Source organism: Schistocerca americana, chromosome 2 (genome assembly GCF_021461395.2).
Source record: "Schistocerca americana isolate TAMUIC-IGC-003095 chromosome 2, iqSchAmer2.1, whole genome shotgun sequence".
In the NCBI taxonomy this organism is placed as follows: Eukaryota; Metazoa; Arthropoda; class Insecta; order Orthoptera; family Acrididae; genus Schistocerca; species Schistocerca americana.
Window position 1 is genome coordinate 521,838,481 of NC_060120.1, and position 72,089 is coordinate 521,910,569.

Genomic DNA, 72,089 nt, shown 5'->3' on the forward strand with positions numbered 1-72,089 from the left:
TTTTCAACTTGACTACGACACTTATATGAACACTAAATAAGCCACTTGCTGCTAATTGCGCACTGCTGACACACTGCTCGGCGGCAGAAGGCTAACTTCTATACTACCGCTTACTCCCATTTTTGGTCTGTTATGGCTCTCATCTCCTTCAACTCACCATAAGGCATGTAATAATGCATTTCCCTCAAATTTCCATATCATCATCATTACTTACATAATCCTAGTTGAATTTTGGTCAGCATAAATATGTATGTTAAGAATAGCAATGTGTTCTTGGCTCTTTAAATTAACACATAGGAAACTAATTACCATTCACACAGCCAAAATATTTGAGCAGACATCAGAGAAGTATTCTACTCTATATGAGAGTACAGGTTCAAAATTAACATTTTATGAAATTACAAGTCGTGTACTAAGTATTGAAACCTGGTAGTCAAGGGAAGGCAGGATTCGATTACGATTGTGGACGGGGCCGTAATCAGTTACTATTGGTTGCCTTTTACAGTTACACACAATTTATTTTAAACCAGTAATTCCAGACCCAACAATAAATAAAGATACCACACATTATTAATGAAGGAATAAACAACTGTGTAAATAATAGTGTTTTCAATAAGTTACAATCTAGCAAATGACCATCAAATACAGATACAGCACATAATGTTTTAAAAGCAAGCCACTGTGATCTGGGCAGAAGGCCTTACATGCCAGGAATGGCAGTAAATTAAGAACTGTTTAAAACTTGCTGAAATTTACAACTTACAGGTATTGAAATATTAAAAGTAAGTCACCACAGACACAGCATAAGGCATCAGATGCCAGGAATGGCAGTAAATAAGGTTTAAAGGCTCACTGTTAAAATACATGTACCAAATTAGAATTTTAAGGCAAATGACCGCAATCATGGCTGTAGGTCTTACACTCCAGGAATGGCAATAATATAAAACATTTAGAAACCCGCTGTAAAACAGCAAATACAGTAGCAAAGGTTAATTAAAAAAACAAGCAACTGATCACCAAACTGGTGAAATACGATGATGGTAAAGTTTGTAACCCAACTCTTAACATCCACTGAACACTACAATGCTAGATTTTTTCAAGAAGTCGACCAGAACTATTAACTAAGACATATATAACTTTTAATGTAGGCATTACAAGGTATTGTAATAAATAGTACAATAATAAAACACAAGGACCAGTACGTAATTTCCTTAAAGGGTACTAAGGAAGATTATAACTGCAGAAGGCATGGGCTGAAGGAGAGTTACACTGAACTACTGGCCATCAGACCTCGTTTTAGAACACACATATCTTACAAGAACCAAGCGGCCACAGATGGTGCTCCAGGAACTGACACTTTCATGAGTGATGAGATAGGTAGCCAAGAGTAGCATTCACTTCACAAGATGATAACTCAGACTAGTGGCAGTCTAATGAATGACTAATGATAATCTTACTGAAGCTACCTGATGTCCAATAAACCAAATGCAATGATGGAATGATACGCCAAAGCTGGAACTGGCGGTCTGCGCTACGTCCCCAGAATACTGTGTTTAGAGCGTCCGGAACGAGAAAGGAATCACTACCGCCAGAGTAGAAGAATTGCCAACCGGCCTACAATCAAGAAAGCTGTCAAAACTACATGCCTTACCAGACAGCAGTGACAAGGTGAGGAAATGTACACTGCCGTTGCATACACTAACCCCCAGAGCAGGTAACTGGGGCACCAGGCAAGAAAAATTACCACAGGTTGAACTTAACAAATTGTAACAAGTTGAACGTAGTAAACAGTAATAAGTAGTTGAGGAAAGCTAATCAGATCTGCCTTCCCCAAACACTCCACTTGCTGCTCTTCACCTTGGGGACACTACGAGCAGCAACACAAACCCGTCACTGCAGAATTGCGAGTTATTACAATGGTGGAGGTTTCTGTACTTGGACTGAAATGCACTCGTATTAAAGCTTGCTGGATCCAGTTTATGATGATGTCATGCACCCTCGTGACCACAGATCTTCCATCCGGTAGTCCATGCATGCCGCCAGTGAGTCTTTGCCTTGAGTGAGAACATTAATTACAAGAGTATAGCTACTGAGTGCATGGAAAGAATGCTACCTAATCAATTTTGCTAGTGGTGAGCCTCTTACCTTCAGAAAACCTTAGCACTGATTACCCCAAAGAACACAGTCATTCACAGCACAAAAGGTATTGCATAATTAAATTGATCACTGGCAAAACACCCACCTTACAACTACAATTACCCTTGTTTGAGAAAGTGTAATTACCAAACTATAAAGAAATTCGGAGCATAGTTTAACAAGGACACTCACTGTTTGTAAACTTGAATTCCGTATGTGCTGGTGCACTTGTAGGCGAGCAACAAGGAACAGACAGGCTCACACATACTTGCCCAATGGTGCACCAACACACCACTGTCAGTGACAATCCTCTTGTGTTCATTGAGCATGCCTTCCTGATGTGCCAAACAGCATGCCACCCTTCACACGTTGCCCTGTTGTGCCCACTGACTTAATGTGGAACCCCTCCACTGGCATCTTGTTGTGTAGCAATAGTACTGTTCCCATCCAGTGTGTGTGCTGACCCTTTAATGTCCTCCATTGGATGCAAAAAAACCTTCCCACCATGGAACACAGAACTCAATGCTGCAGAAAGAGAGACTCTGAGCATGAGAATTGATGCAGCAGTATCAATTACTGTCTGAAAACCCCGCTGGGAACATCCATGCTGACAGCTGACAATGATGCAGAGAAGCTATGTTTCAGCTGTGTTGTTGTCTGTGTCCTCAGGATTAATACCAGGGAGTTTTTGCATTGGTCTGGGACATCAGGGAACCTGTATGGGATCTGCACTAAAACCACAACTGAACTTATGATTGTGTTACCCATGCAATGACAAGTGACCAATATTTAACATGTGTAACATTTACTTTGAACTCTTACGTGGTGGTGGTGGTGGTGGTGGTGGTGGTGGTGGTGGTGGTGGTGTGTTGGGGCTTATGGGCGCTCAAGATCGAGGTCATCAGTGCCCTGACACACATTAAAAGGAACGAATGTGGACAGACCTAAGAAAACTAAAGCACACACTCAAAGAAAGCAGGAAAACAAGGAAAATGCTACATAAGAAAGTAAAACCTAAGGAAAGGGGAAACATAGCAACAAGAATGTCACAGGAAATTGTTATTGGCTGGCCACTTACGTAAAATATGGGCGAGCTTGTCACACAGTGAGCAAATTAAAATCCTCTCCCTAAAATCTTTGTAAAAACATTTGACAGGGCACAGAACTTTAAAACTTTAACCACATTCGTCCAAGTGTTGCCTAAAAGAGATGGCAGGTCCGCTGGCAAGTCAGCCGTGACCCGCTGGTCAGAAAATAAAACGCAATCCAATAAAACATGGCGCACAGTGACCTGGACGCCGCAAGCACCACACATTGGAGGGTCCTCTCGCCGGAGCAGGAAGCCATGCGTCATAGGGCTGTGGCCTATTTGAAGCCGAGTGAGGAGAACCTTGTCCCATCGATGGGGCTGAAAGGAAGTACACCACACACGCGTTGTGGGCTTGACTATACGGAGCTTATTGTCAGTCACTTCCAGCCACTCATCCTCCCACCGACGCATGACCCATGAGCTCAACAGCGAGGTGAGTGCGTGCAAGGGGATAGCACACTGAGATACTTGTGGGGCAAGACACGCCTCCTTGGCTGCGAGATTTGCCCTTTCATTCCCAGCAATGCCAACATGCCCCGGAACCCAGCAGAAAGCTACAACCTTCCCCAGTCGCTGTAGTCGGAGGAGGGCATCCTGGATGGTCTGGAAAATTTTGTCTGCGGGTTACAAACGTTGCAATGAGTGAAGGGCACTGAGTGAATCAGAACAGACAAGAAATTTAGGAGAGGAAGAATGTCTCATGTGCTCCAGTGCCCGCAAGATCGCAAACAATTCAGCATCAAAGACAGTAAAAGTCTGAGGCAGTCGTACCTTGAGGACACGATATGGAAAACAACTGAGCAACCAACAGAATCCACTTGTTTCGACCCATCCGTAAAAACAGCTACATAGTTGTGGTGCTCAGATAAAATGGCAGAAAATGCTGCATTAAAAACGGTGGCAGGAGTGCAATCTCTCTTGTACTGCAATAAATCTAAAATCACTCTGGGCCTCTTCAGTAACCAGGGTGGCAGGTGGTTAAAACCTTGGATTTGGGGTTGTACAGACTCCACACCGAGGGACTCTAGTACACGTTGCACATGGATCCCAAACGGCAACGTAGCCCGGGGACGGCGGGAAAAAAGGCGGTCCAGAGGTGGATGGGCAACAAGATCGTGAGCAGGCGATCTGGGAGCTGCAAGAAACTTACAAGCCTGGCGCACCAGCAGGAGCTGCCGCCGGATGGTAAGTGGCGGTTCGCCAGACTCAGCACAGAGGCTGGGTACGGGACTGGTCCAATAAGCACCTGCGGCCAGTCGGATCCCAGCATGGTGAACAGCGTCAAGGACCCGCAAACAAGATGGCCTCGCTGACCCATATACTGTGCACCCACAGTCCAGCTGTGAATGCACAAAAGCTCCATAAAACTGAAGGAGACACGCCCTGTCCACGCCCCAAGATCTGTGGCTGAGCCACTTGAGGATGTTCAGTGCCTTCAGCGTTCTGGCTTTCAAGTCACGTAGGTGTGGTAGCCATGACAACCTGGACTCTTACGTGGCTGTACACATAACCCCTGGGGAAAGTGACACAAATGTAATCACAATGATTTAGCTGACAAAGTAAATTTCTTTTCCATTACCTTACCACTCACTTCATTATCAGTTTTCATGAGTCAGGCATGTAGACTATTCATATTGCCCACTAAAACTGTTAAACACTGGTCATAAACTAAAACTGGAAGTTGTTAACTTTATGATGACAGACATTGACAGTAGTGTAGATGAAACTGATCCAACTGTTGATTGCATGCAGGCTATGAAGTTAAACTTCAGTGCAAGCCAGTCTGTTGATTAAAATTGAGATGAACCACAAGTTAATCAGATGGTGTCTTAATTCAAGCTTGTAAATTGTGCTGTACTTCCACCAACAATATTGCAGAAACTCTGTGAACATGTAATTTATTGTGTAAAACTATTGGCCAAGACCATTAGTGTGATGAACAGTGTGTTTGCCTGAGAACAGTGAATTGTATTAATTTTTTATGTTTTTATTTGTGCATTTACGGTGACAGATCCATTTCTCTTATTTGAATAATTATGTATTCTTCAACAAATGAGTTTTCAAAGACTGGGCTACAAGCCCACTCAGAGTTACTGATTAATAGAATCATCTTGAAATATACCTTCAGTGGTTAGAACTTGTATATGTTTGTAAGTTTATGGTATTTCATTATGAATCATCTAATATGAAAGTAATCTTGTTCTTCATTGAGCATGTCATTGTTACATCTTGTTCAGTTTAATGTCACAAATGTGACAATAATTTACAACTTTGCATTTGAATCTATTCACACAGTGATGTGAGAGATGTTATATGAGTATTTTCTTATATTTTCAATGTCAGTGACTTTAGCTATGTAGATACATATTATAAAAAAAAGGTGGTTGATCGTTTTCAAATTTATATTTGCATCTAGTGGTATACAGTGACCCAAGTGCTGTACAGACTTATTTTCTGATGCTCTGAATGTCAATTCTATGTGAAAACACAAATACACATACTGTGTATTTGTTGTAAAACATTTGGTAGGATAATTTTCTAAAAGGATGAAAGATTTGCAACTGTGATACAATAAATGTGAATGTGTAAACAATAACCTTGCATTTGACTTTAAGTAGAATTGTATTTGAACAACAAACCATCTATGTGCGTGTGACATACTGAAGGGACCAATTCTCATACAACTTTTGTAACAACAAATGTGTGGCATTTTCTTAGCTGGTGTCCCCTTGTCTATCACTGTACATCACTGGAAACATCTTCTGTAGGATCTTACAGTATCATAAACTGCACAACTGACACCTCACAGGATGCCGAGCCAAATGTGCTGTTTCTGTACAGATTGTGCTCCACAGCTGTTGGTGATCACAGACAAATATTGCATGTGGTCACAGACAAATATTGCATGCCAAAGTTAAATATTGAATGCCAAAGTTGGAGACACAATGGGAGTGCAGCCCATTGTAGATTAGCCCATGGAAAAAAATGTCATTCCAAGTGCATTGTGCCCCATCTGCCTATGTTTGTTTCCTCCAGACCAATCTTACCAAGGTGATGGACACAGAAGGACTGGCAGAGAGAGCACAAAAATTCTGGAGGATGTGTTTGTGCATAGCAGTATTTCATTTGCTGCATGTTGGGTACATAGAGCGTGTGTGAACAGAAAACATGTTCAATACTTTGTTGCTAACTGTGTTAATTAAGATACAAAGTTTGAACACGGCCATTTTGAAGTATTGCTCATGGTAATAGTGGCTACCATTTCTAAGTAGGATATCCTCAGTCACACACGATTTTTCCTAGAGGTCTAACAATTTCCTCCACTTTGTAGGATATGAAATGAAAAATATCTAATAACTGACAATAATCAAATATTTGTAATATAAATGACTTTTTTCTTAAAAAAAACATGTGATGAATGTAGCTCTGCCTGTTGGTGACATAATGCTAATGTACTGTTTCACTTCATGCTCGTATAGGCCTTTATTCATGAATCAGCTACAGTTCTCAGTGAGTTACATTGAGCACCCAACCTCATAAACTCTTAATGTACTTTAAATGAGAATATGGGATGATAATGAGGCTAAGTGACTTTGTGCAACTAACTCTTACATATTGAGATGAATTTAGTTCGATGAAACTACTGTCATCTGCTGACCTATAATTTACGTAAGTAATACGGATGATCTAGGTGCGGTAATTTTGTGTTCTCATTGTGTTTGTAGAGCTTATGAAATTTTACGTATTATACAAAATTTTTGCTCGAGTTTTTGCAGAGGTCTTGGATATTATGATAAGCATCCAAGCTCCATATATTTAAGTTATGCTAACACTTTAGAAGCAGAAATATTTAGTTTAAAGTTTTGGAGAACTTGCAAGTGTGATACCTTACATTTAACACAATAACTGATAAATAATTTTATTTATTTTCAAAATATTGCCTGTGTCATCATCCTTGGTGATGTCACATCACTTTCTGTTACTGTCCTTGGTTGTCTCATGAGTGTGTATAAGGACAGCATGTTGTTCTGCAGGTTGACAGATTTTTTTATTATTAGATCATGGTGTTAATCAATAGTTGATTATAGTCTATAAGACTTTCAGAGAGCCTTGGCACCATAGTTCTGATTGCAAAATTCATAAAAAGCTATTATTACACATAACCTTCGGTAGGCTTGGGCCATTTATAACAATAGCAATAACTGACAATCAATATCTTTGATTATATTTTTCTGTTATATAACATGGTACATTATCTCTATCACTCCTAAAATTGTGCTTGAGAACGAATTTGAAAGTGGAAATATTTGTGGATGTATTGTGACTTTCATCAAGAGTATGCTTAATTAATCTCATTCAAACTGTCAGTCTGCTTGCACAGTAACCTGTTTAGTGTAGTATTTTCACTAGCACTTATATTTTTCTACAATTATAAGCCTGGTTATGTTAGTTTTGAGACATCAATGCCTTATGTCTACCTTCAAAAATGTTGTTTGGAAATATCATTGGATTACTGTCTTTACTTATTTGGCTACTATGTGTGTACTGGGACTTGAATAGTAGGAGAATTGACATTAACATTGCACTTTCTTGCATTGAAGCTGTATTTTTACAGAAATTTTATACTTGGAAAGAAAATTGTGGCATTTTTGAGAAGCATCATAGCTATGGAAAATAATCCATTTAAGGCTCTTTACTGTCTTAAACCAAGCATTGTACATAGAACAAACAATTATCGTTTTTTACCATGCACATGTCTGTTGGTGTCAGTAAGAATCTCATGGTACAAAGATCAAACAGTCAGCGCTTTAAACATTGCAGCTATCTATTGTTGATTGTGAGAAACTAATGGTATAAAGGTAATGAAGATTGAACAATACTTGCTTTCAATACTGTAGCCATATTTTGGTGATGGTGAGGTACTGAGATGCAAAGCATCAGTTGATTTTATGTCACAGTTTGAGGGTTTGCAGAATATTTTTTAAAGTAAAACTCATCTTCAGTAGTAAATTATTACTAATTTTGTTACATTTTGCAAGCAAAAGTTTATTTTTAATTGTTTATAGAGAGTATTTTATGTACTCACTCCTATATTTCATATTGAATGGTATGGTATACACCTGTGAATGAGACTTCCTGACGTGATCTAAGGACTGGAATTCCTCATCCCCCCCCCCCCCCCCCTGACGCTGTTGGAATGGAATTTTTATGTCATCCTCTATGCTATACCAGTAGATTACACTCCACCATCATCCCCAGAATAGACCAGTATGCATTCTTTATGCTTTGCATACAATGAAGGTTTTTTATGGGGTGGCTGTCCTCACTAAGTGCTCCTGCTGTGTTCAGGTAGTAGACTATTCTTCCCTGTGTTTACCTCCATGAAACTTTCACTTTCAGTAGAAACATCTTCATGACCTGTGTGGTTCTCCCTAATGACCTTCACATTTTGCTAGCCACCTAAAAGGCCCAAGATACAACACATTACAAGACTCCTTCACTGCAACGATAGGAAAAGAGACAGAGATAATTTGAAATGCAATCATTGGTATTTGTTATTATTGTTTGCAGTTTCAGTGATTACATTTGATTTACTATTTATGTATGCATACTGGGCTGTTGAAGAGATTACGGGAGAGTTTCAGAAAAGAACTGCACTCATGCTCATAAATTAAGGATAATGCTGATACGTGGTGACACAGTGCTCTGGTGGGTGGTTTGTGAGTTTAAATCACCTCTGAGTATGACCATGTGGTGCATTTGACCTGCGGTCATCGCACGGTGGTGCTGGCAGCAGTCCACATATGCAGAGGTGTGTTGGTGCATGTCAGAGTATGGTGCAGCAAGTAAGTGTACAGACGTTTTCAGATGTGCTAATGGTGACTGTGTTTTGAAAATGGCTCAAAGAACACATATTGATGGCGTTGTGAGGGGTAGAATACTAGGGCAACTGGAGGCTGGTCAAACACAGCAGGTCGTAGCATAGGCCTTCCGTGTGCCACAAAGTGTGATATCAAGATTATGGCAACAATTACAGCAGACTGGAAACGTGTCCAGGCACTACAGAATGGGATGTCCACAGTGTACAACACCACAAGAAAATCTATATCTCACCATCAGTGCCCACAGACGGCCACAGAGTATTGCAGGTAGCCTTGCTCGGGACCTTACCGCAGCCACTGGAACTGTTGTCTCCAGAGACAGTCTACAGATGACTGAACAGACATGGTTTATTCGCTCGGAGACCTACAAGGTACATTCCACTGACCCCTGGTCACAGGAGAGCCTGTAAAGCCTGGTGTCAAGAACACAGTACATCGTCATTGGAACAGTGGTCCCAGGTTATGTTCAAGGACGAGTCCAGGTACAGTCTGAACAGTGATTCTCACCGGGTTTTCATCTGGCATGGACCAGGAATCAGATACCAATACCTTAACGTCCTTGAAAGGGACCTGTATGGAGGTCGTGGTTTGATGGTTGTGGTGGGATTATGATTGGTGCACGTACACACCTGCATGTCTTTGACAGAGGAACTGTAACAGGTCAGGTGTATCAAGACGTCATTTTGCACCAGTATGTCCACCTTTTCAGGGGTGCAGTGGGTCCCACCTTCCTCCTGGTGATGACAACACACGGCCCCACCGAGCTGCCATCGTGGAGGAGTATCTTGAAACAGAAGATATCAGGCGAATGGAGTGGCCTGTCTGTTCTCCAGACCTAAACCCCATCGAGCACGTCTGAGATGCTCTCGGTCGACATATCGCTGCACGTCTTCAAACCCCTAGGACACTTCGGGAGCTCTGACAGGCACTGGTGCAAGAATGAGAGGCTGTACTCCAGCAGCTGCTCGACCACCTGATCCAGAGTATGCCAAGTCGTCGCGTGACCTGTGTAAGTGTGCATGGTGATCATGTCCCATACTGATGTTGGGGTACATGCACAGGAAACAGTGGCGTTTTGTAGCAGATGTGTTTTGCGATGGTTTTCTCAATGTATCACCAATACCGTGGACTTACAGTTCTGTGTCGTGTGTGTTCCCTATGTACCTATGACATTAATGCCAGTTTTGTGTAGTGCCACATTGTGTGGCACCACATTTTACAATTATCCTTAATTTATGAGCATGAGCGTAGCTTGTAATATCACACCATTCTGAGTTTTCAAAATGGCTGCTGTGACCAATCTGCAGCACAATTACGTCAAAGTCACTTTTGTTGTGTCATGGGTACTATATTTCATTTATTATAGCCTGTCATCGATTGATGAACTTCATGGCAAATATTATGGCTGGATTGGTTAACCTGGTGTCTAAGTGACAAGCAGTAAAATTAATGTACACTCTTAATGATAAATCTCCTCACACTCAATAATTTTTGCTGGTGTAAGAGTAAATTTTTTGGGTTACATGTAAATAAGGAGGCACCAGCTAAATGCCACATCTAATTACTATTTGTTTTTGCAAAATTTATAAGAGAAGTTAATTTCTTGAGTATGTGACACACACACTTCTGCTTAAAGTCCATTGCAAGGTTACTATTTCTACATTCACCTTTAATGTATTACAATTGAACAACATGGTTTATGGCAAAACACACACACACACACACACACACACACACACACACACACACACACACACACACACACACAGAGAGAGAGAGAGAGAGAGAGAGAGAGAGAGAGAGAGAGAGAGAGAGGTGTGTGTGTGTGTGTGTGTGAAAGTAATTAACAATGAAAACATAAGCAAATATCCATATAACAACTCTGGTGTCACTGTGTGAATGGTTTCAAGAGCAGAGTTGTAAATTATTGTTATAGTTGTGTCATTAAACCAAACAAGATATAACAGTGACATGCTCAACACAGAACAAGACTACTTTCATGTTAGACCGTTCATAATGAAGTATCATAAAGTTAGAAACACATAGCAAATTGTAACACCACTGATGATACATGTCAAAATGATTCTATTTAAGAATAATTCTGAATGACCCTGCAGTCCATTCTTTTTAAAACTTTTGTTGAAGAATACATAAATACTCACATAAGAGAAATATATGTGTCCATGTAAATCAGGGCTGGCCACATTGTGCCAATCTTCATGCATGCATGAAATGCAGGCCACGGACAGGTCGAAGCCTAGCCTGACTTGGCATTAAGTACCCATAACAGAGTGACAATTAATTGACTATTGTGGTGTAGCATTTTCAGTTGGTACAACTCTCTTCCATTTGGCAGAATCGTGGTGTCAGTGCTGTTTACCTTTCACCATTTTCTTGCATTATGGAAGATGGTTCACAGGTCCAGTGGCTGTCGATACAAAAAGATTTAGTCTATTGACCTATCCTACAAGCCTTTTAAAATGAGTGGGAATGATAGAAGAGAGGGATGAGAATTCTCAAAATATATTATGCAGTCGCATAAGCGACGAGTACTCCAGATTTGCTACAAAGTGATATTGCAGTAGCATGCAGAATGAATTTAAAGGTTTAGTTGTCAATAAAGGAAACAAAAAACTACAACCAACAGACAGAATTCATTGTTCTGTAGATGAAGAAGCACTTTGAGCTATGGTACATTTGGAGACATGAAGCACGTGAAGAAATTGGTGATACACATAGTTAAATTTCTGATGTCGTACGCATTATTCTGCTGTCAGTTGCAACTGTTTTCAATAGAACTACACGAAGAGTATGGAAACTACATACCGGGTGACCAAAAAGTCAGTATAAATTTGAAAACTGAATAAATCACGGAGTAGTGTATAGAGAGGTACAAGTTGACACACATGCTTGGAATGACACGGGGTTTTATTAGGACCAAAAAATACAAACGTTCAAAAAATGTCCGACAGATGGCGCTTCATCTGATCAGAATAGCAATAATTAGCATAACAAAGTAAGACAAGGCAAAGATGAAGTTCTTTACAGGAAATGCTCAATACGTCCACCATGATTCGTCAACAATAGCTGCAGTCGAGGAATAATGTTGTGAAGAGCACTGTAAAGCATGTCCAGAGTTATGGTGAGGCATTGGCATCGGATGTTGTCTCTCAGCATCCTTAGAGATGTCGGTCGATCACGATACACTTGCAACTTCAGGTAACCCCAAAGCCAATAATCGCACGGACTGAGGTCTGGGGATCTGGGAGGCCAAGCATGACGAAAGTGGCGGCTGGGCACACGTTCATCACCAAACGACGCGCGCAAGAGATCTTTCACGAGTCTAGAAATATGGGGTGGAGCACCACCCTGCATAAACATCGTACGTTCCAGTAGGTGTTTATCAGCCAGGCTGGGGATGATGCGATTCTGTGACATATCGGCATACCTCTCACCTGTCACGATAGCAATTTTGCTGTCCAGTGCCATCTGTCGGACATTTTGTGAACTTCGTTCTTTTTCTTTTTTTAGGTTCTAATAAAACCCCATGTCATTCCAAGCATGTGTGTCAATTTTTACCTCTCTAGCTACATTATTCCGTGGTTTATTTAGTTTTCAAATTTATACTGACTTTTTGATCAACCTGTATATTAATGCAAAGTACGTTGATTAAGTCAGGGGGGCTTGCGTGGAGCGATTTTTCCTTTGAGAACTCACTATTGTTGAATTTATGAAAGAAAAAAAGAGTGGAGGAACGAAAATTACAACATCTGGAATGGACTGCAGACCTCAAGTTTTAAGTGGACTTGACTGAACACTCTCCACAGTAAAACACTGCAATGAGAGGAACAACGTATTTCTGATTTGATGGGTACCAGTATGCGTTCAAAAAACAAAGGGACACATTGTGACACACAGTCCAGTTCCCTAACCACAGTCGTATGTTGGACTGTGCCCTAACCTCACTAAAGAAAACATGAAGTTTGAAGAATTCATCGTGATCTTGAAAGAATTACAAGGATAGCTTCCTAAACGTTATGAGGACACTGCCAATCTTACATTTGTTTTCAATCTGTTTTCGAGTCTGTTTCTGTTTCAGTTGAAAGTGCTGCAAATGGAAACTCTGCAGGAGCGTCTTCAATGCCCTGGCAGAATGCGGCAGACAGTTGTCTCGAAGAAGGAAACGCGTGATAGTTATGTTATGTGGGCTGCATTGCTTCAGGCGAAATTTCTCACCACGCCCCCGTACTTGGGGGGAGGCACTATTTTTCTATGCATCTTTATGTGCTCACTATGTGCTCAGAACTGAAAAGAGCGACGTGACGCGATCGACGGGCCTACTGGAGATACTGCCCAAAACATGTGTGCCAAGCTTTATCGGATTTTCGCAGTTGTTTCCATTTCGTGACTGATCGGACCTCACTTTTCGAAGAGCGCTCGTAAATGTTACACTTGATAAATGTAGGTCACTTGTCCTTGCATGAGTTACAGTGATAAGTTCAGTTGTGGTTTTAATGCTGATCCCATACAGGTTCCCTGATGTCACAGGTCAGCTAAAACTCTCCCTGGTATGCAATGCTGTTGACATGGACAACAAGACATCTGAAGTACAGCTTCTCGATGTCATTGACGGCTGTCAGCTCGAATGTTCCAAGTTGGGCTAGCAGACAGCAACTGATAACGCTGTACCAATTCTCGCACTCAGTTTGTCTCTTTCTGGAGCACTGAAATCCGTGTTCTGCGATGAGTAGGGGCCTTATGCGAAGTGGAGGACATTAAATGGTCAGTGCATGCACTGAATGGGGAGAACACTCTACTGGCCATTAAAATTGCTACACCACGAAGATGACGTGCTGTTGTTGTTGTTGCGGTCTTCAGTCCTGAGACTGGTTTGATGCAGCTCTCCATGCTACTCTATCCTGCGCAAGCTTCTTCATCTCCCAGTACCTACTGCAACCTACATCCTTCTGAATCTGCTTAGTGTATTCATCTCTTGGTCTCCCTCTACGATTTTTACCCTCCACGGTGCCCTCCAATGCTAAATTTGTGATCCCTTGCTGCCTCAAAACATGTCCTACCAACCGATCCCTTTTTCTAGTCAAGTTGTGCCACAAACTTCTCTTCTCCCCAATCCTATTCAATACCTCCTCATTAGTTACGTGATCTACCCACCTTATCTTCAGCATTCTTCTGTAGCACCACATTTCGAAAGCTTCTATTCTCTTCTTCTCCAAACTAGTTATCGTCCATGTTTCACTTCCATACATGGCTACACTCCATACAAATACTTTCAGAAACGACTTCCTGACACTTAAATCTATACTCGATGTTAACAAATTTCTCTTCTTGAGAAACGCTTTCCTTGGCATTGCCAGTCTACATTTTATATTCTCCCTACTTCGACCATCATCAGTTATTTTACTCCCTAAATAGCAAAACTCCTTTACTACTTTAAGTGTTTCATTTCCTAATCTAATTCCCTCAGCATCACCCGACTTAATTTGGCTACATTCCATTATCCTCGTTTTGCTTTTGTTGATGTTCACCTTATATCCTCCTTTCAAGACACTGTCCATTCCGTTCAACTGCTCTTCCAAGTCCTTTGCTGTCTCTGACAGAATTACAATGTCATCGGCGAACCTCAAAGTTTTTACTTCTTCTCCATGAATTTTAATACCTACTCCGAATTTTTCTTTTGTTTCCTTTACTGCTTGCTCAATATACAGATTGAATAACATCGGGGAGAGGCTACAACCCTGTCTCACTCCTTTCCCAACCACTGCTTCCCTTTCATGCCCCTCGACTCTTATAACTGCCATCTGGTTTCTGTACAAATTGTAAATAGCCTTTCGCTCCCTGTATTTTACCCCTGCCTTCTTCAGAATTTGAAAGAGAGTATTCCAGTTAACATTGTCAAAAGCTTTCTCTAAGTCTACAAATGCTAGAAACGTAGGTTTGCCTTTTCTTAATCTTTCTTCTAAGATAAGTCGTAAGGTTAGTATTGCCTCACGTGTTCCAACATTTCTACGGAATCCAAACTGATCTTCCCCGAGGTCCGCTTCTACCAGTTTTTCCATTCGTCTGTAAAGAATTCGCGTTAGTATTTTGCAGCTGTGACTTATTAAACTGATAGTTCGGTAATTTTCATATCTGTCAACATCTGCTTTCTTTGGGATTGGAATTATTATATTCTTCTTGAAGTCTGAGGGTATTTCGCCTGTCTCATACATCGTGCTCACCAGATGGTAGAGTTTTGTCATGACTGGCTCTCCCGAGGCCATCGTGCTACAGACCTGAAATTTAACCGACAGGAGGAAGATGCTGTGATATGAAAATGATAAGCTTTTCAGACCATTCACACAAGGTTGGCGCCAGTGGTGACACCTACAACGTGCTGACATGAGGAAAGTTTACAACCGATTTCTCATACACAAACAACAGTTGACCGGCGTTGCCTAGTGAAGCGTTGTTGTGATCCCTCGTGTAAGGAGGAGAAATGCGTAGCATCACTTTCCGACTTTGATAAGGGTAGGATTGTAGCCTATCGCGATTGCGGTTTATCGTATCGCGACATTGCTGCTCGCCTTGGTCGAGATCCATTGGCTGTTAGCAGAATATGGAATCGGTGGGTTGAGGAGGGTAATACGGAACGCCGAGCTGGATCCCAACGGCCTCGTATCATTAGCAATCGAGATGACAGGCATCTTATCCGCATGGCTGTAACGGATCGTGCAGCCACGTCTCGACCCCTGAGTCAACAAATGGGAACGTTTGCAAGACAACGACCATCTGCACGAACAGTTCGACGACGTTTGCAGCAGCATGGACTATCAACTCGGAGACCATGGCTGCAGTTACCCTTGACGCTGCATCACAGATAGGAGTGCCTGCGATGGTGTACTCAACGACGAACCTGGGTGCACGAATGGCAAAACGTCATTTTTTCGGATGAATTCAGGTTCTGTTTACAGCATCGTGATGGCCGCGACCGTGTTTGGCGACATCGCGGTGAACGCGCATTGGAAGCGTGTATTCGTCATCGCCATACTGGCGTATCACCCGGCGTGATGGTATGGGGTGCCTTTGGTTACACGTCTCGATAACCTCTTGTTCGCATTGACGGCACTCTGAACAGTGGACGTTACATTTCAGATGTGTTACGACCCGTGGCTTTACCCTTTATTCGATCCCTGTGAAACCCTACATTTCAGCAGGATAATACACGACCGCATGTTGCAGGTCCTGTACGGACCTTTCTGGACACAGAAAATGTTCGATTGCTGCCCTGGCCGGCATTTTCTCCAGATCTCTCACCAACTGAAAACGTCTGGTCAATGGTGGACGAGCAACTGGCTCGTCACAATATGCCAGTCACTACTCTTGATGAACTGTGGTATCGTGTTGAAGCTGCATGGGCAGCTGTACCTGTACACGTCATCCAAGCTCTGTTTGACTCAATGCCCAGGCGTATCAAGGCAGTTATTACGGCCAGAGGTGGTTGCTCTGGGTACTGATTTCTCAGGATCTATGCACCCAAATTGCGTGAAAATGTAATCACATGTCAGTTGTAGTATAATATATTTGTCCAATGAATACCCGTTTATCATCTGCATTTCTTCTTGGCGTAGCAATTTTAATGGCCAGTAGTGTATATATATTTATAAAACACTGTAGAGCCAAAGACACTGGGACCCCTGCCTAATATCGTGGAGAGCCTCCACGAGCACGCGGAAGTGCCTCTACTCGACATTCGACATGGCATGTCTGAAGTACTGCTGTATGGAACTTAAACCGTGAAACCTTCAGGGCTGTCCATAAATCAGTAGGAGTACCAGGGGTTCCTGATCAGCACGTTGCAAAGCATCACAGATATGCTCAATAATATCCATATCTGGGGAGTTTGGTGGCCAGCGGAAGTGTTTAAACTCAGAGGAGTGTTGCTGGAGCCACTCTGTAGCAATTCTGGACGTGTGGGGTGTAGCATTGTGCTGCTAGAATTGCCGAAGTCCATCGGAATGCGCAATGGGCATGAATGGATGCAGGTGATCTGACAGGATGCTTACGTACGTGGCACCCGTCAGTGTCCTTTCTAGACGTATCACGCGTCTCATATCACTTCAACTGCCCACGTTCCACACCATTACAGAGCCTCCACCAGTTTGAACGTCCCCTGCTGTCATGCTGGTTCCATGGATTCATGAGATTTTCTCCCTACCCGTACAAGTCCATCCACTCCATACAATGTGAAACGAGACTCGTCCGACCAGGCAACGTATTTCCACTCATAAGCCTTCCAATGTCGGTGGTGACGGTCGCAGGCGAAGCGTAAAGCTTTGTGCCGTTTAGTCATAAGGATACGCGAATGGGTCTTCGGCTCCGAAAGTCCATATCGATAAGTTTCGTTGAATCGTTCTCACACTGGCACTTGTTCATGGCCCTACACTGAAATCTGTAGCAATTAGCGGAAGTGTTAAACTTCTATCACACTGAAACATTCTCTACAGTCTTTATTGTTCCAGTTCCCCAGCCACTGCGATGTCGGTGATTTGATGTTTTATCAGATTCCTGATATTCACGGTACGCTCGTGAAATGGTTGTACGGGATAATCCTCACTTCATCGCTATCTCGGAGATGCAGTGTCCCACCGCATAAGCGCCGGCTATATAACACCGTTTTCAAACTCACTTAAATCTTGATAACCTGCCATTTTAACAGCAGTAACCGATCTAACAGCTGAACCAAACATTTTTTGTCTTATACACACGTTGCTGACCGCAACACCGCATTCTGCCTGGTAAGATATCATTGTGCTTTAATACGCATGCCTACGTCAGTTTCTTTGGCGCTTCAGTGCATATATTTATAATCACACCGCACTTAGGTCGTAGGTGTACTATCCTCTAGGTACAGGGCTCTCACCTTCAAAATGGGAAGCTGTTTGGATCGCAAAGTGCATAGCATGAACGATCGGGGGCATCTACACATTTCACTTCTTCAGGATTTGAGACTTACTGCATTATCAGAGGCTTCGTTGATGGAAACAGAATATTCATTTCGACCCTGTGCGTAAACTGTGTTATATTAATTTTAAAAAAAGCGTGATGAGCTATTTGCAGCAATTCACTTTTTTACTAGAGCTTTCTCTTCTCAATCCACATTTAACAGGGACTGCCCACAAGACGTGTGTGACATATCAGCTCAGCTGTGTTGATGATCTGTGGCAGTTAACTTACGTGGAAACACGTCTTTCTGTTTTCTCGGTTTTACTACAATGACACTTAATGAGAAAGAAGTGACTGATACACGGTTTCTTCCAATGACATCGAATGAAATTAGGAAATTTGTGGTAACGTCTTATGGGACCAAACTACTGAGGTCGTCGGTCCTTAAGCCTACACACTACTTAAACTAACTTACTCGATGGACAACACACACACCCATACCCGAGGGAGGACTCGAACCTCCGACGGGGGAAGCCGCAGGGACCGTGACAAGGCGACCCAGGCAGCGCGGCTACCCAGCGCGGCTACGTCGAATGAGAAGGAAGTGAACGGTGCAGTATGATAACCCGTCTTTTTTATCCCGATTGTTGAAATGGCGTCGGTAATAAATAAGGCAGAGCGAACGATAATGCAGCTTGCCAAAAACAAGGAAAGTCAATCTGCTGCTTGTTGCTGCACCACAGTTCCCGGAACGGAAAATCAGAAAGGAACGGTACGATAACATTCGATGATGCGATTGGGTGTTTAAACACATATAAACGAAAATCTAAGACCGGCAGCAGTAGTATTTCTTATCGAGTGCAATGAAGGCTGCTCTGTTCTTTGTTGCTGGTAAGTATTGGCAGAATATATAAATTTTCTTTCACGATACACATTTTTTTTCTACCTTCTTTTTACATGATTTCTGAGACAGCAATTCGCTTGAAAATCTATTTACACACTCGGAGAAGAATTGGTCACTGCCACAATTTTGAGAGATGCTTGTATGGAAGGAAACAAGAAAAAATTCCTTTGCACGTGGACTATGAAATGCACACCTTAGTGGGCATGAGCACTTGTCCATCTTGATTACTTTGAAACACATCATGTCTACATAAGTTGTTTGCTATCTCGAATCATCCACAGAATGTAATAAAGTAATGAGTAATCAAATGAGATGGCGTTATTTTGTTGTTTTGTAGCAGCATGTACTATTCATATTGTCCCTGAACTAGAAAAATATTTTTTGTGACAGGTGTACCTACTGTTCCATAGTAATTGGAAACAAGGCACCTAATTCGAATATCAATGTTTGCTGATAGATCGTAGTGAGTTACTACCTGATCGTTAACACTCGAGTGATTACTGAGTGCAACAATGATATAAATTAAAAGAATGGGAATAAATAAAGTTTTGGTTTAGTTAGCCGTAACTGGGTATGCCAATGTCGTCTGCACGAATTTAGATTGCTGAGTAGAAAGGTCGTCAGCAACAAAAAGGGGCAAAAGTCAAATTTGATAAATAGCTAATCACGAAAGTACCGGGCAAGAAAGGTAATGGGGCAAAAAAATGAAGTGAACTCGCGTGAGCTCAGATGCGAAGACACGTGTAACATGAACACTGAAATCTAACATGCAATAATGTTAATTATAATTCTGCAACGACTAGCAACGGTCCATAGAAGCTATGCTGTATTACGTAATTCGTGATAATGCTGTCTGTTTGAAAATATGTTAAATCGTGGCCAAAACAGACTACAATTCTTTACCGGTTACTTGGTAAATGATGCCATAGAAAACGTTATTTATGGGAACTGTTATTTGCTAATGCTAATGCTACGTACACGTATGCAATAAAGTCATTTACAGAACACAACATAAAATCGTAAACTTTCTTTGACTGTCAGTTAGCCAGCATACTTTTCTCAATAAAATATGAATTAAATTTGAATCACTTCCAGTTTGATCTGATTGTCAGATAGTTTGATCGACCTGGGTCTGTAAAGTTTGCTTTGGAGAATGTCCCGAAAAGTTACTATTACGCTGGCATGCCTGTTACGGAGCTATAAAAATACTGGCTATATCTTACCTTGCGATGCGTTGCTTCTGATACGATGTAATGCTTATTACGAAATTCATTATTGGCGGTAGGCTCCTCTTGATTAGTCAGCAGCTTGAATAAAATTTATGCGCACCACAGTTTTCATTAATTCCAACATCTTCTTGCGTTCATGTTCTGCGTCCATACACGTCCTGACTTAATTATATTTTGCCTTCCCACATACATATTAATAATACCATTTCGATAATAATCTCCGTTTGGCATTTGCGGGCCGACGCATATGTCTCTATCACACCACAGACGCTTCGCAACTCATCTCTGCCCTCTGTTGTAGGACTGCGTCGTTCACGACAACGATGTTATTTTTCCTTGAAATATATTCTTCGTGTTAGTTCAACATAATTTCTTTGACTCTGGCATCTTATTTACTGCAACGATCTATGTAATTATTTCTTATTTATTCATCTAGCATACATTATATTTCGATGAAAGTTAATTACTGACAAAATTCATAAGTAGCTGTAGTCACGAGAAATGGTTATAAACTCATGAAAGGAAGTAGCTGAAAAATACATGAGGCATCGGGTGTTACATGTGACCTGCATTTGTGAGTCGTCGCTAAAGGTCATGCTAAAAAAAATGGTTCAAATGGCTCTGAGCACTATGGGACTTAACATCTGTGGTCATCAGTCCCCTAGAACTTAGAACTACTTAAACCTAACTAACCTAAGGACATCACACACATCCATGCCCGAGGCAGGATTCGAACCTGCGACCGTAGCAGTCGCACGGTTCCGGAGTGCGCGCCTAGAACCGCTAAACCACCGCGGCCCGCGAGGTCATGCTCAATATGGTGTTTGCTATTGGTCTTTGTAATAAGAGGCTCCCATTATTCTGGCAAACGCCGAGAAAAAACTACAATGTAAATGGTTTTCACAAGCTGTTCACAATACATACTGGTTCAGTTAGAATTAATGTATGTGCTGCACTTACCCAGAACTATGAATACGGTTTACAGTTCCCCAAACTGCTCATAGCTCTTACGGAAAGCGTTTTGAGCCCATTTGTACTGGACATTTCTAATGGTTTGATCTTAACTACCTCTCAAAGTGTGCAGTACTTATTCTTTTATCCGATATATTGTGGTCAGTAGTGGGCATGTGACACTTCCTCATCGTACCCTTGACATTATCTTTCCCAGTATCCATTTTGTTCCGTTAAGAGCAACATGTTGAGTTATATCAGCAATTAGGTAGCGAAAACAGTCTCGTGTTGTGGTACAAAACATCTTTTAACATTCTACACAAATATCACAAATATGCAGTAATCTCCTGCTACAGCTTTCCTAATAACGGGTAGAGCACTTGCCCGCGAAAGGCAAAGGTCCCGAGCTCGAGTCTCGGTCCGGCACACAGTTTTAATCTGCCAGGAAGTTTCATATCAGCGCACACTCCGCTGCAGAGTGAGAATCTCATTCTGGAAACAGTTACATTGGATTTCATGTACAACTTACAGTCTACCAAACGACAGAGTACCACTACCATTCAGAGGAGACACATTAGCAAGTGACAGAGTTGTGGCACTAGTCATATGAATTGCACGTTATCTCCGGATTGTCAAGCTACCACATCACTTTACCAGACAATAGTAGCAGAGTGCTAGATGGTAAAGTTGCACCAGCAGCCAGTAGAAAAAGTTGCAATCTGTAATAATGTTCATTGTTTTCTACAGCACTGGTCGCAGTTGCGGCGGTATACGGACGACCAGAAGAGTCGACCACTGCCGCCATCCCGGGTGAGGAACAGCCGTCCGCCACCATCCCGTCTGTGAGAACATTGGTGGCGGCGTCGTACGCGGAAGAAGACGACGATACCATTTGTGTCCAGGCAGACAACAAGTTCTACTTGTATGCCAATTCACTGAAGTTGTATTCTTGCTATAACCTACTACCGAAGGGTAAGTTACTTTCCATAGCACGATTTTGTATCCATTGTTGACAAGATAACCACAAACTGTTGACTATAAAATTTTTGAAGGGTTTCAAAGTGAATGTGAGAATATGAGTAAAATCAAACCATCAAGGGAAAGTGTTTATCCTTACGTTACACTTTAACGGCAAATTGTTACCTCTCTGTGAACAATGCAAGCAAGATACGGCACTTTACGAAATTGCAACTCATTGAGATTCTTCACCAAAACTATTCAGAGGAATTTCCTGCACATATTTAATCCTTTCTTTCCAGTTATTTGTTAGACTCTTAAATGTGTTGCATTTTTTATCTTTCTACGATGCAGAATCTGAGTTTTATTATCTGAATTATGTTGTATAACGCGACATGAAGTTCTCCATGTGCTTTGGTTTCAACATTTAGCGAAGAGATATTTTAATAGGCAACAGATATTCGTGCTGTGGGGTTTATTTTGACAGTAACTGTGTTGCCTGTTTGGTACATAGAGGTCTTTTACAAACTCACTGTTATGGCACCATAAGAGAGCGAAAAATGAAATAGTTGATGACTTATCATTGTGTTATCAGTAGTAAATGTAAAATAGTATATATTTCTATTCATAGTTTCTAACTCTATTAAAATATATTCCTTCTATTTATTGTAGTTTATGTGGTGAAACCAAAGAGTCTGTGTAAACCAGTACTGTCAGACTGTCCCAAGAACTAGGAGTATTGCAAGTGTGTCGGCTCATCCTGGAAGAGCTGACTCGTCTGGGATTGAGTGAAGACGAGATGGCTGTGCTGTTGACTGAAGACATCAACAATTTTCACGGAAAGAAGTAAATTTCAAGAGTGCAGAACTTACCTCTTTCACTAGCAACAAAAACCGATGGAATCAACTTATCTTCTTTTATGGTAGTTTCTGATTGCTTCACGATATGCAATAAATCAGCTTCACAATCAGGCTAGAAACTGAGTTGGAAGATTATTGTTTAAAACATGGTTTTGCCTGTTTTTTGTCTTTCTGTTGGCCTTGTAATAGTTTTTTTCTGACACAATAAAACTGTTCTTCCATGTCGTCAACTGTTATATTTCAGTTGTAAAATACATTTCCTAATCTGTAGCTATACATAAATAGTGGCAAACTATAACTGCGTATTAATTATACACAATACATTACATCCATTCATGCTAACCATGGACCATCGAAATGCCCTGTTCCTGCCTTAACACTTTAACTGGAACGATGACACCGATGGACACTGCAGAGACTTATGACTGCCACAGTGCCTTGTCGTTGTCTTTCCTGGATAACACATGAAATCGTTAAAAGCCAGAAAAAATGGTGTCTTCTCTGGCCGGCCATCCGACTGCTCCTGCTCCTCACCGATGGCCAGACCTGCACTCTGGGCAACGCCATCGCCGTGCCACTGGAACGGCACCATCTTCAGCGTTACAGAAACCCTGGTTGCCACCCGTGATAGCAACGCGGCCATATCCTGCCATCTGAAGTCGTCTCGCAAACTAAAGACGTATACACCTGTAGTTGCGATGCCTTAATATTTCTAGGGGACGCCGCACCGTGCCAGAAAATGAAGCGTATACAGAAGAATTTCTGCGCTCTATGAATTAGTAAAAAATCTAACAACGAGTCGTTGTATCTTCACCAGCACCCGCCCCTGCTGTTGTCAACATCCCCCATCCTTGGCAGGGAACGCGGTCCAGTTAGCATTTCTCTCTTTACATTTCACATATGTTTAAGTACTACACTTAAATGACAATTTATGAAATTAACGGAAACTTAAATGCATTTGTATTTATAACGGATGTATGTGAACATTTCAGCTGTTATATAATTAAATGCCATTGGACAAATACGGAAGCAGTCACAGCTGCACCACAATCTTCAGTTGGCTGTCTGCTGCAAGGCATTTTATGACAACTGTAACTGTATATGAAGAAATTGTAAGTACTTTCAGTGACACATAACTGAAAGCTGACAAAAATTAAGTAGACCTTAATTACAGGCTTAGAATATAGAAATAAACATCTAACAATCCATGAATATAAGGAGATACTGAGTGGTTAAACACACGCTCAGGTAGATGTGAACCACGTCGACAGTAATGTTATTGGAGATAAAAACTGAAAAAAAAAATCACACAGACTACTAGCGGTTTTGATGTAGTCGGTATATCAAGCAGACAAGAAACCCATGCAAAGTAGACAGAATGCTATGACTTTAGTGAATATGGCGATATAAATGAAAAATAAAAAAAATGAATTTAAGAAATTCATCCCGACTAGTGCGGAACATTTCAGAATGGTAACCGTTCCCTAGATGGAGAATAAATTTCAGCTACGAGGGCTTGCTGAAGAGTAATTCCTCAGAATTTGTTATTCTATTGTTTACATCGCCTGAAGAAATACATATCACGGATATCATTTAGTCGAGTTTTCCGCTTCGCTCATTCAAACTGCCGGTAAAAGACATCGAAATGTAATGTGTAACATGGCGTTGTCTGACGTAACCTCGTCGGTGCCTCAGAAAAATCGAATTCCAAGTGTTCGTCCACACGCAGAGCATCCTCTCCTTCATCATGACAGTGCCAGACCAGACACGAGCGTAGCGACGTCTGCAACAGGCCGACGCCTCGGTTTCATCGTCATCGATAATTGTACATTCAGTTGCGACTTTGTCCACATCATGTCTTCATCTGCTTCCAGAGCCGAAGGAACACCTTTGTGGTCTTCACTTTGATAGCAATGAAGTGGTGTAGGCATGGTTGTAGTAACGTCGAAAATGTCAGACATCCTACAGTGACAGTATCAACATACTGGTTTCTCGTTGCGAGAACTGTGTTCCTCTTCATGGCGACTATGTTGAGAAGTAAACGTGGATGCATGAAGAATAAAGATGTGGAATGTAATAAAGTCTGTTTTCATTAGAAAGCTTAAGTGTTTTCACATGAAAAATTCGGAGCCATTATTTTTCAACAAGCCCTCCTACTAACACTTGAACTGATTAATGAAAAGACATGTAAGTAAAGTTATTGTGCTATATTTCTGCCTAACTAACGATATTCATCAACTTTTTGTGTTCGAACTGACAATATGACATTTTATTGGACAAGAAAAACAAGTTCCATATGGCTGCTGTTACTCCTGCTGGACACTTAACTATATTGAAGGCAGGTTTTGAATGACACATACTGTGTCAGAACTGATGCTCAGACATAAAGAATTCACAAGAATGACGGTGTTCATGCTTATTTCTCTTTGTCATTCAGGTTCGTCAGAAGCAACTACAGCTGAACGTAAACTCCAATGATCAGTAGGATCGACGAGCTGTGGAAACTGGTTTAATGAACCTGAAAGGCAACGCTCTTTAATAACTCATTTTAAATACACAGAATTTATTCAAACGAGCTCTCTTACATCGAAAATGTGTATATTGTAGAGGATTTAACTACAGATAAATGGAACTATCGGTACGTCTGTCTAGCAGGAAAAGAGCAGGTAGTTAATGATCAAACTCATTAATACGATACAGAATGAAGAACAATCCGCATAACAATTTTTGCATTTGACAGCTAGTGGAAGACATGCAAACTGGTTCAATAACTAATGCAGGGACGATGTTGAAATGCTCGTCCAGCCAGCGAATTCAAGTTTTTATAGTTTCTCTGCAGTGGCTATTTTGACAACGCAGCGTTCAGTTGCATTTCTTTATACCATAGGTTGAAGTGATACTCCGTTTTTAATCAGCAAACCATTGACGTGACGTTTCTTCCTTGTATGTCAATGACGAAGGCCCTAGTAGGATGTAACTGCGTTTCAAATATCTGTGGTTAGTGCACGATCATCGAAAGCTGTTTTCATCCATTCCATAAAAATTTCCTGGGTGAAAGCTTCAATTACAAATAGCATTTTTTCTTGTTTACTTTTTTGGGTTCAAATAGCTCTGAGCACTATGGGACTTAACATCTATGGTCATCAGTCCCCTAGAACTTAGAACTACTTTAACCTAACTAACCTAAGGACATCACACAACACCCAGTCATCACGAGGCAGAGAAAATCCCTGACCCCGCCGGGAATCGAACCCGGGAACCCGGGCGTGGGAAGCGAGAACGCTACCACACGACCACGAGCTGCGGACACTTTTTTGGGAGGGGGTGCAGTCTCCATAACTGATTATATGAATAAGGCTTAAAAAGTGGCTGCATCTTTTCCAGTTATTTACATAGCGTGCTGAAAACATAAGCGACCAAATGCTAATCGTTAAAAGAGCTTTTGCATCATTCCTACTTGCCTGCTTCTTCATGGTTCGTTGCGATGGCAAACCAAATTTCTCCAATGACCCTACTATCTGTATATTGGTAACTATCTGGATCAAATACACTGGGGTGTAGGAAAATGGTTTTCTAGTTCAATGAAACTATCTGAGGCTTTAGTTGAATCTAAATGGTAGAAATATTATTCATAAGATGAAGGAAATACATGATCCGTATCCACCATGTTTTGAACTTTGTTCTATTGAAAAAAATCAGATTTGCTTGCAGTAACGCATCTCACGTTCAAGTTTCTGTCTAAATTGTGATTAGCGAATATCCAAGCGTTTTGAGTATCTTTCGATACAGTAGGAGTAAAACTTCTCAACATAATTTACTACGTCTGACGTCACTGCTTTCAGTAATGCCATTAGCAGTTTAAACGATTTTTGCGAAACCAACCTGTTCCAACTATGGCCCGTTACACGCATGTCACTTGCAAGCTCAACAGAAATGCTCTTGGCTGTGGTGCATGACTTCTGTGGATGAAGCTCTTTCTTTATTTTATTTCTCAGTTCGCCTGTTGTGCTTCATGCTATCACGGGAAACAGAATAATAACAATGAAAAAAAAAACAGTAGACATATGCCAGAGCGACTTAAAAAAGTGGTAGTGGTTACAAGTGACTGGGTAGAAGTAGTATAGCTTGCCGGATACAACGAAAGTCGTACTACTAGTTGTTACTGGTATGTATTGTCGGAATATATGGGACAATTTTTTATTAACCACAAGGAATTTTCTTTTAGTATCTTCTTAGTTACACTGCTTTTCAAAGAGTCATAAACATGAAATGACTGTTTCTACATTGGACGTAAAACTTTAAGTTGCCACAGTCAGTGAAGCGGTGGTTATAACCTAATGACAAAACAGATCACTGGGAGCGTACTATGCGAGTTATGCTCCTTACTTGTGCCCAAAGAAACAGTGCTAACGAACAGAGCCCATCCGATTATCCCTGATTTAGCGCACGCCTGCTGTCTATGTCAGTAGTTTCAGAACAGGATAAAAAGTGTGGTTGTGGTAGATTCCACTGATAAGCATCAGAGACGATGAAGCTATGGAGACATCAAAACACTCGAAAGACTGAGGTGTGAATGCAAAATTCATAAACCACCTACTAGACATTGTGATGAACCCTCTCATTGCGTTTTTTGAGTGTTCAGCTGTCTATGTCAACCAATAATATGAACAACGTCAGATCCATATAAACAAGAACTGACTTTGTGCAGTTGGTGGCGTCTAGGCTTAATTATAAGAACCTGAAGGGAAACGGAATGGTAAAAAATCTGTTGTATCATATTATAGTGTCTAGCCTCAGGCATCTTAGTCTTTTATCTGTACCGTAATATCAATATATGAAATGGAATGCGCATGTGAGGTCTGTCGTGAAAAATACGAACGGATGTCTTTGATTTCCTGGCAATCTATACCGAGGACATGCAGATACGCAGGACGCATGAGGAACTCAGTGGTATATTCGTAAACTACTGTTGGTTAACTCATAGCGATGTCCGGATACTGCTCCATAAAATTGTCTTAAGCAGAACATGGTGTACTTGGCAGTCGCCGGCCGTTGTGGCCGAGCGGTTCTGGGCGCTTCAGTCCGGAACAGCGCGACCGCTACGGTCGCAGATTCGAATCCTACCTCGGGCATGGATGTGTGTGATGTCCTTAGGTTAGTTAGGTTTAAGTAGTTCTAAGTTCTAGGGGACTGATGACCTCAGACGTTAAGTCCCATAGTGCTCAAAACCATTTGAACCATTTGAACTTGGCAGTCGGCAAGCCTATGTGATAGTATGGTTTCTAACTACTCCACGTAACCGATTTATAATTTTTTGTACTAATACCTAACGTAGACAATGAAGTATGTCCGGCCCCCATCATATAAGCTGTGTAGGACCCATAACGGCGAGATAAAACAGACGATGTCTACAAGGGAACATTCTCATTACTCCCTAGCTTGCAATAGGAAACCACAGACACGATAACAGTAAAAACTACCCCTTTTCATGTATAGTACAGCGGTTAACGATACACACACGTTTTTGTGGTCATCAGCCTTAGAACCGGTTTGGTGCATACCTTCTATAGCCCATGCCAAAATCATCATTCAGGAGTACTACTTGCACACAAAGTTCTCAATTAGATATTGTGTATTTTACAATTTCTGTCTTTCCCTAAAGTTTTTACCCTCTGCATTTAGATCTGTGGAATTTATTTCCTGGTGTAATAGCAGATCTCGTATCGTCCATTATGTCAGCGTTCTCCATACATTCCTTTCCTTGCCGATTCTGCAAAGAACATCCTCAATCGTTATCTTACCAGCCCACCTAATTTTCTATATGCTTCTACAGCACCAGGTCTCAAATGATTCTTTTTCGGTTCCCTCAACTTTCATGATGCTGTTATCCAGATATACATTCTTTAAAATTTTTTCTCCAAGTAATGCCACTGTATCGCACTGGCAGACTTCTTTTGACCAGGAATGTCCTCCTCACCTCTAGTATTCAATTTTATGTCCTCCTTGCTTTCTCTGTCGTTTGTTATATCCTTCCACATAGCAAACTTCCTTCAGGTTGTTTACATTGTAGTCTGCAATTTTGATGTGAAGATTGTCGCAAATCTCATTTCTCCCACTCCTCATTACTTTAGTCTTTCGTCGGTTTACTCTCAATCCATATTTTACACGCAATACACTGTGCATTCCATTCAACTGATTTTGTGAATCTCCTGCTCTTTCACTCGTGATAGCAATGAAATTAGTGAATATTACCATTGATATCCTTTTATCTTAAATTTCAATCCCACTTCTGTTTCCGTCATTGCATCTTTGATGTATAGACTGAACAGTAGGAGAGAAAGGTAGTATCCTTGTACAGACTGTATATAATCCGGATTTCCAAATAGCTTACTCCTGTCTCTCTGAGAATTTCAAACCTGTTGCACCATTTTACGTTGTTGAAAGTTTTCCCTGTTCTCATAGATATTATGAAGGAGTCTTTATTTTTCTACTGTCTCAATTCTATTATTAACCGCAAAATCAGAATTGCATCTCTGGTGCCACTACCTTTCCTACACTCAAACTGGTTGTTGTCTAACAGTACCTCAATTTTTATCTCCGTTCTTTAGTTCATTAGTCTAGCAAGTAACTCTGTCTTGGACTCCCATGTCGACTACCATGTCTTCTTTCATCACATCAGACAATCCCTCCTCGAATTACTGCCATAACCTATTTCATAAGACGAGGGTGTGCTTGACGAACATTGTACACATGTATAGAATACCTGTTTTATGTTATTCAGGTCAACAAGTATGAACAGAAACACTTTTTAATTTTAGTTTCACTTAACGAAGATAAAATAAACTTATATGAGATAAATCACTGTTAAGCATAACGATACTAAAAGGAACTATCATTGTATAATTGTGTTGCTGCGTACATGTATTAACCCACTTTAATGATCCACTATGAACGTTAAACAATGCTATTGCATCAGATCTCAGCCAAACACTTAATCAGTTACTATCTCATAGAAAACTGTATCATTATGGTATTGTGATGTTAGCTCTGTATCTGTCACATTTCCTTGCACGGACCATAAATTTTTCCTCGCCTAGCTCACTGTTATTTTATATTAATACTTCTCACTCGGATGTAGGACAACATAGTTTATCACTGTCACGTGAAGCAGTAATGGAGGAAAAGGTATGGGTTCGCAATTGTAAAACAACAATGGAACAGTATACTGCAATGTTATTTGTGCTTGGCTCACTGTATACAGAGGCGCGTCCGCCCGAGGGATAAATGTAGTCTTTCCACCTACCCGCTCTTCTCTCTGTGTTTAAGGGTAGGATTTCCGTTGCAAGTTATTGTTACCGCTCGTGTCTTTAATTACAACAAGGGGTGTTATGACTTTTATGGATGTGATAGCTGTTGTCCTTCTGACGACAGTTTCTTTTTCGATTTTTTAACATTTTTCCTGCAGCCATTTCTCCTCAGGTGTCCTGCACTTGCCATTTCTTTCATTGCTAAGTCAGTAACTTTGCTACTGTCTGGCCATTCCCAGATCATTTTTGTACTTTGTTGTTCCTCTGATCAGTTGAAGTATTTTTTTCTCTTACCTAAGGTATCTTTACAGTTCCCTTGTTTGTATCTATGTTTGTGCTACTTCCGTGTTTGCCAGTTTTAGAGCTATACATTGCTCACTGACTGCGGTAGCTACTGTCGTATATGTTGTCACAGTATCTACAGTGTTGTAACTCCCAAACGCACACCATTCTTCACTACATCGGTAGCCCACTTCTTTCAACCTCGATTTCTGCGTCCAGTACGCTTAAAGTATAATCCGCTATCCGCCATTATTAAATTACGGTCTGAATGTATATCTGCTCCTGTGTAAACTCGAATCTAATACGTGATTTCTGGAGCTGCTCACCGTACCATGAGTAATTCTACTAGAGCCAGTCCCCTTCTGATTCTTGAACAGGGTATTAGCTATTACAGTCTGATATAGATCGCAGTCGTCAGACAGGCTTTCATTTCACACGTTCCTACTACCACACCCATATTCTCCTTTAACTCTTTCTTGTCTTTCCTTCCCTACTACAGCGATCCTGCCCTCCATGACTATTACATTTTAGTCTCTCTTTACATACTGGATTACCTGTTCAGAATCCTCGTATACTTTCTCTGTCTCTCCTTCTTCTTGTTGCGATGTCGTCATATGTAACTGAAATATTTTTGTTGGCACTGAATTACTATTGATTCTGGTGAGAACAGTCCTTTCTGTTCATGATGAAGCCTATTACCTTGGAAACATTTTCTGCTGCCGCTGAAATGACACTATTCTCATGTTTGCAATTCACTTCGCTTATCCTCATTGTAACTTGAATGAAGCTTCCTATTCCTCTTGTTCAAACTTCTGACATTCCACGATCCGACTCATAAGCGACTGCTTTAGAATATCTTGCCGATGGAGAAATTATCATGACACTTTTTGAATTAAGGGCAATGTGTTTTGTGGACATACATAACATAGTGTTTTCTACTGGCTTCTCCATCCTCATGCCGTTGTTCATTAGTGATTCTTCAGCTTTTTAGGGAGAGTTTCCACCCAAAAGACAAGAGGTTGCCCAGATATTAGTTTTCTCCTCTGCCACCTTTTGATAATGCTTTTGGAAAAACGAGGCTGACTTTTATACTGGAAATCTGTGGTCTTCTGTGCTGATGATTTTCATCAAAATTTTACTTACTGACTGGTTTCGAAAACAAAACCAAAGATACTTAAATTTATGGCTAAAATCTCTACTCCTAGACCTCAGTGTTGTAAACCGATGGGAGACATATTTTAAAAAGAAAGTCTCATTCACTCACAGGAAAGGGAGTTTCATTCTATGCTATGTAGTGTGCGTAGTTTGTTAAGACATACAACACACTGTGGAGCAGAGTTGATTTAGAACAAATATCACGCGACGTCAAAGCGTGTCAGAGGGTTCTCCAGTAGTGAAAAATGCAGACCTTCTGAACACCAGGTCAGAAGCAAACTACTACAGTTATTTTCATTCATTGTGGAAAATACAGTATGGGCAAAAGGTTCGTGGCCTAGGGCTTGTTTGAGTATCTCATATGAGAGATAAGTCGATGACTTAAGTTTCCTTTTCTAAAACCCACGAATTTGTGTGCTAGCACGGCATCAATGAATCATTAATTAAACATGACCTGATACAAGAGGGAGTCACTTTGCGCAACACATTTATAATGGTCACAATAACGAATAATTGATATACACAGAACTGACAAGTTGCAATAATCATCTGAATTTACTTGAAGTACGTGTAGGTAACTGCAGCTGTAGCTCAGCTTTGTGTACGAGGCAGGTTATCATAGCTCACAATACAAGACGTTATGTATATAACGTTATAGTCGCACCGAAAACGTAATTGTGCCTCAGTGACTCATTAAATGGGCATGTGATGTACACAAACGCACAAATATTCCAATGGATAAAGGACAGACTGATTCTGTACCGTGCACTGTAGACGACTGAATTCACAAAGCCATGAGCGTAACATTTCGGGAAGAAAAACTCGTTGTAAAGTTCTCAAAGTGTCTTGAAATTCACGACTACAAGCCTTGAAGTACAAAACATGAAAATAGACTCTCACAGTCCTTGCAACGTTTCCGAATGTTGAGAAGACCCTAGTATCAATTGTACTTGATGTTTGTACAACCATTTTACATCTTATCACAATACAACGTCGCCGACCTACTTTACGAAGCACACCCACAAGACTAACTGTCCACGAGACTACGCTGTCTCACTCAGACACGCCGTCCGCCAATTGGGAACGGTGAAAGTATGTGTGTCGTCTACAACACCGAATATTATTATGGATCTATGTAGGTAGCAATCTGGAGACAGGATGACACAGAATTTGTAATACGTCTTTGGAATGAATATGTACTGTATCTAAAATTTGTGAAATCAGAACTGCCACTTGATATCATTTCTTACTATATAACGCTACTTCTTTTGCCCATTAATTTGCTAGCGTACTTCGTCCTGTCTGTATTGGCACAAAGAGAGGAATATTTTCTTACTGTAACAGAGCATCCACATATACTCTTAAAATAGCACATAGCCTATATTACAGCACTAGAACTGTCCTGATATTTATTGGTTTCCATGCAAGTTACTGCAAATACGATGGATAGTTCCAAATTCTCTGTTACAATGTCGAAAATTGGAAATTTGTGGTAAGGTCTTATGGGACCAAACTGCTCAAGTCATCGGTCCGTAAGCCTACACACTACTTAATCTAACTTAAACTAACTTACGCTACGGGCAACACACACGCCCATGCCTGATGGAGGACTCGAACCTCCTGCGGGTGGAGCCGCACGCACCGTGACAAGGCGCCCAAGACCGCGCGACAAACCCTCGCGGCAAAAAGATCAAAAGTCATTCTGCGAATTCGAACTTGGTGTTCGTCCTTTGCTTAAGTTATAGATTGTAGTGATTTCTTTCTTCCTTGCTGCCAGAGGGTTGTATCATTTCTGCAACTTGAGTTATACTGTGAAACAGTAATGTTATCTGATTTATTTCCTATTTACTTTGCAGTGTAGTGCATAATCCTGCATTCCGTACAGATTGAAGCAACCAGCTTGGTGAGATAACGATCGCACGCAGTAAGCGCTCTATCGTCTTCTGAACTCAACATTATTAAGTTGAAACTGAAACTGCAATCTACAATTTTAAACGAAGTCTAGTTATTATTACAAAATCTATCAGTTTACTTTGGCAGTTAACACCAAGACGACATGTTGTCATCAAACTCTCTTCATTTCAACGACGACTTCTTGGCCTGCTCCTAATTGTTCATGAAAATGAAATCAAACTCGCAATATCTTACAGGATCTCTTAGACAGTAAGAAAAAAGTGAAAGAATCAACATCTTCTTTCTAACTTTTATGATTACATGTTCTCTTCTCTTATTGGCAGTGTGATGTGTATTTTTCTTAATAATATTTTACTCTAATGAACAATCTTATAATAAGAAAACCCATGCGGGGGAAGAGAGGTGATACATTACACTGTCGACCGTCTTATAGCACAGTTTATAAATATTATGTGTACGAAATTTTATTGTCATTATTTTATTAAAACTTGTTTTTCTCTGTTTCTTGTACTGAACGAAAACTCTAAAATATTGGCGGATACGGATGGAAGTCAAGAAAAAGATCTTATAATTTTTTGAAATTGTGTGTATTTCTTTACCACACGACGTTCGAGGTAAGGACAACATTACTTATTTACCGCATTTGTAGATATAAATAATTATGTGCATATAATTAGTCGTTCACAGCCCATTTTATTTCAAAATTTCATAATTTTAATTTTTTGTGAATTAATTGCGACTGTTATGAAGTTACGTTGCGCAAGTTAACTGACATTGTGTAGCGAGTACGCAACATGGTACATCGTTGTTACATTGTTTGAAATTCTTACTGAAGGGTGCACATTTTCACCTAATATTATTTGTGTGCTGTTATTAATCTAATATACGCAATTTACCCAGGTAATTATAGCCAGCTCTGTATTAAGGTAAAGGTAGAAAATATATAAAAAAGTAATCTGAGAAACATAATCAGGTGGAATCATACGCTGAAGATAGCGAATTCGTTGATGCGGGTATCAAAAATATTATCGCTTCAGGGGCGTGAAATGGAATCAAAGGCTGAGAGTGAATAAATTGGCTAGTCATACTCAATACCCATTTACGGCATTATGTCGAAGTTTACAGGCAATGATGAAAACGAATTTTAAACTCTTATCACTATAGCAACACAAAAAGTCATCTAAACAGACAAAAATTACAACAGGATGCCCTAACAACTGAAATCGCATACCATGGCAATCCCGAGGCCATACGAAAATTAACAGGTGAAATTGTTTATACAAAAGGATACGTTCGGGAGGTAAATGGAAAAGCGGATAAGTTCACTTTTGAAAAAGACGTTAAGTTAAAGAAATAGTTTGAACGATGGAGGGAAAGTATAAGTTAAAGAACCAGTTTGACCCACAGAGGGAAAGTTATTCAAAGCATTTTTAATAGTTGATTTTGTATCTGGACCCCAAATGAATGAAAAACTGTATTAAGAATTACAGGCTGTTGTCCAGAGGTCTTCTTCTGATCGTATACAGTCTTCGTTGACAACACAGTAATTCGTGAAAAATATGTCACCTTTTTCCAACGCCTTTCTGAGAGTTGGTCTTCACTCCTTCCAAATTAACATTGTAAGTGTAGACCAGATGTGGCTTGAATTCAAAGAAATAGTTTCAAGAGCAATTGAAAAATTCGTACCAAATAAATTAACAAACAACGGTGCTGATCTCGCTTGGTACATAAAACGAATTAGAGCCCTGTTGCATCAACGATAAAAGCATGCCAAATTCAAACGAACACAAGATCTCTAAGATTGGCCATCTTTTACAGAAGCTCCTAACTATGGGCCTCTGCAGCCAACAACTCATGCATGTTCCAGAGTTAACAGCATCAGCGTCTACGAGTGAAATGGGAATGTGACAATCGGCACTGTACGCTGGCGCAGTGGCAGAGGGTTGCATAGTCTGATGAATCGCGATACCGTGCATCATGTTGTTTTAAGTACACGAGTCTGTCGTCTTCGAGAGGACCAGCTCCTTGAAATTCGTACTGTGGGCTGGAGAACAGTGTGGCGGCTCCATTATGCTGGGGAATATTCACGTGGGAATCCATGGGTACAGTGGAGATCGTGCACGGCACCATAATGGCCAAGGAGTAGCCAGACTGGTTGCAGACCATGGTCAGTCCTTCATGACGATCATGTTTTACAACAGCAGTGGCACATTTCAACAAGATAACGCGCCATGTCACAAGGCTAGGAGTTTGACGTAGTGGTTTCAGGAACGCTGTGGCAAGCTGAAGTGCTGGCCCACTGACTCGCCAGGTCTGAACCCAATGGAACATGTCGGGGATGTGGTTGAACATGGCGTCAGAAGTCATGCTCCCATCGCCAGAATTTACAGGCATTAGGTGATTTGTATGCGCAGATGCGGTGCCAACTCCCTCCAGTTACCTACAAACGCCTTACTGCTTGCATGCCATGAAACGTAACAATTGTTATCCATGCAAAAGTTGCACATACCGGCTATTAGTTGGGTGGTCATAATATTGTGGTTGATCAGTGTATGGTGTGCGATACTGTAGTTTTCATGGAAAAGTTTAATGGAAGCTCTGTGATACTGTTAGATTCGTGTTATAGTGCTTTGCACCATTTGAAAAAAGGGAATATTTATAGACAATCATTCTATACCAAAAAAATTTCTGTGCTATGTGCTACGTTGTGTGCTATGTTTCTATTTCTTTGCGCAATCCTCATATACACTGCGTTGTTGTGAATATTATAACCCGAAGGTTTTTACAGAGAGGCAATCAGCAGCAGAAGTTCTTTTGTTTCCTTGACAAATAAGGGGCAACATTTTTCCATGAGGTTTATCTGCCTATAAGTGGTTGGACTGACATCTTAATAGGTAGGCTAAATTTACATCTATAATGGTATAGTTTGCAGTCCTTGGCAGAGGATATCCCTGTACCACTACTAGATATTTCCTTTCCTATTCCACTTGCAAATACAGCGAGAGAGAAAAAGACCGCTTTAACCTCTATAGGATCGTTAATATCTCGTAGCATGTTTTATGGTCGTTACGTGAGATAGGGACCTATATGTTGGTAGAAGTAGAATCCTTTTGTAGTCAGCTTCGAATATCAGTTCTCCATAGTGTTACCTGAAAAGAGCACCTCCTGGAGAGTCTGTTCCAGGGTGTAATTGCAAGACACACCTGCTTGTCACGCAGTGTGCCATGGGCAGAGGACAAGAGTCGTCATGACGCATTATGTGATCTGAAGTCGTGCTTAATCTCGTGCAACAGACGGGTGCAAGGAAAGAATCCAGCTAGTCGGCTCTTGGGCGTTATTTTGGGGTCAAATTCTGGTAGCGGGGCTCACAGCGCCCTCTGGATAGCTGAATAGCGATCTAGCAATTACTCTGATTGTGCAGTGACAGAAGCTGTTATGTGTGGTGTGTGTACTATCCGATTTTTACATGAAATGTTGAGAAGATTCAGTATGATAAGTTTTTGCGTTAGACGATTGTTCCCCAGTGTACAGTGATGGTTTGCCTTCTGGGACTTCACAGTGACGGCCTGTCTGTCCTGATTGCACCCGCTGCAGCTGACGTGTGAATACCTTGGAGAGGCGGCTGCAACGTCTGGCACGGCTCGTGTGGCCGTGGCTCCTGACACACCTCCAGTCTGGTGACACTGCATTCGTCATTATCAGGAGTGTGCGTAAGCACTTTTTTTTTTTTTTTTTTTTTTTTTTTTTTTTTGCAGGATACGTTAACTGGAAACGTTGTGGTAGGTGTGCACTTGGGTTTTCAAATGTCAATCCTTACAACACAATGAAAATGTTTTGCATTTGTTACTTTGTGGCCGATTGGCGTGCGAACCAGCAGTATTCGAGGGTGCTTGTGTATTCACACGTTACATATTTATAAAGAGTCACACCGCAACTTCTTCGTGTACCTTCAGCAACAGGGAAATTCTAGCACAGGCTTGGAACACCGTTACGTCTAGCTATCGGAGGAGGAGTTATTGGAAGAGGGGAAGTAAGGAAGGAGATAAAATTGTTTCTAACATGGTTGGATTGTATGCACACTTTTGGGTGATCACATATGCAGCTAAATCGTCTCTGTCCTGGCGATATATTTTACTCTTAGTTATTGTAGTAGTTGTGTTATTACAATGATTTTTCATAAATATTAGCGCATATGTTGCATTATGACGTGTTGTTTACAAGTGATGGTTTTTTTAGTACAATTTAGATAAGTAATTGGAGTAGTGACGTATTTTCCAAGAGTTGTGGTAGTGTGTATTGGCCTTCTTACACTTCAATCATAGTTTGCTTTCTTACCACTTATTTTTGTACACTTTTCTGAGTAGCTATACATTTGTAGATCGGTAGGAGGCTACTCTTCTGCACTTCAGTGGTTTTTTGATCTCCTGTCGATCTTGCCACGTATGTATGGGCCTGTCTACAACTTCCCCAGGCGATACACATTTGTGGATCGTTTGGAGGCAATTATTCTGTGACTTCCCCGCCAATTTCGACTAGTATTGTGGACTAGAGCTCACAGCAAGGTGACCATATACGTGCACTCAATTTGAAATGAGAGAAAATCCGTTTCAAGCGTCCTCAGTTGAGCCCATACTCCAAGGTGAGTATCTCAGCTTCATTCAGTCTGTGGTAGTGGAAAAGGACAAATCTGTCTTAAACACTGTAGACTGACTGGCCATTTAAAAAAAAATAGAAAAACATGAGCAGTTCTATTACAGGCAGTATTCTTTATGAGTGGCGAAATACATGCTCAGTCTATCGTCCTATATCCTCGTGAAAGGTATTCCTCCTATAATCATTCATCATCAGTTCCTTCCATCTGTTCTGTAGAAGGCTGTAGAATGCAGTTCCCAGTTGGATGGTTACAGGTAATACACTTATTAAAATCCTCTGTGTCCATCACCAACATCTTGTTAACTGAACACATATACCACCAAAAGTAAAGACAGTACCTTCCACTTCAGCCAGTTTACCGCCCATTCACATCTTGTTAACTGAGCACATATTCCACCAAAAGTAAAGACAGTACCTTCCACTCCACCCAGTTTACCGCCCATTCACAAGTGGAGGTGGCAGGGTGTGTTGTATTCATATTTGAGGCAACGGATTCACACATGATGGAAAATGTGAGGCTGTGGTTGAGGGGCTGGGGATTGTGGAGGACAACCCAACCCCCTTTAAAATAAAGTAAACAAATAAACAGGCTATCTTTCACCCTCTCTCAGCGCAAAGTGAGTTTTTCCAGCCAATATACTGATTGGAGACAATAGGGGCATGTAAAAGAGTATACAGTAAGTCTGGGGGATTTCCCAAGTGGAGAAAACGGGGAAGAGTGACTGTAAACTGGACTTTGGAGGGATGACAAGAGAAATGTGTCTCTTCCAGAGATTGGGAGAGGAGGAGTGCGACAGGCATGGGTGGGGGTTTCTCAGTAGGGTGGATAATCCCCAATTCCTGGGGTCCATAAATCAATTATACTAACAATTGGTTAAGAGGAAGTGGAGGATGATAATTTACCATTGTTTGTATACTTGATCCTAAGTGTATGCAATTATGCACAAACAAAATCGTACAGGTTTACCTTATCACATTACCAGCACCAATCCCATCTGCGACTTGACTGTCGATGTGAATTACTTTGTGTGTGTGGTGGTTATTGACTTCACTGTACTGGCAATGCAGAGAAAACAGAGAAACATTGTGTAACTGCATTTTGTTAACATTAACTTTACAATGCTGCTATTGAGCTCGTCTGCTGTTTCAAAGGGAGGAACATAGAGAAAAGGGTATTACACATTTGCTGCCGTGTAACTTGCGTTTTACCAACGCCATCCATTTCAGCACAACCTATGTAAGTTGTGTTGTATTTTTCTGATTCCTTGGCACAACGGTTGCAAGTAACCTCATTGCGACGGACAACTAGGTGGCGCCTGTTTCAGATGCAACCAAACTACGCTGAGGCATCGTACTATTGTTTCGGGCATCAACCTCGCTGTCCAGATGCTGTCATTCACGATAGGCTCTGGAGCATCCGACAACCGTCTCGAGTTTCGGTCCTTGGGTCACTGTTATCTGGTGTTCGTCAGTAGAACCACCTATCGACCATCATAGTGCAACATCTCCTAAGTTTTGATATCCATTGTCATATAATATGAACTGTAAGCATGCTAAATTTCGTGCTTATGAAGCGACTTATACTTTCCTTACACCATCCTACCTGTGTTATAAAACGATTTAAAAAATAAAGAACGTATGTAAAGACATATTTATTCATAAAGATTTTGTAAAACAAAAGCGCTTCAGACGAGTATAATAGTGCACACCAGAAATTTTATGACATGCGTTGAATGTCACCTATCAATGGTTCAAATGGCTCTGAGCACTATGGGACTTAACAGCTGAGGTCATCAGTCCCCTAGAACTTAGAACTACTTAAATCTAACTTACCCAAGACCGGCAGTGACACCTATCCCAAGCTAGTCATACAACGTTAAAGCAGCAGGAATCACGTTTCTTTTTCAGTTGCATTCATGAGCTCTTCTGAAGTGGTCGTTATTGTGGATTAACATTATTTAAAGCTCAATAAAGTGAACAACTAAATGATATCTTGGGATGCCCCCTCACAATGCTATAAAAATCAAACATAGTTTGGCTATGGTTTCTCGTGAGGTCTCTCTACACAAAATTTCAGCGAGTTCTATAATTTTGAGTCCAGACAGCCTCCAGTTTTGGGAACTGTTAGTATCAGGTACTCCTACACAAATTTTCTACTTCCTGTTACTCCTGCCGAAAGTTACTCATTACAGTCTAGGAAGTTGGCCAAAATGTATTACGTTAAAGATGCCGCCATGAACAATTTCATTTTGTCAGACTATTTACTATGGAATTTCATTCAGTGTGTTACATACATATGTAATGGACACAATGCGCTTGAGAGGTAGTCCGAAGAAATGTTGCTGCAAGGTCTTAAAATAAGATGTCCTCTTGTTCCATAAAAACACGGGAGAACTGCCGGATATCAGTAACGTTCTGCCACGATGTTTCGGCGCAGAGTCTTCTAGCCACCTTCAGGTGAATGCCACTGTAGTAGTACTGGCGAGTACGCGCTGAGCTCCGCTATTTAAAGCCTTCTGAGGTGACATTGCGCATGCGCTGCTCAACGTGCGCGTTCATAACGGCTCCGTGCGCTGCGCCTCGCGCCCTCCACTGTGAAAGCCTGGCGTATCGGTATCAGGTCGATTTCCATCTTTATGCAGATAACTACGTCGACTACGAAGTTTCTCTATAACAGGATTCCAAGCAGAGTTTAGCTGATAACCGCTATCTCGATTGATGAGAGTCTCGTTGTCAGACAATCTTATTTCCACAGAGTCATTGATAATCGAGCTCGAAAAGTTTGATGTATGGGCCAAAATTTTTGTGTCGTTGTAATTCATGGAATGGTCTGTGGAAATACAATGTTCGGCGATTGCGGACTTGGTGGGTTGGAGAAGGCGAGTATGCCGTTGGTGTTCCACAATGCGTTTGCACAGTTCGTGTCGTTTGCCCTACATATGATTTGCCGCATTCACACGGAATTTTGTAAACACCTGGTTTACGCAGGCCCAGGTCTTCTTTAACGGATCCCACCAGTGATGAAATTTTAGAAGGAGGACGAAAGATGACTCTCACTTGATACTTTCTCAATATTCTGCCTATCTGTGAAGAAATATTCCCAAAAAATGATAGATAAACAGTCGACCTGAAGGCCTCTTCCTCTTCCTTGTTCCGTCGTTTGTAGGTCTTCATCACTCTGTTCACTTGCCTAGGTGAAAAGCCATTCTTCAAAAATACTTTTTGCAGGTGTTCCAGTTCCGCTTGAAGACTGTCGGCGTCAGAGATAGTATGGGCATGGTGGACCAAGGTTTTGAGAACGCCCATTGTTTGTGCTGGATGGTGGCAACTAGTAGCTTGTAGATATAGGTCTGTATGAGTGGGCTTTCTGTACACCGAGTGACCAAGTGTGCCATCACTCTTCCGTCGCACCAAGACGTCTAAAAATGGCAGACAACCATCTTTCTCTATCTCCATGGTAAACTTTATGTTTTCATGTATGGAGTTCATGTGACGTAAAAATTCTTGGAGACGGCCCAGACCATGAGGCCACACTATAAAAGTGTCGTCAACGTACCGCCAAAATACTGTCGGTTTAAAAGTGGCAGAGTCGAGTGCTCTCTCCTCAAAATCCTCCATAAAAAGATTGGCCACCAGGGGAGACAAAGGACTCCCAATGGCGACACCATCAGATTGTTCATAAAATTCGTTGTTAAATATAAAATATATAGAGGAGAGAGTGTGCTCAAACAACGCTGTAATGTCTGCACCAAACATATTGCCAATGAGGTGTAGTGAGTCCACCAGAGGCACCTTTGTGAACAGTGAAACCACATCAAGACTGACCAATAAGTCACTACTTTGCAGTTGTAGTGACTGAAGTCGACTGATAAAATCACCAGAATTCTTTATGTGATGTGCACACTTGCCTATCATTGGTTTGAGCAAAGATGCCAAGAATTTTGCTAGGTCGTAGGTGGCTGCTCCAATGTTACTCACAATTGGACGTAATGGCACGTTTTCCTTGTGGATCGTAGGCAGTCCATATAGCCTAGGTGGAACTGAACTGTTTGGTTTCAGTCTCTTGATAACCTCCTTCGGTAGAGAACTATTTGATAAAAGTTCTGCTGTTTTTCGCACTACTCGGCTCGTGGGATCCTTATCGATTTTGCGATACGTTGAATCACACAATAAAACATTGATCTTATTAATATAGTCATCCCTTGGCATGAGGACAGCAGCGTTTCCTTTGTCAGATTTTAAGACTACGGTATCCACATCTGCTCGTAAGTTACGGAGGGCTGACCAAGAGACCAGCTCTTGGTCAGTTAACAAATTTAATTAAGTGCACTAGGATACCGTCAAAATCTTTGTTTGTATAGAACGGTGTAATATACGACTGGAAGACCCTCAAAACCTTTGCTTGTATAGAACGGTGTAAGAAAAGATAGTTTTCACGTTTTATTGCTGTTAATATTATCTGAATTATAGGACGTGTTCTGTTGCGATCTCTAAGAGAAGCTTGATAAGGAGAACTGTATAGTGTAGATTTACGTTTATGTTGAGTGTTTCTATTCTCTGAGGTGTCCTGATTCTGCTGGGTGTGTTGCTGATTGAGAAATCGAGGACCACGTTGTTTCCACGAATACATATGAAAACACGGAGTACACATAGGCAGAGCCCGACAAGTTACACACTGTTGCTCACCAACGAATGTTTCGCTTCAACATTCACATCATCGGCCGATTTAAGTCGACTTTTTCAATAGGTCTGTATTTACTTTGAAATCCATGCGGTTCAATAGCTGTCTGCTTAGTGTGTGGCATTCAACACTCGGCTGTCGAGCAAACGGAAGCTTGCCAGAGGTAACGGTAGTATTGCAAGGGCTCAGGTCGCGATGTTTGCATATCATTTTTTCACAAAAGGGTTGGGGGCCCTCTTGGGAATGCAGTTCACAAAACGTAGTTCTAGACTACACACTTAATGGGCTATAATATGAGACTCTTATGTGCTATAAATATGTCAATAGTAGAACCTGTATGAATTTGAAGCGGGTCGGTCTCGTAGGCTCATTTCTGGAGTTTTAATTATTGGTCCATTGTTATGTATGCTTTTGATTGCTTACAGAAATCTTGTACAATGTGTACTAAAATACTGCACAAGCCTGTAGAATTCATATCAGGTCGTCCTACCAGACGACGTCTAATCCACAGACTACATAAACGGAAGGTGGTGTAAATAGTCAGTGAATTCCAAAAACCTCATCCACGAGTCTCCACTGGCAAATGTTCTGTCAATGACGCCAGATCTACCGTGGGAACCTTGTCATTCCTACGGACGGATACAACAAAATCAGTGAATGTCTGGCATCCCTTTATGTATCCCGTAGATACTTTGAGCATGAAATGAGTCATGCCTGCTGGCTGAGATACATACGACCAATAATCCGCCTAGGTTTCATTGATGAATGAAATGGGAAAGACCTCTATATAAGCAATCAATAAAATCCGTGCTTATCCAAACTCAAAGTACTGATCTACTATTGGAGTAGCATCTAATATACACTGAGGAAAAAAGTCGCGACACCAGAAAGTATTGACGTAGAGTATTGAAAATTCTGGAATACATTTGACTATACAACGTACGCAAGTGACTGTCTTCGTACGATCACAGGTTAACGTAAGCGCGAAATAAGCCATTGCTGATACGTTAGAAACCGGTGTAACAGCCAGAATTTTGAATGTGAATACGCAAACGTGCATGCATTATGCTATTGGTTCGTTTGTACAGGGACGGTTAATGCTGGCTGTGAATGAATCTGGAGTTGTCGTCTCATGGTGCTCGACTGGAGACAGATCTGTAGATGGACCAGGCCAAGGCAACATGGCGACACTCTGCAGAGCATGTTATATTGCAATAGTGCTGTGTAGGCTAGCGTTATTCTGTTGGAAATCACCCATGAGATGCTATTCAGTAATAGCAAGACAACAGGGCGAATCAACAGATCGACGTACTAATTTTGATTCAGGCTGCTTGGGATAACCGCGAGAGTGCTCCCGCCATTATACGAAATCGCGGCCATGACAGTGATTCCCGGTATAGGTACAGGGTGTTAAGCATTCACACAGATTGGTTGCAGGCCCTCAGCGGCCATCATTGTCAGTGATGCACAACCATCTTTCATCAGGAAACATAACAGACAAACTTGCTGACCTCGTTTTAGCTCTCCATTCATACCACTGATTTCGAAATGTCAGTGGTGTGGGGTGAGAGGACGTTTAGCTCGGAGCTCGGATTTCACTGACCTGTTAACACACATCGTTAAAACGAATGTTGCACTAGATTAAATATGGGAACGCTCTATCAAAAATATGGCTCTTAGCACTATGGGACTCAACGTCTGAGGTCATTAGTCCCCTATAACTTAGAACTAGTTAAACCTAACTAACCTAAGGATATCACACACATCCATGGCCGAGGCAGGATTCGAACCTGCGACCGTAGCGGTCTCGCGGTTCCAGACTGCAGCGCCTAGAACCGCACGGTCACTTCGGCCGGCGAACGCTCTATCGATTCGCCACTTAAAATGTGTATATAACTGACCTCCGAAGAGTCGTCATGAGCATTTTCTCCGGCTTTTATGCTGATATTTGCTATTACGTTTTTGATTGTTTACTTGGAATCAGCCCAAACAAGTAGTACTCGTCTCTACTTTCATGCGACGCTTAGTGTCGACATAAAGCGTCTGCTTCATTCCCGTTACAGGTAAAACGAGTGTGTAAGAGAATCTAACATGCCCATCTGAGAGAGCGCTCACAGATTTAATCTAATCATGTATGTGTTACAGTGTAGAGCCAAAGAACTGGTACACCTGCCCAATATCATGGAGAGCCCCCCACGGGCACGCAAAAGTGCCTCAACTCGACGTGGCATGTCTGAAGTACTGCTGCGTGGAAGTGACACCGTGAAACATTCAGGGCTGTCCGTAAATCCGTAAGAGTACCAGGAGGTTGAGATTTTTCCTCATCAGCTTGTTGCAAGGTATCACAGACATGTTCAATAAAATCCATATCTGGAGAGTTTGGTGGCCAGCGGAAGTGTTTGAACTCAGAGGAGTGTTTCTGGAGTCACTCTGTATCAATTCTGGACGTGCAGGGTGTCGCATTGTCCTGCCAGAATTGCCCCAGTCCATCGGAATGCACAATGGACATGAATGGAGGCAGGTGATCAGAGAGGATGCTTACGTACGTGGCACCCGTCAGAGTCGTTTCTAGACGAATCACGTATCCCATGTCACTTCAGTTGACCACGTCCCAAACCATTACAGAGCCTCCACCAATTTGAACGTCCCCTGCTGTCATGCTGCTTCCATGGATTCATAAGATTTTCTCCATACAATTTTAAACGAGACTCGTCCGTCCAGTCAACATGTTTCTACTCATAAACCTTCCAATGTCAGCATTGACGATCCCAGGCGAAGCGTAAAACTTTGTGCCGTGCAGTCACAAGGGTATGCGAATGGGTCTTCTGCTCCGAAAGCACTTATCCACGAAGTGTTGTTGAATGGTTCGCACGCAGACACCCGTTCATGGCCTACACGGAAATCTGCAGCAATTTGCGGAAGTGTGGCACATCAGTCACCATGAAAGATTCTCTTCTGTCGTTGTTGTTCCAGTTTCCGTTGTCCGGCCGCCGCGATGTTGGTGATTTTATGTTTTATCGGATTCCTGATATTCATGGTACGTTCGTGAAATGGTTGTACTAGAAAATCCCCACTTCATCGCTGCCTCGGAGATGCGGTGTCGCAACGCTCGTGCGCCGTCTATATAACACCGCTTTCAAATTCACTTAAATCTTGATAATCGCCATTTTATCAGTAGTAACCGATATAATAACTGCAACAGACACTTGTTGTCTTATACAGGCGTTGCTGACCGCAGCACCGTATTGTGCCTGGTAAGATATGTCTGTGTTTTAATACGCATGCCTACGTCAGTAAATGTATTTAAAATCGCACCGCACCTAGATCAAAATGGCTCTGAGCACTATGGGACTTAACAGCGGAGGTCATTAGTCCCCTAGAACTTAGAACTACTTAAACCTAACTAACCTAAGGACATCACACATATCCATGCCCGACACAGGATTCGAACCTGCGACCGTAGCAGTCGCGCGGTTCCGGACTGAAGCGTCTAGAACCTCTGGCCAACAACGGCCGGCGCACCTAGATCCTAGGTGTACTATCCTCTGGGTACAGGGCTCTCATCTTCAAAATGGAAAGCTGTTTAGATCGCAAAGTGCATAGTATAAACCATCAGTGGCATCTATACATTTAATTTCCTCAGGATTTGGGAAATACTGCATTATCAGAGGCTTCGTTGATAGAAAAACAACCTTCATTTCGAGCCTGTGCGTAAATTGTGTTAAATGAATTTAAAAAAAGCGTTATGAGCTATTTGCAGGAACTCACTTTTTTACTAGAGCTTTCTCTTCTCACTGCACATTTAACAAGGACTGCCGTAGGACATGTGTGACATGTCAACTCAGCTAACACTACTTAAACTAACTTACTCTATGGACAACACACACACCCATGCCCGAGGGAGGACTCGAACCTCCGACGGGGCAAGGGAAGCCGCACGGACCGTGACAAGGAAACTCAGACGGCGCAGCAACTCCGCGCAGCTACATCGAATGAAAAGGAAGTGAACGGTGCGGTATGATAACCCGTCTTTTTGATCCCGGTTGTTGATACAGCGTTGGTAATAAATAAGACAGAGCGAACTATAACGCAGCTTCTCAAAAACAAGGAAAGTGAATCTCCTGCATGTAGCTGCAACCACAGTTCCTGGAACGGAAAATCAGAAAGGAACTGCACGATAAGATTCGGTGATGCCATTGGATATCAATGATAATGTAATACCGAGAGCAGTAGTATTTCTTACGAGTACAATGAAGGCTCCTCTGTTCTTTGTTGCTGGAAAGTATTGGCAGAATATATAAATTTTCTTTCACGATACACATTTTTTATTACCTTCTTTTTACACGATTTCTGAGACATTAATTCGCTTGAAAATCTATTTATAGACCTACGAAAAATGGGTCACTGCTACAATTTCGAGAGATGGTGATATGGAAGGAAACAAGAAAAAAATTTCTTTGCACGTAGAGTATGAAATGCACACCTTAATAGGCATGAGCACTTGCTCATCTTGACTACTTTGAAACACATCAAGTCTACGTAAGCTGTTTGCCATCTCGAATTACCCACAGAATGCACTAAGGTAATGAGTAATCAAATGGGATCACGGTATTTTGTTGTTGTGTAGCAGCGCGTACTCCTCATATTGTCACTGGACTAGACAAATGCTTCTTGTGACACGTGTACCTATCGTTCCACAGAACATAGAAACAAGGAATCTAATCCGAATATCAATGTCTGCTGACAGATCGTAGTGAGTTACTACCTGATCGTTAACAAAAGAGTGTTTACTCCGTGCAATAATGATATAAATGTAAAAGAAAGGGAATAAATAAAGTTTTTCTGTACTTAACCGTAACTGCGTATGCCAATGTCGTCTGCACGAATTTAGATTGCTGAGTAGAAAGGTCGTCATCTACAAAAAGGGGCAAAAGTTAAATCTGATAAATAGCTAATCACGAAAATGCCGGGCAAGAAAGGTAACGGGCCAGATAAATGAAATGCAATCGCGCGAGCTTAGATGTGAAAACACGTGTAACATGAACAGTGAAGACATTAATCTAGCCTGAAATAATGTTAATTATAATTTTGCAATAATTAGCAACGTTCCATAGAAGCTATGCTGTATTATATAATCCATGATAATGCTGTCTCTTTGAAAATATGTTAAATTGTGACCAGAACATGGTACAATTCTTTACTTCGCAAATGATGCCATAGAAACCGTCATTTATGGCAAATGTTATTTGCTAATGCTAATGCTACGTACACATATGCAATAAAGTCCTTTACAGAACGCAACATAAATTCGTTAACTTTCTTTGACTATCAGTTAGCCATCATACTTTTGTCAATAAAATATGAATTGCATTTGAGTCACTTCTAGTTTGATCTGATTGTATGAACAACTATAGATACTAATGCTTTTTCTAACAGCGACATTTTATTGAAAATCAATTGTAACTTTAACTGGATCGAATTTCATTTAACTATTTCTTTTACTTACGACTTTCACGGAAGCTATGGTTTGAGAGTAGTACGCTCTTGATGGTTAACGACCTGGGTCTGGAAAGTCTGCTTTGAAGAATGTCTCTAAAAGTAGTTCTAAGTTCTAAGTTCTAGGGGACTGATGACCTCAGATGTTAAGTCCCCTAGTGCTCAGAGCCATTTGAACCATTTGACTTACATATATTTTGGCTTCACACATACGTATTATAACACCATTTCGATAACAATCTCCATTTGTCATTTGCGAGCTGACACACATGTCTCTACCACACCACAGATGTTCGCAACTCATCTGTGCCCTCTGTTCTAGGACTGTATAAGTTAGCGACAACGATGTTTTTTACTTGAATATATTCTTTACGTTAGTTTAACATAATTTTTATTGACTCTGACAGCGTATTTACTACAACTGCGTGCATAATTATTTCTTATTTATTTATCCCGCATAATCTATATTTTGATGAAGTTTAATTAATGACAAAATTCATAAGTAGATGTAGTTACAAGAAATGGTTATAAATTCATGAAAGAAAGTAGCTGAAAAATACATGAGACATCGGGTATTACATATGACCTGCATTTGTGAGTCGTCGCTAAAGGATGTGCGCAATATGGTGTTCGCTATTCACCTTTTGTAATAAGAGCCTCCCATTATTCTGGCAAATGCAGAGAAAATATTACAATGTGAATGGTTTTCACAAGCTGTTCACAATACATACTGGTTGAGTTAGGGTTAATGTATGTGCTCCACTTACCCAGAGCTATGAATACGGTTTACAGTTTCTGCTACTGCTCAAAGGTCTTACGGCAAACGGGTTTGAGCCCACTTGTACTGGACATTTGACAAGGTTTGATCTGAACTACAACCTCTCAAAATATGCAGTACTTTTTCTTTTACACCGATTATATTGTGATCAGTAGTGGCCATGTGACACTTCCTCATCGTACCCTTGACACTATCTTTTCAAGTATCGAATTTGTTCCATTAAGAGAGACATGTTTAGTTATATCAGCAATTAGCTACCGAAAAGAGTATCGTTTTGTGGTACAGCACGTCTCAAAACTTTCTACACAAATGCCACAAATATGCGGTAATCTCATGCTATAGCTTTTCTAATATCAGTACATTGGATTTCATGTAGAATTTAGAGAGTATCAGACAACAGAGTACAATAACCAGCCAGAGGAGACACATTAGCAAGTGGCAGAGTTGTGGCACGAGTCATTTGAATTGTACTATATCTCAGTGTTGTCAAGCTAGCAGTCACATTAACATACAGCAGTATTAGAGTGCTAGACGGTAAAGTTGCACCAGCAGCCAGTAGAAAAAGTTTCAATCTGTAATAATGTTCATTGTTTTCTACAACACTGGTTGCAGTTGCGGTGGTGCACGGACAACCAGAAGAGTCGACCACTGCCGCCATCCACAGTGAGGAACAGCCGTCCGCCACCATCCCGTCTGTGAGAACATTGGTGGCGGCGTCGTACGCGGAAGAAGACGACGATACCATTTGTGTCCAGGCAGACAACAAGTTCTACTTGTATGCCAATTCACTGAAGCTGTATTCTTGCTACCACCTGCTACCGAAGGGTAAGTTACATCCAATAGCACCATTTGCTGTGTATAAGGTAATCACAGGCTCTTAAGTACAATACGTTGTGAAGGGTTCCAAAGTGAATGTGAGAATATGAGTTAGTTATACCATAAAAGGAAAATGGCTACCCTTACCTCACACTTAAACGGCAAATTGTTACCTCCCCGTGAACAATGCAAGGTTATGCACTTCACAAAATTGCAACCCACCGAGATCCTTCACCAAAACTATTCAGAGCATTTTCCTGCACATATTTAATCCCATTTTTCCACTTATTTGCTAGACTCTTAATAATGCTGCATTTTTTAACTTTCTGCGGTGTAGAATCTGAGTTCCATCATTTGAATTATGTTGGATGGCGCGACATGAAATTCTCCATTGCCTTTGGTTTCAACATTTAGCGAAGAGATATTTTAATAGGCAACAGATATTCGTGCTGTGTTGCTTATTTTGTCAGCAATTTTGTTGCCTGGTTGGCACCTAGGTCTATACACAGTAAAACATTATAAAATGAAAGGCAGGGCACTCTTTTCACTGTAGCTTGGTGTACATAAACAACACTCGTTATACATTAATGAATAAATAGAAATCTCACTTAGCTCCATCATAAAGTGCTCACAATTACACACATCGAACACTGTTCTTACTACAGACTGAGTCTTGCAACATATTTAGGATCAAGGACAGGTGCCGTTCATGATCATGTACAACAAAGCAACCCCCAGGCAAAAGAAAAAGGAGGTCTGAGTGTGGAAGTAGAACCATACAACGAGTTTATAGTCGTTAATGAAGTGAGGAACTTAGAAATGCCCAATTGGATCTACTAGAATGGCAGCAGTTATGTGAGAATCCAGCATTCACCGGAAGCAAGCTCAGCATGGAATCTCACCCACAGCTCCCATGCACAACAGGTCGGAAGTACTGCCAGTATCTTGACAATTTCCGCTTCTTTAACATTTGGCCCTGCTGTTGCCAGACTTCTGTTAACATGGTGTTCAGTATGCGCTTCCAGCAAAGTCAGTGTAGATATATACTGCCTGAAGAGACTGTCTTCAAATTGTGTGAAAGTTTTGTTGTTAATATGAGACTCATGGTCAAAGGTAATGCCAGTTATTACGTTCACCTTCGACAGCCTCATGGGGAATGGAATGCTAAAATTGTTTAGTCTAATTGCTCTAACGATCATGCTTGAAATCTCTTGACTATCTTAATACGCTTGTACTAGATGGGGAAGATCTACAGAGATCCAGAAGCGTCCAGTTAAACACTTTATGGCGAGGTTTGAGACTATCGAACTGAGATTGCTGGACTGTAATTGAATCCATGTGAAAATAAATTCACCCCTTGAATAGCAGGGACTGACGCATCAGTAGTTCATAGAAAGTAGGATTGCTCTAGGAATAAATTTTTCCAGGTATATATTATTGGTTACAAATCTTTTTCGTCGGCCATGTTCCTTCTGTACGCATTTTGAATATAAAATATTTTTCGTCAATCCACAATGACTGATCTGTACTGGGTGGGCATGTGTGTGGCCGGGGGAATTCCGTGGCTGTGCTGCATGTATAGAAGAGAATAACCGCTTTGTACCGCTTCACGTTGCTCATTCCATTGTACAGCCTCAGGCCTCACCGGTCTCGTATCAGGTCGTTCACGTAGGGAAAGTTGATACGGTTACAAGGGACCGGGGTGGTCATCACTCCCCAACTCCCAAATTCGGGATTCTCCAAGGGTTGCGAAATTGAGGCCCAGGTTTGGTGATGATTTGGCACGTTGCAGAATAGACTTGTGGCTTATTGAATGCCGTGCACTTGGGGACCAAAACCCTCCTTGAAGAAGTTGGTTCTATGACATCCAAACTCTCTCGAAATGCACCAAACTTCAGGTTTACACGCAGGGCCCACCTACCAAATATCTGTCACTAAGGATAGGATGGCGGCTGCATAGGGCGTTTGTCAGCAGTTAGGGCGCCTGCTCCAGCATTGCAGTACTCATTACATCAGTCACCGCCTGTCAAAACATGTCTTCCTAAATATTTGGGTCCAGATCAGACAAGCTACTTCCCAGTCCATTGAAGGAAAACCTACTAAAAACGCATGAACGAAAAAAGATACTTTCCGTAATGGTGACGTCTAAACGAATACGAGACCCCAAGGAGCTGTTATTGGTACATGTGGCAACGACATTCTCTGTAGTGCATCTGTTACCAGAGGCCTTCCAAAATCTCACTGTTTTGCGACCATAACAGATGAACTTCATGCCATGTAAAAAGTTGATGACTTATCACTGTGTTGTCAATAGTAAATGTGAAATAGTAAATAATTCTATTAATAGTTTCTAACTCTGTTAAAATATATTTCTCCTGTTTATTGTAGTTTACGTGGTGAAACCAAAGAGTCTATGTAAACCAGTCCTGTCAGACTGTCCCGAGAACTAGTGTGTCGGCTCATCCTGGAGGAATGGACTCGTCTGGAACTGAGTGAAGACGAGATGGCTGTGCTTCTGACTGGAGACATCAACAATTTTCACGGAAAGCAGTAAATTCCTAGAGTGTAGAACTTACCTCTTTCACTAGCAACAAAAACCGGTGGAATCAACTTATATTCTTTTATGATAGTGTCTGATTGGTTCAAGATATGCAATAAATCAGCTTCACAATAAGGCTAGAAACTGAGTGCAAAAATTATTATTTAAAACATGGTTTTACGTGTTTTTTTAATCTTTCTTTTGGCCTTGTAATAGTTTTATTCTGATACAATAAAACTGTACTTTCATGTCGTCAACTGTTATATTTCAATTGTAGAATGCATTTCCTAATCAGCTGCCTTTACATAAATGCTGGCAAATTATAAGTGCGAATTAATTGTACAAAATACACAACATCCACTCATGCTAACCTTGGACCACCCCAATGCCCGGTTCCTGCCTTCACACGTTGACCGGAACGATGACACCGATGGACACAGCAGGGACTTATGACTGCCACAGTGGCTTGTCCTTGCCTTTCCTGGATAACACATGAAATAGTTGAAAGCAAGAACAAATAGCGTCTTCTCTGGGCGGCCATCCGACTGCTCCTGCTCCTCACCGATGGCCAGACCTGCACTCTGGGCAACGCCATCGCCGTGCCACTGGAACGACGCCATCTGCAGCGTTACAGAACCCCTGGTTGCCACCCGTGGTAGCAACGCGGCCACATCCTGCCATCTGAAGTCGCCTCGCAAACCGCAGACGCCAGCGAAGCGCTCTGTGACCCGAACAACGCGTGCATGCCACCTGCCACACGTACACACCTGCAGTTGCGATGCCGCAGTATTTCTAGGGGACGCCGGACCATGCCAGAAAATGGAGCGTATACAGAAGGATGTCTGCGCTGTATGAATTAGTAAAAATCTAACGAAGAGTCGTTGTCTCTTCACCAGGACCCGCCCCTGCTGTTGTCCACATCCCCCATCCTTGGTAGGGAACACGGTCCAGTTTGCATTTCTCTCTTTCACACTTCACATGTTTAAATGCTACACTTAAATGACAGTTTATGAAATTAACGAAAACTTAAATACAGTTGTATTTATAACGGATGTCTGTGAACTCTTTAGCTGTTATATAAATAAATGCCATTGGACAAATACGTAACCAATCGCAGCTGCATCACAATCTTCAATTGGCTGTCTAATGCATTTTATGACAACTGCATATGAAGAAATTGTAAGTACTTTTAGTGACACATCACTGAAAGCTGACAAAACTTACGTAGACCTTAATTACAGGCTTAGAAAATAGAAATACATATCCAACAATTAGTGCCACAATCCATGAAGATAAGAAGATACTGATTGTCTAAACACGTTCTCAGGTAGTTATGAACCATGTCGGCAGTAATGTCATTAGAGATAAAATTTGAAAAGCTATAACACAGATTATTAATGGTTTTGATATATTTAATGTATAAAACAGAGACGAAACCCATACAAAGAAGACAGAATTCAAAGACTGTATTAAAAGTGGCGATATAAATGGAAAAATGTATTTACGAAATTAAACGCTACTAGTGCGGAGCATCTCAGACTGGTAACTACTCCTTGGATAGAGAATAAATCTCAGCTACGAGGTCTTGTGGGAAAGTATTTCCTCAAAATTTTTTATTCTGTTGTGTACATCGGCTGAAGAAATACATGTCACAGATATTATTTACTCGATTTTTCCACTTCGCTTACACAAACTGCATCCTTCTGCCGGTAGAGAACATCGAATTTTGATGTGCGTCAGGGCGTTGTCTGACTTAACCTCTACGATTCCTGAGAGACGAAATCACAAATTCGAAGTATTGATCCACACACAGAGCACCCTCTCCTTCAGCATGGCAGTGCCAGACCAGACACGAGCGTAGCGACGTCTGCAACAAGCCGACGCCTCGGGTTCTGAGACATCAATCATCGTACATTCAGCTCCGGCTTTGTTCCATCCTGTCTTCATCTGCTTCGAAAGCCGAAGGAACACCTCTGTGGACTTCACTTTATTAGCAATGAAGTGGTGCAGCAAGCTTGCAGTAACGTCGACAATGTCAGACATTCTACAGTGACAGCATCATCATACCGGTTTCTCGTTACGTGTAATGCGCTCGTCATCAGGGCGACCATGTTGAGGAGTAAACATTTAGATATGAAGAACAAAGATGTAGAATGTTACTATAGTTTGTTTTAATGATAAAGTTTAACAGATTTCACATGAAAAATTCGGAGCCATTATTTTGCAACAAGCCCTCATACTAACACTTGAACTGATTACTATAATGAAAAGACATGTAAGTAAAGTTATTGTGTTGTCTTTCTGCCTAACTAACGATATTCATCAACTTTTTTTATCGAACTGATAATAATGTCATTTTGTGAGAAAAGAAAAACGAGTTCCATATCACTACTGTTACTGCTGCTGGGTAATTAACTATAGTGATGGCAAGGTTTAGACGATACAGACTGTGCCATAAATGATGCTCAGACATGAAAAATTCACAAGAATTACGATGTTCATGCTTATTTCTCCTTGTCATTAACGTTCGTCAGAAGCAACAAGGGCTGAACGTAAACTCCAGTGGTCAGTAGCATCGACGAGCTGTGGAAAATGGTTTAATGAACCTGAAAGGCAAAGCTCTTTATTAACTTATTTTAAATGCAAATAATTTATTCAAACAAACTCTCTTGCATCGAAAACGTCTATACTGTAGAGGATTCCAGTACAGATAAATGGAACTATTCGTACGTCTGTCTAGCAGGAAAAGAACAGGTACTTAATGATCAAAATCATTAATACGATACAGGATGAAGAACAATCCGCATAACAATTTTTGCATTTGACAGCTAGTGGAAGACATGCAAACTGGTTCAGTAACTAAAGCAGGGACGATGCTGAAATGCTCGTCTAGCCAGGTGAATCCACGTTTTTCGTAGTTTCTCTACAGTGGTTATTTTGACTACGCTACGTTTAGTTCCTTTTCTATATAACATAGATTGAAGTGATGCTCAGTTTCTAATAAGCAAACCATTGATGTGACGTTCCCTCCTTGTATGTCCACAACGAAGGCCCTAGTTGGTTATAACTGCGTTTGAAATATCTGTGGGGCCACTGAAAGCTTTTTTTACCCGTTCCATAGTAATTTCCTTTGTGAAAGCTGTAAGGTGGCGTGGTCTCCTGACCTTCATTTCGTATATATTCCGTCCTCACAATCGTATTCTGCACATCAAGACGCTTCATTCGAACCCAAACGCGATAAGGTAGAGTCAATTTTGTATGAATTCATGTAAGCGATATGCAAATCTAATAAGTAAATCGCAAGTGCGCACTGAAGTTGAATAAGTCGAGGCTTGCATACACAACATGACGGCCACAGGAATTTTCGTTCTAGGGAGGTAACCAGCTCACTGGGAGGCCTGCCCCTTCATAAGGGTGGGTCAGCGCACACCTACTTCGGCTGGAACGACCACCCACAGAAAGGACAGCTTTTGCCAGAGTGAAGGGATAACGACCCCCGCGTTTGACTTAAAAACAAGTTACGCTACATTGTGTGGGAGTGCCCAGAAGATGCATTTTTTTATGGACCGACTGCGTAATTATGGAGTTCTCACAGGAGGACAGTATATGCCTAACGGAGGTGCTACATATTTCTGCATTGGTATACTTAAACGAAACATCATCCTCCTGTTTAAAAGAGCAATGCTGATTGGCGGAATATGTCTGACGCAGATAAATGGAACTATTGGTACGTCTGTCTAGCAGGAAAAGAACAGGTACTTAATGATCAAAATCATTAATACGATACAGGATGAAGAACAATCCGCATAACAATTTTTGCATCTTCTGACGCAAAGAGCCAGAGGAGTGAGGGGAGACGGCAAATGATATACCCTTGCAACTTTTCCAGAAAAAGGGGAGCCATTCCGTTGTCGCTCTTGGAGCGGGAACACGTAATGATAGCGAGTGCGCTCGTACATGTACGCAAAGAGCAGGAAACAAAGTCTTTCCTCAATACTTCACTGGGAGAGCACCTCTGTCGTTAGCAAATCGGAGTGATACTCTATATTGAGTCGCTCGCTATTAAGCATTGTTCACTGTGTTTGGCCACCACACTTATTGTGCGGTGTGAACATGGACAGAGCACTAGTTAAACGCCTGTGAGTGAATACTGAGTGGCATTGCGGTGGACTGGTTATCTGACTGGTGTACCATGCCAACGGTTAGACTAGGGGTGGATAGGAGTCCTTGACTTCATCAAGGCATAGGGACAGTTTGATTTGCGAAGGTCAATCTAGATAGAAAGAGATAGTTGTGTTATTTGTCAGCAGCGAGTGACCCAGGCAGCAGTCGTCGCAGCTCACGGTATTGTGCGCTAGAGCGTATGTGAGCTCCATATGTTCTCCATAACAGTGCACTTCATTACATTTGTCACGCAACAGCCTTGACTATACCTAGAAAAGTTATTTAAGTTGTGTAGGCGCAGCTCTCAGCCACTCTGCCAAGTAAATAACACTCTTAAAGATAAGGGAGAAAGAACCTTTCCATACTTTGTAAAATAATAGCATTCCTGCCCATAAGAGGCAATCTACTGTTCCAAACAGAACCCGGAAATTTATTGTTTTATAAGAAAAAGTTTCATTTGATTTCTCAGAACTTTTTTGGAATAAATAATATTTTTCTTTCATTTAATGTTTTTCTTACACTAACTAGCAATACTCCAGTGCCCAAGTATTCCACTAGTTACATAAGAATATAGAATATATTTGTGTCTTTTCCTTGCAGTGGACAACTCCAGAAGATACTTGTTGGTGAATGTTTTTCAAGCAGTTCTTGTTCGTACATTAGGAGCGTGTGTCTGACTTCTGTAGTAGTGTGAGGTGGAAATTGTTTCTTGCAGAAGCCACGGGTACTTTTTGGATCAATCCATTGTGTAACTTGACAAAATAAAACGCACACACTCACAGGAAACGACGATCCTGCCTGGATAGATAAAACTGCCAGGGTGGGTAAAACTGCCAGGATAGGTAAAACTGCCAGGATAGGCAAAATTGCCAGAATAGGTAAAACTGACAGTATAGGTAAAATAGGTACGTTACCAAGATAGAAAAGTGTCATAACACGTGATATATGGTAGTTAGGTACATCAGGTAGCAGCATTATCACTTTGAAAAAATTTTCCTTAATGTATTAAAGAGTTGTTTGCAAAGATTATGGATTAGAACAGATACAAGTAGAATTGTAGGGATAAGATCTTGTCCTATTGTGTTGGAAAATTTTGGATTTTTACGATTTTTGAGTAGCTGTTAGGGCATAGGAATTTCAGGTGATAGACACAGATGCAGGGAGATGCAGAAACATAGAGAGACGCAGTATCAAATGAGTTAGAATTAAGAAATAACATTTTTCTCCCTTTGCAAGCTCACAGGTGGAGATTGGAGACTGTAGCAGAGCAGACAGAACAGCCGATAAGTCATGACGTTGTTGTTGTTGTTGTTTCAACCAACTGGTAAGTGCTCGTACAGTTTTGTAGATAAGGTTGTGGTGTGTTGAAAGAACTTCCATGTTAACAAGAGCACAAGGGAAAAGGTTACGGGATAGACAGCAAGTAGACAAGATGGGGAAGAATCAGTCAGATAAACAGCAAATAAACGAGATTGTTGAGAATAGGACAGGCGGTGAACCTGAGAATAGGACAGACGGTGAATCAGAGAATAGAACAGCCGGTGAGTATCAGAATCAGCAGGCTCAGTTAGATTGGGATAGAATTGAGACAGATAAGACAGATGGGAATCTAAGGGATGAGAACATCGAATTTACAGAGTACGAAATTCCGTGTAGGGCACATTCTGAGCCAGAAATAGATAGCCCACGCAAGAAATGGCAAAGATTAACAGCGAAACGAGCTAAAGAAACGCGTTTGTTCGGCGCATATTCAGAGACAGAACACGCGTCAATACAGTCAATAAATCGGCAGTTAGCTGACGTCCAAAGAGAAGTAGACAGTGAGGAAGAGGGGGAACATTTAGAATACGTCGAACCTCTTGTACACATTCTAATTATGCCTCAGCAACAGGCACAGAATTTTGTGGAATTGCGAGCGCCGCGAAAGGGCACCGTAACAGACACAATTGTACCTGCAAGCACAAGACATACACAATAGAGAGGGCAGTGGGCGGAGTTGTTTGCGCCACCTAATGGTTCAGTGACATACGCAACTAGTCCTCAACACGAAGAACAACACAGGCAGAAGGGAGGATAGCACAGATTGCTGCAGTTATCAACTTTAGAAACGCCACAGCATAGCCCAGTAAACGACGTAAATGACCGAGTAGAAAACAACAGACGAGAACACACAGTGCAGCAGTTCAGCTGAAGGCAGTGTTACAGGACAGGACGCGATCATGGAGATGTTACAAAAAATGAACGATAGTATAACGAAACAGAATATACAGATGACAAAACAGAATCAGGGTATTAATACACAGATGACGAAAGAGAATCAGCAATTGAAACAGGATAATCAGAACTTGAGACAAGAGATAAACATACAGATTCAACATGTTAAAGTCCAGATGGAAGAAGGGATCGCTAGAATTGATAGTCAGATCGCACTGATAAACAAACTCGCGAAAGCTCTAGAGAAAGAATTCAGGTACTAACACAAAGTCAGCAGCAATTACGCACTGACGTGGACAAGGTCCAATTGGACATCGTAAACGTTGACAAAAAGGTGGAACGTTTTACGAAAAAAAACGACTCAAACAACAATAAAAATTTCGGAAGAACAAGCAATTCAAAGCAAGGTCGCAAAAGTTGCACTGAAATAATATGATCAGCGGATCAATAAGGCAGATCTTAAAAACAAAGATCAGTTTGAAAAGCTGCGAACAGAGTTGTTACAAACTTTCGAAGAAACGATCGAGACCGATTACACGTGTAGCGAAACAACTGATACGTTAAGCATTAATTCAGTACACGAACACGCGCCGTCTAAGAAAGTTCAAGTAGAACCGAGGCCAGAAATCGAAACAGAAAACCCTAATTAAAGTAATACATGACATACCACAGAACCAGGCACAGTATCTAGAAAAACAGGACACATACAGTCACCTGATACCAATAGAAAGACAGGCGAGTGAACCAGTAAAACCATTGACACAATTTAACAGTAGCATAGGTACAGTACCGCGAATAACGAGATTAGAGACAAACGAACAACACTTTTGTTCACCAATGTTACGATATGATGCAATTATGAGGCAGGAAACTGAGGATATGCAGACAGGTAGTAGATTACCAGAGAATAGGCAAGATGACACAAGAAGTGGCAGATTATTTGAGTCCTGGAATTAGCCAAAAACCGGATTTATGAGTAGATATGATACAGACCACTTCCTAACAGTTAGAAAATTTCAACATTTCAAGGAAGAAGGTTGTAGCTTGCATGCACGCACGTTCATAGATCAGTTCCAAAGTACGCTTGACAAACCATTGGAGCGTGGCTCACAAACTTAATTTGTGCGCACATGTCAGGAACAATAGCGGAGGTGATGCAAATGACCGCTGCTACCTGTACGTCTTACCTACAGTTCAGAACGGCAGGTATTGGTCTATGTTGGCGCAAAACAAAATTAAATGCGAGTTACTTCGGATGACACCATATGAAAACTCATGGGAGAAAAGTATGGTAAAATTCTTTGAGACAATGGACAAAAAGAATCAATGCCTAGACAAACCATACAGTAACGGAGAGTTGATACGTCTATGTAGAATGAAGTTACCGGTAAAATACCAACAGGCGACAGTAGGAAAAAATGAAAATGGCTTTGAATGACGATAAAGAACAGGGAAAAGTAACGCAATTGCATTTAAGTCAAGATGGGGATGAAATAGAGGAGGAGAAACACCCTAGATATAAGTTTGAGGAAAACCCTGACCCACTCCCACCAGAAATAATAGAAGAAATTCATCAAGAGATTAGTAATAAGATAGAGGAAATAGATGATATTTCGCTCCAGGATAGGAAAAATTTGGAAGGCATATTGAGCTCACATGCAGAGGTATTTGCACCAAAGACGGGTAGCATTAAAGATTTTCAATACAAATTTGAGGTCAAAGATCATGATCCCTTTTGTGTTCCACATTATTCCATACCATATAGTTATCGAGAGCAAGTATTTCTTGAGATCAGAAAAATGTTGGATGATGACATAATCGAACCAGCCAAGTCACCATATAATTCACCCTTACACATTGTGAGTTAGAAGGACGGGAGCATACGTTTGGTACTCGATTCGAGAAAAACAAATACAATCATAATTTCGGAAACAGATAGACCGGAGAAATTGGAGAAGTTGATTCAGAAGTTTCATGGAGTACAGATCTTTTCAGCCATCGATTTGCGTTCAAGTTTTTGGTAAATAGAATTGGAAACTTTATGTCGAAAATACACGGCCTTTATTGTCTTTGGTCGTTGTTACCAATTCAAACGTTTACCATTTGATCTGAAAATTTCGTCAGCTTCCTTTATTCGCAGTATGAACTCTACACTGAATCTCGACATACTTCAGGAAATTACTTGCTATGTGGACGACGTTCTTGTGGAGGAGGCATCTTGGGCAGAACGTAATTATATACTGGATAATTTCCTACAAATTGTGAAAAAACATGGGGTCACCGTTAACATTACCAAATCGCATTTTGGAAAGTCAAAAATTAAATTTTTAGGACATAAAATATCTGCAGAAGGTATAACGCCAGACGAGCAGAAGATGAACGCTATTCGTAATACTCCTACTACCTACAACAAGAAAAGTTTAAGGGAATTCTTGGGGTTGATAAATTTTTACAAAACATTTATATGGATAGACACTCTTGCAGCACCTAGACTATATACGCTGACGGGAAAAAATATACCCTGGATATGAGATAAACAGGCAGAAGAAGAAATTCGTAAGCTGAAGGAGGCACTGACTAATGCTCCGATTTTATCACACCCAGATTTAAGTCAGGAGTTCTGTCTAGTTACTGATAGTGCAAAGACCGGGCTGGCGACGGTATTATTTCAACAAATTGAAGAAAACGGTAAGAAAATACATAAAACAATAGCCTTTGCAAGTAGAGTACTATCGGAAGCTGAAAAGAATTATTCTATAACGGAGTTAGAAGCTCTAGCCACAGTATGGGCATTTCAAAAATTTCGACATTTTCTGTTTGGCTGAAAAACACAAGTATACACAGAACATAAAGCATTAGAGTCTTTTATCTCTTCTAAATTAACCCAAGGACATTTGGCAAGAAGGACGCAAGTATTGCAGGAGTATAACTTTTCAATCACATACATACTAGGATATGAAAATATTCTGGCCAATGCATTGTCTCATTCACCACAGAGAGTGGTAGAGGACCAGAAAATCAACATTGAAGATGAAGAACGAATAATCCATTATCTAAAAAACGTACTATTCGAAAATTATCACAAATGCTTTAAAATAAAAGGACGAAGAAGTGGTAGGACATAATTAGAATAATATGATATGTATCAATTAATAATTTTTGCCACTATCAGAAATTTTTTGCATTATATAAAATTGCATTATATAAAATAAAATTATATAAAATATAGTATTTAAAATAATTATAAATATAGATAAATGATCTAAAATATATCATATAAAATAAAATTGCATTATATAAAATCAGTTTTTTGTAAATAACAATAACAAATATATGAAAATAAAAATTGTAAAAACCTCTACGCATCAGAGGGACATCGCCACCAACATCAATCGCCAGCTCCCTCAACACCAGATGCTTCGAGATAGCGACGGAGAGGGTAGAGACATGTTGAGAAAGCACATTTTTTCAGTGCCTTCCTCAGAGTCGATCTTAACTCCTTCCAAATTAACAATGTAAGTGGAGACCAGATGTGGCTTGAATTTAAAGAAATAGTTTCGAGAGCAATTGAAAAATTCGTACCAAATAAATTTACAAACGACGGTGCTGATCCCGCTTGGTATATAAAACGAATTAGAACCCTGTTGCAGAAACAACGAAAAAAGCATGTCAAATTTAAACGAACACAAGATCTCCAAGAGTGGTTGTCTTTCACAGAAGCTCCTACCTATCGGGCTCTGCAGCCAACAACTCGTGCATGTTCCAGAGTTAACACCCCTACATCATCGTCTTCGACTGAAATGGGCATGTGACCATCGGCACTGGTGCAGTGGCAGAGGGTTGCATGGTCTGATGAACTGCTATACCCTTCATCATGATGGAAGTACACGGATCTGTATTCTTCGAGAGGACCAGCTCCTTGACATTTGTACTGTGGGCTGGAGAGCAGCTGTGGCGACTACATTATGCTGGGGAATATTCACATGGCATCCATGAGTTCAGTAGAGCTCGTGCAAGGCACCATGATGGTCAAGAAGAAACGACACTGGTTGCAGACCATGTACAGTCCTTCATGAAGATAATGTTTTACAACAGCGGTGGCACATTTCAACAAGATAACACGCCAAGTCACAAGGCTAGCAAGATTGATGGAGTGGTTTCAGGAACGCTGTCGCGAGTTCAAGCTGAAGTGCTGGCCTACCTACTCGTAAGGTCTGCACCCAATCGAACACGTCTAGGATGCGATTGAACATGGCGTCATAGCTCACTGCCCCTATCGACAGAATTTACAAGAATTAGGTGACTTGTATGCGGAGATGTAGTTCCAACCCCCGTCCAGTTACCTACAAACGCCTTACTGCTTCCATGCCATGAAACATAACAATTGTTATCCATGCCAAAGTTGGACTTACCGGCTATTAGGTAGGTGGTCATAATATTCTGGCTGATCAGTGTATGGTGTGCGATACTATAGTTTTCATGAAAAAGTTTAATGGAAGCAGTGTGATACTGTTAGATTCGTATTATGGAGTTACGCACCATTTGGAAAAAAGGTGACATTTCTCTCACGGAATACTACGCAGTCATCAAAGACTATGACACCCTTACACTTTCGTATCTCTAGCGTAGCAATCATAGAAATGTGAAAAAGGAGTGTAGGTCATGTGCAGGGAATATTTATAGACAATCATTCATTACCAAAGAAATTTTGATGCTATGTTCCTGAAATTTTTTGTGCACTGTTGTGAATATTATAACCCGAAGGTTTTTACAGAGAGGCAATCAGCAGCAGAAGTTCTTTTGCTTCCTTGACAAATATGGGGTAAAATTTTTCCATGAGGTTTATCTGCCTATAAGTGGTTAGACTGACATCTTAATAAGTAGGCTAAATTTACATCTATAACGGTATAATTTGCAATCCTTGGCAGAGGATATCCCTGTACCACTATTAGATATTTCCTTTCCTATTCCACTTGCAAATACAGCGAGAGAGAAAAAGACCGCTTTAACCTCTATAGGATCGTTAATATCTCGTAGCATGTTTTATGGTCGTTACGTGAGATAGGGACCTATATGTTGGTAGAAGTAGAATCCTTTTGTAGTCAGCTTCGAATATCAGTTCTCCATAGTGTTACCTGAAAAGAGCACCTCCTGGAGAGTCTGTTCCAGGGTGTAATTGCAAGACACACCTGCTTGTCACGCAGTGTGCCATGGGCAGAGGACAAGAGTCGTCATGACGCATTATGTGATCTGAAGTCGTGCTTAATCTCGTGCAACAGACGGGTGCAAGGAAAGAATCCAGCTAGTCGGCTCTTGGGCGTTATTTTGGGGTCAAATTCTGGTAGCGGGGCTCACAGCGCCCTCTGGATAGCTGAATAGCGATCTAGCAATTACTCTGATTGTGCAGCGACGGAAGCTGTTATGTGTGGTGTGTGTACTGTTCGATTTTTACATGAAATATTGAGAAGATTCAGTATGATAAGTTTTTGCGTTAGACGATTGTTCTCGAGTGTACAATGATGGTTTGCCTTCTGGGACTTCACAGTGACTGCCTCTCTGTCCTCATTGTACCCGCTGCAGCTGATGTGTGAATACCTTGGAGAGGCGGCTGCAACGTCTGGCACGGCTCGTATGGCCGTGGCTCCTGACACTCCTCCAGTCTGGTGACACTGCATTCGTCATTATCAGGAGTGTGCGTAAACACATTTTTTTTTTTTTTTTTTTTTGCAGGATACGTTAACTGGAAACGCTGTGGTATGGGTGCACTTGGGTTCTCAAATGTCAATCCTTACAACACAATGAATATATTTAGCATTTGCTACTTTGTAGCCGATTGACGTGCGAACCACGAGTGTTCGAGGGTGCTTGTGTATTCACACGTTACATATTTATAAAGAGTCACACCGCAACTTCTTCGTGTACCTTCAGCAACAGGGAAATTCTAGTACAGGCTTGTAACACCGTTACGTCTAGCTATCGGAGGAGGAGTTATTGGAAAAGGGGAAGTAAGGAAGGAGATAAAATTGTTTCTGACATGGTTGGATTGTATGCACACTTTTGGGTGATCACATGTGCAGCTAAATCGTCTCTGTCCTGGAGATATATTTTACTCTTAGTTATTGTAGTAGTTGTGTTATTACAATGATTTTTCATAAATATTAGCGCATATGTGGCATTATGACATTTTGTTCAAAAGTGATGATTTTTTTATTACAATTTAGATAAGTAATTGGAGTAGTGACGCATTTTCCAAGAGTTGTGGTAGTGTGTATTGGCCTTCTTACACTTCAATGATAGTTCGCTTTCTTACCATGTATTTTTGTACACTTTTCTGAGTAGCTCTACATTTGTAGATCGGTAGGAGGCTACTCTTCAGCACGTATGTATGGGCCTGTATACATCTTCCCCAGGCGATATACATTTGTAGATCGTTTGGAGGCAATTATTCTGTGACTTCCCAGCCAATTTCGAGTAGTATTGTGGACTAGAGCTCACAGCAAAGTGACCATATGCGTGCACTCAATTTGAAATGAGAGAAAATTCGTTACACGCTTCCTCAGTTGAGACCATACTCCAAGGTGAGTATCTCAGCTTCATTCAGTTTGTGGTAGTTGAAAAGGACAAATCTGTCTTAAACACCCTAGACTGACTGGCCATTTTTAAAAAAAATAGAAAAACATTAGCAGTTCTATTACAGGCAGTATTCTTTATGAGTAGCGTAATACATGCTCAGTCTATCGTCCTAAATCCTCTTGAAAGGTATTCCCCCTATAATTATTCACTATCAGTTCCTTCCATCTGTTCTATAGAAGGCTGTAGAATGCAGTCCCCAGTTGTATGCTTACAGGTAATACACTTATTAAAATCTTCTGTATCCATCACCAACACCTTGTTAACCGAACACATTTCCCACCAAAAGTAAAGACAGTACCTTCCACTCCAGCCAGTTTACCGCCCATTCACAAGTGAAGGTGGAAGGGGGTTTTGTGTTCATATTTGAGGCAACGGCTACACACATGATGGAAAATGTGAGGGTGGGGTTGAGGGGCTGAGGATTGTGGAGGACAACCCCCCCCCCCCCAAAAAAAAATAAAGTAAACAAATAAACAATCTATCTTACATACCTCTCTCAGCGAAAAGTGAGTTTTTTTTCCCACCAATATACTGATTGGAGACACGAGGCGCGTGTGAAAGTGTGTACAGTAAGCCTGGGGGATTTCCCAAGTGGAGGAAACGTGGAAGAGTGACTGTAAACTGGACTTTGGAGGAATGACAAGAGAAATGTGTCTCTTCCAGAGGTTGGGAGAGGAGGAGTGCGAGAGGCATGGGTGGGGCTTTCTCAGTAGGGTGGATAATCCCTCGAGGTCACAATTCAACTCCAGGGGTCCATAAATAAATTAGACAAACAATTGGTTAACAGGAAGAGGAGGCTGATAATTTAGCATTGTTTGTAAACTTGATCACAAATGTATGCATCGAGGCACAAACAAAATCGGCCAGGTTTGCCTTATCAAATTGCCAGCACCAATCCCATCTTGCAGCGATGTACCGTAGGTCTCTAGAAGAACTTAGCGTTCCAAAGGATTGGAAAGGGGGCAGGTCATCCCTGTTTTCAAGAAGGGATGTCGAACAGATGTGCAGAACCTATATCTCAAACGTCGATCAGTTGTAGAATTTTGGAACACGTATTATGTTCGAGAAGTCTTCCGAAGTGAGAGTGATTTCAGGTGTGCCACAGGGGAGTGTCGTAGGACCGTTGCTATTCACAATATACATAAATGATCTTGTGGAGGACATCGGAAGTTCACTGAGGCTTTTTGCGGATGATGCTGTGGTATATCGAGAGGTTGTAACATTGGAAAATTGTACTGAAATGCAGGAGAATCTGCAGCGAATTGACGTATAGTGCAGGGAATGGCAATTGAATCTCAATGCAGACAAGTGTAATGTGTTGCGAATACATAGAAAGAAAGATCCCTTATCATTTAGCTACAATATAGCAGGTCAGCAACTGGAAGCAGTTAATTCCATAAATTTATTGGGAGTAGGCACTAGGAGTGATTTAAAATGGAATGATCATATAAAGTTGATCGTCGGTGAAGCAGATGCCAGACTGAGATTCATTGGAAGAATCCTAAAGAAATGCAATCCGAAAACAAAGGAAGTAGGTTACAGTACCCTTGTTCATCCACTGCATGAATAACGCTCACCGATGTCGGATCCGTACCAGATAGGGTTGATAGAAGAGACAGAGAAGATCCAACGGTGAGCAGCGCGCTTCGTTACAGGATCGTTCCGTAATCGCGAAAGCGTTACTGAGATGATAGATAAACTCCAGTGGAAGACTCTGCAGGAAAGACGCTCAGTAGCTCGGTACGGGCTTTTGTTGAAGTTTCGAGAACATACCTTCACCGAGGAGTCAAGCAGAATATTGCTCCCTCCTACGTATATCTCGCGAAGAGACCATGAGGATAAAATCAGAGAGATTAGAGCCCACACAGAGGCATACCGACAATCCTTCTTTCCACGAACAATACGAGACTGGAATAGAAGGGAGAACCGATAAAGGTACTCAAGGTACCCTCCGCCACACACTGTCAGCTGGCTTGCGGAGTATGGATGTAGATGTAAATGTGAATTGCTGTGTGTTTGTGGTGGTTATTGACTTAACTGTACTGGAAATGCAGAGAAAACAGAGAGGCATTGTCTCACTGCATGTTGCTAACATTAAATTTACAATGCTGCTGTTGAGGTCATCTACTGATTCAAAGCGATGAACATTTAGAAAAGCGTGTTATACTTTTGTTGCCATGTAACACATTTATTCATTGCCAATTTTGATAATGGATCATACTTACAGTGGAAAAATACCTACTGTATCAATTTCAAATGACATGCATGCTATGTAACCAGTTACGTTGTTACAGTGAGTATTTTTCCAATGTGAACGTGTTCCATCTTGGAAATGGGTAATGAACAAATCTAATGTAAGACATAAGTGTGTGTATAATGCGTTATCCCACATACATCGATGCAGTTGACTGTTGCCAGAAAAAGATTCTGATCGAAGTGAAAACATTAACTCATGGTGTACTGGACGCTACGCGGTGCCGTGAAGGAGTCAGCCCCAGATGACTGTGGACACTGTTTTTATTTAAAGGATTATTACTATATTTATTTGAAAGAATATTTGCGCTTTACCAATGCCATTCCTTTCAGCACAATCTATGTAAGTTGTGTTGTATTTTTCTGATTCCTTTGCACAACGGTTCCAAGTAACCTCATATCGATGGACAAGTAGGTGACGCCTGTTTCAGATGCAACCAAACTACGCTGAGGCATCGTACTATTGTTTCGGGCATCAACCTCGCTGTCCAGATGCTGTCATTCACGATAGGCTCTGGAGCATCCGACAACCGTCTCGAGATTCGGTTCTTGGGTCACTGTTACCCGGTCTTCGTCAGCAGAACCACCCGTCAACCATCATAGTGCAACATCTCCTACCTTTTGATATCCATGTCATAAAATATGAACTGCAATCACTATAAATTTTTTACTTTACTTAACTTACACCATTCTACCTGTGTTATAAAACGATTTAAAAAATGAAGACAGTGTGTAAAGACCTTTTTATTCATAAAGATTTTGTAAAACAAAAGCGTTTCAGACGAGTATAAATAGTGCACACCAGAAATATAATGCATTGAATGTCACCTATCAAATGGTTCAATTGGCTCAGCACTATGGGACTTAACAGCTGAGGTCATCAGTCCCCTAGAACTTAGAACTACTTAAACTAACCTAAAGCCGGCAATGACACCTATCCCAAGCTCGTCATACTACAACAAGGCAGCAGGAATCACGTTTCTTTTTCAGTTGCAATCATGAGCTCTTCTGAAGTGGTCGTTCTTGTGGATTACCATTATTTAAAGCACAATAAAGTGAAAAACTAAAGGAAATCCTGGGGTGCCCCCGCACAATGCTATAAATATCAAACATAGTTTGGCTATGGTTTCTCGTGAGGCCTCTCTACACAAAATTTCAACGAGTTTTACAATTTTGTGTCCTGACAGCTTCCAGTTTTGGGAACTATTAGCATCATGCACCCCTCCACAAATTTTCAGCTTCCTGTTTCTCCTGCCGAAAGTTATTCATTACTGTCTAGAAAGTTGTTAAAAATAAGTGTATTACGTTAAAAATGCCGCCATGAACAATTTCATTTTGTCAGACTATTTACTAAGGAATTTCATTCAGTGTGTTACATACATGTGTAATGGACACAATGCACTTGAGAAGTAGTCCGAAGAAACGTTGCTGCAAGGTTTTGAATAAGGTGTCCTCTTTATTTTTGAGTTCTTATGATGGGGAAACTGCATACGGTACACTGACATTATGTTATTATCTGGAATACACAGATACAGTCTGTGGTCAAATGCTAAGGGTGATGTGTGGTGACTGACAATTTACAAGGCAGCACAGCGACTCCACTTTTTGCTGTTCTACCTCAGAGTTATGCTTAGCATTAGGTTGCAAAGGGTTTGAAGTGTCTATCTGGTGGAAATATACACCGTAGTTCAAATGGTTCAAATGGCTCTGAGCACTATGCGACTTACTTCTGAGGTCATCAGTCGCCTAGAACCTAGAACTAATTAAACCTAACTAACCTAAGGACATCACACACATCCATGCCCGAGGCAGGATTTGAACCTGCGACCGTAGCGGTCGCTCGGTTCCAGACTGTATTGCCTAGAACCGCACGGCCACTACGGCCGGCTACACCGTAGTCTCACTATCGATATCTCTGACTTTGGTCGTCTTTGGTGGCACTAGTGTTCAGTGTGTGTGTTATCTTTCCTGCACCAGTCCGAGAACCAGGGTTTTAAATTTGCATGTACGTCGTCTGTCCGTTGCATTTTGCCTTGAAAATGGCGGGGTGTTCTCCCGCCGAAATATCGGCGTCGGTGAAAGTGTTACCTGCCTGAATTCCCGGAAATTATTTCAAAGTTGCATAAGCCAGGTGAAACTCAGGTCTCACATACACAGAAAGTTTTTGTATGTACTAGGACTTTTAATTTTTCTGTCTGAGCCCTTCAGTCATCCAAATGCCAGTTTAGTATGGGTGACACCCTTTTCCCCCTTCGTGATTGTAGTGAGTCTCCGGGAAGATTCGGAGATTGTTAATGGTTTTGATCAGCGGACTTCCACATTATTTAGACCCCAATTTAAATCTGACTATAGCCCATCACTATTGTGACGATGGTGTTGGGGAGGGTTGAGGGGAATAGTTGGCGGGATAGGAAGGGGATTGGTAGAGCTGTAGCCGTGAACTCACGAATCTCGCAGTTCCCTGCCTCAGTGTAGAGTTTTACCCGGATTTTTAACAGATGCGACCTGACGTTTGTATTTGTACAGATATGTGTTCGTGGCAAGGTAACCCTCTTTGCTTGATTTGAAGCATTTGTGGCCATTGCAGATCTAATGAAGGTCGATGCTTATGACGTGTTGGAGGCGAGTTGTTATGTTACGCATATTCTACGCTACAGAATAATTTACTTTAAATTTTTGGATTTTCTTCTCTTAGGCATTCCTAGTTGTTCATGGACAGAGAGACTAGATGTTCCGCATTTCTAACAGCTTTGTGTTGTGAAACAGTACGCTAATTAAAACTTTCTAGAGGAGTTTGGAAACAAACACGTTTCTATCTGTCAAATGAAGTTTGCCTGAAGATGTAAAACGTCACAAAACATTTTTTTGAAGTACGTTTTAATGCCAGTAGCGATTAACAGAATACTTTCAAAGTTCATTGCCAGTTGATTTGTTCCCGCTAAGCTAGAAACCAGCTCTTGGTCAGTTAACAAATTTAATTAAGTACACTAGGAAGATCCTCAAAATCTTTGTTTGTATAGAACGGTGTAATAAACGATAAGAAGACCTTCAAAATCTTTGCTTCTATAGAACGGTGCAAGAAAAGATAATTTTCACGTGTTATTGCTGTTAACATTATATGAATTATAGGACGTGTCCTGTTGCCATCTCTAAGAGAAGCTTGGTAAGGAGAACTGTATAGTGTAACTTTACGATTGTGTTGAATGTTTCTACTCACTGAGGTGTTCACATTCTGCTGGGAGTGTTGCTGATTGAGAAATCGAGACCCACATTGTTTCCAAGAATACATATGAAAACACGGAGTACACATAGGCAGAGCCCAATGTACCTGGGTGTGTGTTATGCAACTGAAATGGACACGTTCCACACTGTTGCTCACCAACGAATGTTTCGCTTCAACATTCACCTACCTCATCGACATATTTAAATCGACTTTTTGTATAGGTTTGTATTTACTTTGCTATCCATGCGGTTAAATAGCTGTCTGCTTAGTGTGAGGCATACAATGAAAGGTCTCTATTGGATTCCTTTCATGTTTAATTTCTTAAATCTGTTGCCATTTACGGCATAAATACCTCTTCTAAATTTACTGTGGCGTTTCTGACTATCTGGGAGGAGACTGAGTAGTGGAACGTGTTACTTTTACGCATAAACAAGAACGATCTGTAACACTACTACACTTTAAAACAGAGTTTATATGTAATTCATGTCACACAGTCTCATACGGAACCTACATCCGCTTTCTTTTATATACTGTATATGATAAGATACTGTCATCCCCCTTTCCTTCTGTGTGAGAGGATGAATGAGCAAATGTATTTCTAGTTGCATGCTTGAGGGTAGCAGACAAGCCTGTCTGCTAGAGAACAGTAGGACCAACGTCGGAACAGGTAGCTACGCTTTCTTAAAGCAGAGAGGTTTCTATTCTTAGTATGGTCCTGTCCGTCCGTTGTCATGTTGGTATAGGAAGCTGCCCCTCTGGCCACTTCCGTTTGTATTTGTGAGCCACCCCTCAGGAAGGGACCAAGCAGTCCGTCCGTGGCGAGCGTCTGAAGTGGTAAGATCTCCGGCTAAGCGCGTGTCTGCTAAGTCCGTAGGACAATGGATTTCTTAAGTTCAGCCTAACTGAAAATTTAATCACCTTTATTTCAGGTTTAGCTCTAAAATATCTAATGTTATCTTAAATTGCTGCGCAGTGTAATTCTCGTGTGAAGTTCAGATTATTTTCCGGTAGTTGCTTTGTCACTACTTT

The 72,089-nt window shown here is 41.2% G+C and overlaps 2 protein-coding genes across 2 annotated transcripts; both read left to right on the forward strand.

Moving 5' to 3' along the window:
- The first annotated feature begins 18,910 nt into the window (after positions 1–18,910).
- LOC124596508 lies at positions 18,911–23,147 on the forward strand. Its single transcript, XM_047135671.1, has 3 exons — positions 18,911–18,942; positions 21,883–22,107; positions 22,765–23,147. The coding sequence occupies exons 1-3, from the start codon at positions 18,915–18,917 to the stop codon at positions 22,824–22,826; spliced, it is 315 nt and encodes a 104-aa protein (XP_046991627.1). The 5' UTR covers positions 18,911–18,914; the 3' UTR covers positions 22,827–23,147.
- Positions 23,148–38,200: 15,053 nt separating this feature from the next.
- On the forward strand, positions 38,201–52,484 carry LOC124594142. Its single transcript, XM_047132498.1, has 3 exons — positions 38,201–38,249; positions 49,831–50,043; positions 52,423–52,484. The coding sequence occupies exons 1-3, from the start codon at positions 38,201–38,203 to the stop codon at positions 52,482–52,484; spliced, it is 324 nt and encodes a 107-aa protein (XP_046988454.1).
- Positions 52,485–72,089: the final 19,605 nt, after the last annotated feature.

Coding starts and splice junctions, on each gene's coding strand:
- LOC124596508 (XM_047135671.1), top strand. CDS start 18,915: ATGAAGGCTGCTCTGTTCTTTGTTGCTG. Junction 18,943..21,882: donor TGCTCTGTTCTTTGTTGCTG/GTAAGTATTGGC, acceptor TGTTTTCTACAG/CACTGGTCGCAGTTGCGGCG. Junction 22,108..22,764: donor CTATAACCTACTACCGAAGG/GTAAGTTACTTT, acceptor TATTTATTGTAG/TTTATGTGGTGAAACCAAAG.
- LOC124594142 (XM_047132498.1), top strand. CDS start 38,201: ATGAGAGAAAATCCGTTTCAAGCGTCCTCAGTTGAGCCCATACTCCAA. Junction 38,250..49,830: donor AGTTGAGCCCATACTCCAAG/GTGAGTATCTCA, acceptor CACTGGTTGCAG/TTGCGGTGGTGCACGGACAA. Junction 50,044..52,422: donor CTACCACCTGCTACCGAAGG/GTAAGTTACATC, acceptor TGTTTATTGTAG/TTTACGTGGTGAAACCAAAG.